General features: G+C 37.9%; 1 pseudogene; it reads right to left on the reverse strand.

Moving 5' to 3' along the window:
- Positions 1–3,925: 3,925 nt before the first annotated feature.
- LOC138988901 (cytochrome P450 1A1-like) lies at positions 3,926–21,660 on the reverse strand (annotated as a pseudogene).
- Between the last annotated feature and the right edge of the window lie 50,429 nt (positions 21,661–72,089).

Here is a 72,089-nt window from a genome sequence, read left to right on the forward strand (position 1 = left end):
TGCTTTTTATCCTTATCTGAAGTGGAAGTCAATGATGCCCTCACAGGGCTTTTATTTTTATAGCGTGTTAAGCTGTAAAGCAATACCCTTTAGCTATTTCTGATTTAAGGTGTACACTGTACCATGCATTTTTGCTTGTTTAGAGTATGAAGTTTGGAATTTATGGGGATGTCCTGTGTGAATCTGAAACATCAAATTGTGTATCCACATATATAGAGACCTGGAAGTATCTATAGATTTTAGAGTCTAATTAATAATTATTTAAATAGTAAATTCCTCAAAGACCCCTGCTGCCTCTCAAAATGGTTCTGATTTCTTACCCTGTCATGTAGGTTGATATCAAGGCAAATTGGAAGTGGTCAAACAGGAGCTGGCAAGAGTGAACATCAACATTCTAGGAATCAGTGAAATAAAATGGACTTGAACAGGTGAATTTAACTCAGATGACCATTATATCTACTACTGTGGGCAGGAATCCCTTAGAAGAAGGAGTAGCTATCATGGTCAACCAAAGAGTATGAAATGCAGTACTTGGATGCAATCTCAAAAACGGCAGAATGATTTATGTTTGTTTCCAAGGCAAACCATTCAATATCAAGGTGATCCAAGCCTATGCCCCAACCAGTAACGCTGAAGAAGCTGAAGTTGAACAGTTCTATGAAGACCTACAAGACCTTCTAGAACTAGCACCCAAAAAAGATGTCCTTTTCATTATAGGGGACTGGAATGCAAAAGTAGGAAGTCAAGACCTGGCTGCTGCTGCTGCTGCTGCTGCTGCTGCTGCTGCTAAGTCACTTCAGTCATGTCCGGCTCTGTGCAACCCCATAGACGGCAACCCACCAGGCTCCCCCGTCCCTGGGATTCTCCAGGCAAGAACACTGGAGTGGGTTGCCATTGCCTTCTCCAAGACACCTGGAGTAACAGGCAAATTTGGCCTTGGAGTATGGAATGAAGCAGGGCAAAGGCTAATAGAGTTTTGCCAAGAGAATGCACTGGTCATAGCAAACACCCTCTTCCAACAACACAAGAGAAGACTCTACACATGGACATCACCAGATGGTCAACACTGAAATCAGACTGAATATATTCTTTGCAGCCAAATATGGAGAAGGTCTATTCAGTCAGCAAAAACAAGAGTGGGAGCTGACTGTGGCTCAGATCATGAACTCCTTATTGTCAAATTTAGACTTAAACTGAAGAAAGTAGGGAAAACCACTAGACCATTCAGGTATGACCTAAATCAAATCGCTTATGATTATACAGTGGAAGTGAGAAATAGATTTAAGGGACTAGATCTGATAGACAGAGTGCCTGATGATCTATGGACAGAGGTTCGTGACATTGTATAGGAGACAGGGATCAAGATCATCCCCATGGAAAAGAAATGCAAAAAAGCAAAATGGCTGCCTGAAGAGGCCTTACAAATAGCTGTGAAAGGAAGAGAAGTGAAAAGCAAACAAGAAAAGGACAGATATAAACATCTGAATGCAGAGTTCCAAAGAATAGCAAGGAGAGATAAGAAAGCCTTGGAAAACTCAGCAGTGGCCACAGGACTGGAAAAGGTCAGTTTTCATTCCAATCCTAAAGAAAGGCAATGCCAAAGAATGCTCAAACTACCACACAGTTGCACTCATCTCACACACTAGTAAAGTAATGCTCAAAATTCTCCAAGCCAGGCTTCAGCAATATGTGAACGGTGAACTTCCAGATGTGCAAGCTGGTTTTAGAAAAGGCAGAGGAACCAGAGATCAAATTGCCAACATCCATTGGATTATAGAAAAAGCAAGAGAGTTCCAGAAAAACATCTACTTCTGCTTTATTGACTATGCCAAAGCCTTTGACTGTGTGGATCACAATAAACTGTGGAAAATTCTGAAAGGAGATGGGCATACCAGACCACCTGACCTGCCTCTTGAGAAACCTATATGCAGGTCAGGAAGCAACAGTTAGAACTGGACATGGAACAGACTGATTCCAAATAGGAAAAGGAGTATGTCAAAGCTGTATATTGTCACCCTGCTTATTTAACTTATATGCAGAGTACATCATGAGAAATGCTGGGCTGGAAGAAGCACAAGCTGGAATCAAGATTCCCGGGAGAAATATCAATAACCTCAGATATGCAGATGACACCACACTTATGGAAGAAAGTGAAGAGAAACTAAAGAGCCTCTTGATCAAAGTGAAAGAGGAGAGTGAAAAAGTTGGCCTAAAGGTCCACATTCAGAAAACGAAGGTAAGGGCATCTGGTCCCATCACTTCATGGGAAATAGATGAGGAACCAGTGGAAACAGTGTCAGACTTTATTTTTCTGGGCTCCAAAATCACTGTAGATGGTGATTGTAGCCATGAAATTAAAAGACGCTTACTCCTTAGAAGGAAAGTTATGACCAACCTAGACAGCATATTCAAAAGCAGAGGCATTACTTTGTCAGCAAAGGTCCATCTAGTCAAGGCTATGATTTTTCCAGGGGTCATGTATGGATGTGAGAGTTGGCCTGTGAAGAAAGCTGAGCACCAAAGACTTGATGCTTTTGAACTGTGGTGTTGGAGAAGACTCTTGAGAGTCCCTTGGACTGCAAGGAGATCCAACCAGTCCATTCTAAAGGAGATCAGTCCTGGGTGTTCATTGGAAGGACTGATGCTAAAGCTGAAACTCCAGTACTTTGGCTACCTCATGCGAAGAGTTGGCTCATTGGAAAAGACTCTGATGCTGGGAGGGATTGGGGGCAGGAGGAGAAGGGGACGACAGAGGATGAGATGGCTGGATGGCATCACCGACTCGATGGACATGAGTTTGTGTAAACTCTGGGAGTTGGTGATGGACAGGGAGGCCTGGCATGCTGCGATTCATGGGGTCACAAAGAGTTGGACACAACTGAGCGACTGAACTGAACTGAACTGGGGAGAAATTAGAGAATTTAAATGTAGGAATATATAAATGTTTTTATAAATTTTGGTGCAAGTTTTCTTTCTTGAAAAACACTTGGGACCATACACATTCTCTTTTACTCACATCATGCAGTGGATGGTTTCTAGTCTGACCTGATCATATTCATGGTGTTACCAAAAGCCCCAAGGGGCTGTAGCTATTAATACAAGAAAGGCACAGAGTTATAAGTATCCATATGTACTTGCGTGCAGTGGCAAAAAATTTGCCTGCCAATACAGGAGACACAGGTTCAATCCCCAGGTTGGGAAGGTCCCCAGGAGAAGGAGATGGCAACCCTCTCTGGTATTCTTGCCTGGGAAAATTCCATGGCCAGAGGAGCTTGGCAGGCTACAGTCCATGGGGTTGCAAAGAGTTGTGCACAAGTGAGTAACTGAGCATGCACATGCATGTAGCAGGATATCTAATTTCTTTACTCTTTTTTACTTCATATATAATGACTTTAAAGATCTTACTCATCTTGGATTGCCACTGATATCCATGTGTTATCAATTGCTGGCTCTCATAATGAATTCTGCATGTAGGTTTCCAGATGATTAAAGAGGTTTATGTTAATTTTGTTGCTGTTCAGTCGCTATGTCATTTCCAATACTTTACAATCCCATGGACTGAAGCATTCCAGGCTCCTCTGTCCTTCACTATCTCCCAGAATTTGCTCAAATTCATGTCCATTGAGTCAGTGATGCTATCTAACCATCTCATCCTCTGCCACCCGCTTCTCCTTTTGCCTTCAGATTTCCCAGCATCAGAATCTTTTTCAATGAGTCTGTTCTTTGCATCAAGTAGCCAAAGTATTGGAGCTTCAGCTTCAGTGTCAGTCCTTCCAATGAATATCAGGGTTGATTTTCTTTAGGATTTCTGGTTTGATCTCCTTGAAATCCAAGAGACTCTCAAGAGTCTTCTCCAGCACCAAAATTTGAAAGCATAAATTTAAGTTATTCAATTAATTTATTTCAATATAAGATTGTGGTACAGTGTTGCTTCTAATTATATTTTTATAAAATAAATGACTTTTCCCAGATAAACATATATAGTTAAAAATAGCTTATTGTTACATATTAAATGACAAAGAAAAGCTATTTCCATTTTGCTTTTAAACTTTCTTTCCCCCATTTTAGTCCTATCCATGTGTCTAAAATTGCATAAACTGCAAACACAAATTTTCCAAAAGTGCAATAGTACACTAATTATGCCTTAGGAGCAGACTCAAAGTGGAAATTAGCATTTTACAATACAATGTGTTAAAATAAATGAATCATTTGCTAACTGTTGAAAAAAACAACAAAACAAGAGGCTCAATAAACACAATTCCTTAAAGAAAATACCAGATAAACAGATAGCAAGATTCCTATTGTGTTCCTGTCATCCCCACTATCATTGCATACACAGAAGATTTGATAGTTTCTTACAGAAAAAAATGTAAGAATAGTTTCAATTTGACACACTGTCACGTGAATAATACAAACAATTTCAAAAGCTTTTACAAACAAGGACAGGCCATCCAATTTGTTTATTCGAAGAATAATGCTGAATTTATGTGTACTTGGAAAAGAAAGATGAAGTCCTAATTTTAATCCTCCAGGTCTGTGAGTTGTTTACTTTCTCTATTTCCATTGCGACATCCTGGTCAAGATGGCCATTATCTAGATGGCCTTAGGTTGTTATCCCTAAGTGCTCTCTGCATTTCAAGTAGACCCCGGATAATGCTCTCATTTCCTGCTTGTATTTCAAGCCCTTTATAATGCAATTCCCCTTAAACCTTCAGTCTAAAGTAGCTTTTCACTGTCTATTTTATGTCCCTTATATGCCTTAGCTCATTAACAAATTCAATTAAAGAAGCACACAGTGCTGGGTACTATACTGAAAAAGTTTTAGTTGCTGTCTTTTTTTCCTCCTAACATTGTATTAAGGTCTGAACTGTATCTCCTCCCTAAATTCTTATGTTGAAGTCTCAACCCCTAGTACCTCAGAATGTAACTGCATTTGGAGTTAAGATCTTTAAGGTTATAATTAAGCTAAAATGAGGCTATTAGGATGAGGCTTTAATCGAAGATAACTGTTGTCCTTAACAAGGAAAAGCAGAGACACAGGGATGTGTGGGCATAGACCGAAGCAACATGAGGACAGCCCATCTACAGACTCAAGAAACAGCCTTCAGGAGGAACCAATCCTGCCAGCGCCTTGTTCTTAGACCTCCAGCCTCCAGAACTGTGAGAAAACAAATGTCTGTTGTTAAAGCCATTCAGACTGTGGTATTAATATTTTATTTTGGCAGCAGCCCTTGCAAACTAATACACATGTATATTTAGTAGGTTATCAAAAGGAAGTGATAACATTGCAAAAATACCAATTTGCCCTGAAGTTAAATTCATAATCCAGAAAACATAGAGCCAATATAAAAATGGATTTTGAAGACATCCCCTCTTTACATGCTTTCCCCCGTCCCTCCAAATCTAGCACAGCTCATCTATTATCCAATGAAATGTTCTCCTCTGCTCTGGGCAACTTTAACTCCCTTCTCTGGACCTCTTGAGTACCTAGTTCCAAGTCCAGTGGAAAGAAATATATTCAACATCAGAACTTTGTTCTTATTCTGACCCCGATGTTGAAAACTAATATCAGTATATTTGTCTATTGAAGCTGGCACAGAGGGAAGGAAGACAGAAGCCCCTTGCCTGCTTGCTCCATCTACCAGTGCTCATTCATTCCCTTCTCCATTGCTCACAGTGACACTTGGGACACCAGCTCATGAGACATGGGTTTAAAACCCTTGCATCGCATTACACTTCATTATCTTAAAATATCCTCATAAGATAAGAGCTCTCATATGAGGAGGCAGGCTACACCATACACTTAAAAAACCACAACACTAGGATGACATACAACAAACTGAACTGAGCTTAGAGGGATGAATTTTATTAATAAACTGCTTGCTAAGTGAATTTGAAGCCCCACATTTTTCTAAATTAAACAACAAAACTTCCATCTGGTCTGAGAATCTAAGAACAGGAACTACCCATGGAACGAGGCTCTGCTCAAAGTTGGTATGGTTTTGGCTTCATGACTAATCCATACGTGGGTGTCAGGTCAAGCTTGACCACGGGGCATTTCTTCAGTGCGAGCTGCTGCAGAACTGTGGTGATGAAAACGAATACTTCATTTCGTGCAACCTTTTCTCTGAGACACTTCTGGATTCCCATTCCAAAAATGAAGATTTTCTCAATAAGATTTTTATTCAGTTCCCTGTTTTCATTCAGAAATCTCTCAGGTCTAAGTAAATTGGGATTATCCCAAATAGTTCTGTATAAAATAGACAAAAATAAAAATTTTTTAAGAATTTGTTTTATCACTTTTGCTTTTGTTGCCAACTTCTCCATAATAATTTTGCTTTGGATAAAGTCTTTCATACAAGTTCAGAACAACGTATATAAAGTTACATATGCATATCTGTGTGTGTGTGTGTGTGTGTGCACGCGTGGGTATGCTGCTTCCCAGCTGGTGCAGCAGTAAAGAATCTGCCGGCCAGTGCAGATGTGGATTCAACCCTTGGGTCAGGAAGATCCCCCTGGAAAAGAAAATGGCAGCCCACTCCAATATTCTTACCTGGAAAATTCCATGGACAGAGAACCTGGCAGGCTACAGTCCAGGGGTTGAAAAGAGTTAGACATGACTGAGTATGCAAATGTATATGTATATAGTTATGGAGGTATGTAATTAGATAATTATTGTGGATATATATGTCATTATTCCCTTTAATATGTTGACAGATTTAGTTATAAAACTTAGTACAATTATACCTGTTTTTCACAAAAATGGTTTCTGGTTCATTAAATAGTGAATAAAATACATGAAACGTATTTTAATTTTTTATTATTTTAAATGAATAATTCCACAAAAGTCTCAATAGAATATTACAAAATTGTGGTTAAGTAAAAGGTAATAAATATTTTAATCTCCTTGGCTTTAAGCAAGAGGGACAGGAAGGATTAGACTATTGAGGCCACACCCCTCACCCTGGTGTTCTTTCACTGTGTTTAGGAAATAACCTTCACACATCATCACAGAGAGGAGCCAGGTCTCCTGAAAGCAACTCTGATTGAGGGGGTTGCCCACATTTGGTTCTCTCTCCTCCTTCCACCTTTTGTTACAAGCACTGCATCAGGCTCATCCACAACTGAGAGTGTGTTACCTCCATCCTTAGCCATACATCAGAGACTCACCTGACTTCATGAAGAACTGGGTCTCTTTGTCTATAGATGTCACCCTCTTCCTAGGAGAAAAATTTGTTTTCTCTGCACCGGAGGTCATAGACCTGGAGGATTACAAATGATATTCAGTCCTCCAACAAACTTCGTTTTGCTCTCATAATATTTTAAAAGTAATTCATTGCTGCTAACATTTAAAAATCAGAAGATTCCACAAGAAAATCTCCATTTCCAAGTTTTTGTTTATAACTAAAAGAGCTGATAACACTGCGACAGTGTCCTGCTCACCAATAGTTTACTGGGTTGGATAGATACAACAGATGACCTCTCCCCACTGCTTCAACATACAATCACTTTTCATATTTTCCATTGTTCAGTGCGTGCTTGAACTTGTGACCTTTTGAATAATTTCCCCATAATATCAAGTCTTGAATTACATACTCATTTAACTTAAACAAGTGCCTTCTTACAAAGAGTATTTCTTTATTAGCACCTGTGTTAACTGAGCTTGTTTGCTCATTACCCAATAGTCAATATAATCACAAGTTCTTAGGATACTAGAACACTTGAGATACTTAGGGTTGTACTAACAGAAAATAAATACCATTCAGTTTACACTGACTGTATTTCTTTTTACAGTAGGTTTAAAAATGTTTAGGTTTATCCAGCGTAATCACTAGGTGGAGAAGAGATGTATCAATCTCTCTGACAATAAGCTTTCCAGTGGGACAGACTATACAGTGTATCCCACCATTTTGCTGGTTACAGAGATCGTGAAGGTGCTGTTAGGAGCACAGGATAATAATTTCCCTCCCTAAAAGCCTAGCATCTAAGCCATCAGTCAGATGAGGTCTTGGATAAAGAGGGAGAAGCTATACAGAGTACTGTACATATGGCTAGCTGAGTGTATAAGAATGCAGTCTTGGGAATTCCCTGTTGGTCCAATGGTTAGGACTAGGTGCTTTTGCTGCTGGGGCCCAGGTTGGACCCTCAGTAGGGGAACTAAGATCTGGCAAGCCATGTGGTATAGCCAAGGAAACCAAAAAAAGAGAAAAGAATGCAGTCTTTATCAGTTTGCTGGAAACATCAAGCCCTCGCTACATGGAGCATATAATTTCCATCAAACCAGATTTGCATATTAAATAGGATTAGCACTGGATGTGAATCCTGCTTCTGTTACCTGCTGAAAATGTGATCTTAAGTAATTTGCTCAATTGGGCTGAAAGTTTCTTCATCAGTAAAACTAGGATATGATAGCACCACTATGTAGGATTACTCTTGAGGTCAGAGTAGATATGTCTGAGCTTTTTGTACCCAGTACACAGTTGTTGTTTTAGCTGCTAAGTCATGTCTGATTCCCTGCAACCCCATGGACTGTAGCCTGTCAGGCTCCTCTGTCCATGAGGTTCTCAGGCAAGAATACTGGAGTGGAATGGCTGCCATTTCTTTCTCCAGGGGATCTTCCAGACCCAGGGATCAAACCCCTGTCTCCCAGGTTGGCAGGGGGATTCTTTACCACTGAGCCACTAGAGAAGCCCCCAGAACACAGCAGGGGTCTCTAAATATTAGTTGTACTCTTCCACCACGGCCATCACCACCCATCAGTCTCATTTTTCACTGCCTGAGGTACTTTCAGCTCAGCCTGCCCTTCTGTAATTGATACAGGCAAGCCTCTAGCTGCATTTTCTTCACAAATATTTAGAGTGCCTACTATGTGCCAGGCACTGACCTAGGTGCTTAGGTTGAGGAAAAAGCAAATAAACAAAGACAGAGACAGAGAGAGAGAAAAAACAAACCCCTGCTTAGTGGCTTATACTCCAATGGGGAATTTCAGGCTGCTTTTCAAATATGGGCTGTTCTTACCCATGTAGAGGGTGAGCCCATGAAGCCCTTGGCTCACATCTCTCCCTGTAAGCCCACTTTTGAAATTCAATTTACTCTGAATGAATTTGTATTAAGATTTCATCCTTCCCATTATCTGTGAGGAAAGAAAACTGAATTTCTTTTCAACTTCTTTCAAGGGAAACAGAGGGGATGAAGTTTGGTTAAGAAGAATGAAAACTTTTCCCAAATTAATAAAGAGCAAACAAAGAACTAAGCAAATTTTATCTCAAGAAATAAATGGTGACTTCAGTTCAATTCAGTTCAGTCGCTCAGTCATGTCCAACTCTTTGTGACGCCATGAACCACAGCACGCCAGGCATCCCTGTCCATCACCAACTCCCGGAGTCCACCCAAACCCATGTCCATTGAGTCAGTGATGCTATCCAACCATCTCATCCTCTGTCGTCCCCTTCTCCTCCTGTCCACAATCTTTCCCAGCATCAGGGTCTTTTCCAATGAGTCAGCTCTTCACATGAGATGGCCAAAGTAATGGAGTTTCAGCTTCAACATCAGTTCTTCCAATGAACAACCAGGACTGATCTCCTTTAGGATGGACTGGTTGGATCTCCTTTAGGATGGACTGGTTGTATCTCCTTGCAGTCCAAGGGACTCTCAAGAGTCTTCTCCAACACCACAGTTCAAAAGCAAATGGTGACTTACTCCTCATGATTTACTTGATACATATTAATAAAGGTGCATGTTTTCCTGGGAATGAAACAGCCATTCAGAGTAGTGTCTGCTGTAGTACTATAAGAAAGAGAAATACAGCATTATAACACATCCTGCAAACTCAAATAACCCATCACTAAGCTGCTTCCTGCACTGCATGGACTATTTTTATTAATGCTATTTTTTACTGTAATAATGATATGACATCTTTGTAAATCTCTATTCATTCATAAATTGATATATTTTTTCTGAGCTCCGTGCTTAGTCGCTCAATTGTGTCTGACTCTTTGTGACCCTTTGGACTGTAGCCCACCAGGCTCCTCTGTCCATGGTATTTCCCAGGCAGGATTACTGGAGTGGGTTGCCATTTCCTTCCCCAGGGGATCTTCCCAACCTAGGGACTGAACTTGTGTCTCCTGTGTCTCCAGCGTTGCAGGTGGATACTTTACCACTGAGCCATTAAAGTTATTTTTTACTGTAATAATGATATGACATCTCTATAAATCTCCATTCATTCCTTAATTGATGTATCTTCTACCTATTGTCAAATTACTAATTTATTCTTTATTTTGTATTTGTTAGACATATTGAGCATTTAATACACTGAGGGCATTGCTATGAGCTAAAATTTCCAGAAAATCATCACAGTATTTCTATGACAGAGTTGGTCATAAGTAGACATGCAATTACAACCAGAAACTTTTAAGGAAATTATAAAGAATTTTCTTTGTATACAGCATGTTTTTGTCTTTTACTAATAGATTAAAAAAAATACATCAGTTAGTACTTGATAGAAGTATCTAGGAACTGGAATGGAATTGGAACTAGGAATATCTGAATTCTAGATATTTTTCTAAGTGAGATGTTGGGCAAATCTCATATCTACTCTATGATTTCATTTCCTAGCTGTGAAATGATACTAGTTGTACCTGGAGGATCTAAGTTGCACCTGGAGGATCTAAGTTGCTTCTAGAACAAGTATTTTATTTTTCTAGTCCTATACTCAGACTTCTTTATGCATACTGTACACCTTTCCCCTTTATACTTCTGTGATTATGCATGGCTTAGATTGTCATGTTATGTTTCCATATGGTACTCCCTAACTTCCAAAATGGCCCTCACTCTCAGTGACATTTCAATGTGATAAGTTTGAGAACGGTCACTGGACACAATTGTCTTAGCCACATCTGGGTTCTCTCTTCTGATTACCCAACCTGTAGAGAAGGTATATCTCATCTATAGTTATTAATGGACTAAGCTGAGGAGCCAGTTTCATACTTCCCAGGAAGACTGCAGTCGTCCAACTTCACCAGAGTATGAGTGGAGAAGTATGTCTAATCCAGGTGAAAACTATGACTAAGCCTCCTTAGTTTAGATCTCAGCCAAACTGTGCAAACTAGTTCTGTTAATTTAGAAAGTTAATATTTGAAAGTCTCTTTGACCTTTCATCTTGTAGTTGGTATTGAACTTTGGCAAATAATATGGATATTACTCATTGGGTGTCCTCAAAACCCAACAAAGGATAAGACCAAAAAAAGGGATGGACCTATTTGTTGGAAGGATTACCTGTTCCTATGTAGCCACTTGCCTTTCTCAGTACATTCCTGTCACTCCCTCTGTGGATTCAGCTGCTCAAATTCTAATCCATATAAAAAAGCACATGTTCCTACTCTTTGGAAACCTAGCATGTAAAATTTGATTTCACTAACATGAAAATATGAATGATTATATATTCTAAAGGAGGACTTAATATATTAATGCATTCATTGTAGAGTTTCTCTTTCTGTATATATGTTTCCAAAATTTCCCATATAAAAGTGCCTTTCTATACAACTTTTAAAAGAGTGTATATCCAATAAATACTTATTAAGGTACTGTTTAACCTTCATGTGTGTGTACATATGGTACAAGTAATAGCAAAAATTTCATCCCCTTTACCTAACATTGTTTTGCTTCAATCTATTTCATTTTAACTTATTTTCTGCTTTTTGATCTCTGGTCCTTTTAGTTGGAAAATTGTAAATATCCAAGTATAGAATGGATTAGTCCCAAATGATATATATAAAATGCCTTTTATTAATATGTTTGTGCTAAAATTCTTGGGTCATATCACACTACTCTCATTGGCCAATGCATCTGATCTTTTTGGTTTATATATTACTTCATTTTTTCACTTTTAATAATATAATGAATACCTATTTTCTAAAATATGTTTCTCCTTATTAGTGAGGTCCTCAGATGTGTTTTCAGAATCCCAAAGTATATGATCACTTTCATTTCACCCCAAATGCCTCCGGTAAATTTGTTGTCTGTTCCTTATTCCTTAGTAAAGCTTGTAGATTGTATTCTTTTATGTAGTACCCAAAGTCACCCTACAGAAGCCTTTGAGACAGAAGAGCTGCATCTTTAAATGTAGGACCTTTTTGAGGGGCTTCCCTGATGGCTCAGATGGTAAAGAATATGCCTGTAATGCAGGAGACTTGGATTTGATCCCTTAGTCAGGAAGATCTCCTGGAGAAGGAAATGGCAACCCACACCCGTATTCTTGCCTGAAGAATTCCATGAACAGAGGAGCCTGGTGGGCTATAGTCCATAGGGTCGCAAAGAGTCAGACATGGCTCAGTAGCTAACACTTCACTTTTTTATTAAGTTAAAGATGAAATCTGCTTCAACCAGAAAGGGGATCTGAAGGAAAGAGATCACTGTGAATAGGTAGCATCACGTGAAATATGGAGAGCAAACTGGAGAGGCAAAATTCAGGGGACTGAGCGGCTAACTGTCTGGGTTTGACTGCTCAGCTAGTGGTCTTCCCCTTTGAGGTCCCTGGGCTGAGGCCACTGCATTCTGCTGTGCCAATTACCACACGCGGTGAGAGACATTCCCATACTTTCACTATTTAAAGATGGGAAGAGAAAAAACACTGAGAGTTTAATTTTTTTTATCTTAACTATATGGAATGGAAACAGTTTGAACTACTAGAACTTGAGTTGTTTACATACATATTTAATAAAGCCTATCTACTTAGCCTATACTGGCATGCCTTTGGGAGCTGGAGAGTCTGGCATAAAGTTTAGTAAATTTTCAAATACCTATAAATGTATACTCTGTTCAGTCTATTTGTGGCAACACTAGATTCCTCCATCTATTGTCTAGCAAAATTCTTAGCTATTGAAAATGAAGCCATATCACATTAACAGGTGGCTAAGGCTGCTCATGGGGGTAAGTTAAGTGAGCCTGTATAATACTTAATAGCCAAATATAAATTATGGTTAGATTATCCATTGCTCCAAATTTCAATATTCTTCCCTCCCCTTAATTAGTAAATATATGATGAAAGTTAATGGCATCATAATTTAGTTATGGGAAACATTCACATAATTTCCCTTGCTCTAGTTTAAATTTCATTAAAGAGTTTCAAAATAAAATAAAATATTAAAATAATATTAACATAATATAGATTTTGAAGAACTTCCTTCATTCATTCTAATGCTTTAGATTCCACACTCCTCCCACACCGCTTTGGGACCAGTTGTTGTCCCAAAGGAGAAGCATATCCTTACCAATGAGGAATAGTAAAAGGGAGAAAGGAGGTATGCCTGAATATTTCATTTATAAAAGCTTCTGTGTAGGGTAAAATTTTCCTGTCTTCAAACCTCGGTGATTTCATCCCAGTGTTTCCATCTGAGGAAAAAAAAAAAGATTTTTAAAATTTTAATTTAAAATGAAAATATACTCATAAAAATTATATTTTTCATCTGAAAGCATGTTACTAATTTCTTCTTGAATTTTGACTTGAATTTCCGGATAGTATATCAAATAAAGAAAGCTCCAATATATACATGTTGATATTATTTCAAACCCTGAAAATAAAGAGAAAGTGTATCTTAGAAAAGGTATTAGCAAAATCAGATCTTCAATTTACTTTGTATTTGAATACTAAGAATCCAAGGAAAATAATCTACATATGACTGCTCATTAACAATTATTAGTAGTTGCCAATTATTAATAATTGTTAATGAGCAGTCATATGTAGATTATTTTCCTTGGATTCTTAGTATTCAAATACAAAGTAAATTGAAGATCTGATTTTGCTATAATTATTATTTACAAATACAATTGTATTTGTAATTTGTATTTATAAATGTAATTATAAGTTGTATTTGCAAATACAATTATACATTAAGGTTTATTTCAAAATATAGGCTTAATATCTTGCCCATTAAAATAGCCACTATCAATAAAACAGAAAACAGCATATGTTGGTGAGAATATAGAAAAAATGGAACTCTAATGTATTGATGGTAGAAATGTAAAATGATGAAATCGCTATGGAAAACAATATGAAGAGCTCTCAAAATACTTAAAAAAGAATTACGATGTGACTGATCAACCTCACTTCTCAAAATACACTCAACACAGTTGAAAATATGGACTTAAAAAGATCTGTAAAACTATGTTCATGGTAGCATTATTCACAATAGTCAAGAGATGGAAACAATCCACACATCGATTGATAGACAAATGGATAAATAAAGTGTGGTATATACATGCAATAGAACATTTTGCAGCCTTAAAAAGAAGGAGATGGTGCCACTTGCTATGATACGGATGAACCTCAAGGACATTATGCTAAATGAAACAACTTAGTCACAAAAGGAAAATACTGTGTGATTCTTCATATGAGGTACTGTCATCAAAATCATAAAAACAGATTAGAAAAGTAGTTGCCTAGGGTTGGCAGGAGAGGGGAGGGTAAATTGGGGTTTAATGGGCATAGAATTTTAGTTTTAAAAGATGAAAAAGTTCTACAAATCTGTTGCACAACAATGTGAATGTACATGACGCTACTGAATTGTACACATAACAATATTTAGGATAGTAAATTTCATCTAAGGGGCTTGCAACCACAGTAAAAGATAAAATTAAAACTTTTAATGTACAGATATTACTATAAGGCCAATTAAAACATTGGAAATAGCTCACTACAAAATAAACCATTGTTATAATGGCTATGATCTAGATATACTAATAATGTCTTAAATCATAAATAGCTATTGAATGCTTATTCTGCTCTATGCTCATTTCACTGAGGACAGAACTGTGCCTCGAGGACCTTATGGACCTTGCTTAAGGTGACTCAGCTCAGAAGAGACAGGTGGGATGTAAACTAGGACTTACCTGGCTTCAAGGCCATAAGTTTGTATAAGTGCATAATGGAAGGTTGAGTACATTCAATTTTTTGAAATACTAACTTTTAGTGTAGTTATTTTATTTTAAAAATTCATTCTTTAAACACGGTGTCTTCACTTTTGATATCATCTATACATTGGTAAGATGCTTTTCATTTATTATGAAAATTAAAGCTAAAAGGTCTATATAAAACTTCATCTTTTCTCAAGGATGACTTCACATCAAAGAATGCGATCAGTTTTCTTGAAAACCTACAGTCAGAAATATCACATTAAACAGTTTTTCTAGACTGTTCTAATTGTAAATTCAATTCAGTGATGACCTAACGTTTCAGATTGCAAAGACTTAGCCTGCAGTGTACAAGACCAGGGTTCGATTCCTGGGTTGGGAAGATCCCCTGGAGAAAAGAAATGGCTATCTCCTCCAGTATTCTCGCCTGGAAAATTCCATGGACAGAGGGGCTTGGCAGGCTACAGTTCATGGGGTCGCAAAAAGTTGGACATGACTGAGTGACTAACACTATTGCCAACATTAAAAATGTTATTTGCATTTTCTACTAAATCTTACAAAATCTAGTAGCAAAAATGAATGGTTAAATTAATATAACATTTAAGGTTTTCATGATGATGATGACAACAATAACAGTGATAATTCCAAATAGTGATCACTTGATTGCCCTGTCATTGGAAATGGGGGCTGTAATTAGTCTCACTCTAGAGATGAGAAACATGCAGCACAGAGATGGTTAAATATTTTACCAGGACCACACAAGAGACAAAGTGAGTCTCTAATTCAAATTTGTGGTTTCACTGCACTGGGACTTCAGAATTTGTTTGTTCTCTAAACAACCTTGCATCACAACATGTGCAAGAAATATGCCCAAATTTAGCATCAGAGCAAAGAGAACTCCTTCCCAAACATCTTTTCTCAAGACCTGGTTTTACATCTTTTGAACAGGGCAATCTCTTGCAGTGAGCCAGTAGATTTCAACAGTTCTTATGCCATAAAATTTCTAACATGACTTCATAGTGCAAGGAATTATCCTGAAAATAAATTGCCCAAATGGATTTGCCAACAATGGTGTCTATAGTATCGTACAGCATGGTACGAGAACATGGAATTCTATTCAGAATATATTGTCTCTATTTGCTATTAAAAGAAAACAAAACAAGTCATGAATGCTGCATAAAAGACACTGATTTTGCACACTGTAGAGCCATGAACATTATATCCAAGACCTAGGACTATTTGGATAAATATCAGGATTCAGATTTTGATCATCATGAACTTTTTTTTTTGTATCAAGGCTTAAGCAACCTATTATTTATTTTGGCATGAGGAAAAATAATAGAAACAAACAAATGCCTCTGTTTGCAAAGGAAATTCAGGAACACAAATATGTAGATCCTAGGAAAAAAGTGAATTAAATTGCCAATAACTACAGCATAAAGAAGAAAGGAGAATACAAATCTGAAGAATATTCCACCTAAAATGAAACTGTTAAAACATCTTTAGAATTTTGCTGTTGTTGCTGGTATACTAAGGGAATTTGCTTTCTACAGTCTAGTATCTTACAAGAACTATAAGAAATTTGATAGTGTCAGCACAAATAATAAACAATCTATAATAGGGATAGAAGAGAGCTTTTTTAAAAAAAGATTTTTTGATGTGGACCATATTAAAGCCTTTACTGAATCTGTTACAATATTATATCACAAGGCATGTGGGATCTTAGTTCTTCAACCAGACAACCGGACTACCAGGGAAGTCCCTAGAACAGAGTTTCATTTGAGCTAAACTGAGGACTGTAGCCCAGGAGACAGATTCAAGAAGCACTTGAATTGTGTTTCCCCAGAATTAAAATGGGGAAAGTTTGTATAGGAAAAAACTGCAAAGTTACATAAGGTGTCTGTCAAGAATTATGGCTGGAGTTGGCAAGAAGTAAGTGTGGTTGTTAAGCAAGGATTGCCTAAGGTCCGAAATAGTTGCTTAGTTACAAGGAGAAACCTTCAAACCATAAGTTTGTAGCTGGCAGCTACTAGCAGATATTGTTTTGAAAATGGCTGGTGTTGTCCTTGAGTTTGATATATCACAGAAAATTCAAGTTCTCAGTGATGCAGAAAGGTGTCTGAAACTATGTCCACAATGACCGTCCAGCTCCATTACAGATTCCTGAACCACAGTTTTATATTTTGTCAGAACAAAGAACAAGCATCAAACATGAGAGGGGTACATCCTTCAAGGTTTCAGTGAGTCAGCATGACATGGTGTCTGAGAAGGAAATTTCATCTTCGAAGGAGTGCTAGAATTGGTATCATAGGAAGAGGATGATATATTATCCCTATCTTCAAAGTGAATAAGTCTTTTCAGTCATGTTTAAATCTTTGCAACTCTATGGACTGTATGTAGCCCACCAGGCTCCTTTGTCATGGGATTCCCCAGGCAAAAATACTTGAATGGGTCGCTATGCCTCCTCCCAAGGGATCTTCCCAACCCAGGGATGGAACCTGCGTCTCTTAGGTCTCCTGCATTCAAAGGTGGATTGTTTACTGTTGAGTCACCTGGGAAGCCCTGTCCAAATTTGAGCACAAAGCTGAAGCCAAATCATGTGCCCACCATGATAACTTCCCCAGACCTCAATACCTGAAAATTGCTTTCATCAATAGGTAAAAATGGTTTAAGAAGAAGAAGAAAAAAAAAAAACTGAAGTGTTAAGAATGATAGTGGTGTGATAGCGATATAAATTATCTTCCTGAAAAGGATATTGACAATCTGTATGAAAAACTCAAGAATCCTTTTATTATGTGACCCAGAAATTCTGTTCATAACATAAGAGTACTATGAAAAAGAAGACAAAATTGATACACAAAGATGGTCATCTTAGCATTGGCAAGATATTCAATATCTGCATTACTGAGACACTGACTTGTAAAATGTGGGGAGGGTACAGACCATGGCATACTATGCAGTTGTTAGAAGCAGCGAATTAGAAATACACCTAACAACCATGATTGGATCTTAAAAATATAGGGTTTCATGAAAAAGGTTAGAAAGGAGATGCAAATAACAATGTAATTTACATATATTAAAGTTCATGATAAATATAAGAAGATACACTAGTACATGAAAATATCAAGCCCATTTTATAAGAATACATAAGACAAAAAAACAGTACTTAAACAGATTAAGAATAAATGTCAATGGGTTGGGAAAGGGACTGGGAGTGGGATGTAGTTAATGTAAGAGTAGTAAATGGCCAATATCAAAAGAGGGAAATACTTTATAGCAGAAAACAGAAAATTGTGATTAACTGTCATTCACCTTAAATACTGATAAATAGTCATACATACCAGCTCCAACGAGGTCACTCACAGTGCTTATAATTTCATCATCATTTAAGATGGTTATTTTGGCGACAGCATATTTGTTGTGGCATGCACTAATCAGAGCATCAGTGATATCTTGGATATGGTCCTGAGGACACAAACCTTAACATGATTATTCATCGCTTCTTACATTTTACAGCACATACGACTCTCATGCAGGAAGAGCCATATTACCATGTAACTTGAAATGAACCCAATTAACTTAGGAATGTAAAGAATATAAGTAGATCATTTTAAATCTTGCAACTAACTTTGCTTGTCAGTGGTAATGATCAATCATAAAAGAGTGTAGTGAAGAAAACCAAGTTACCAAACTCAATTTTCTTCTTAAAAGTTTTTTTTTTCAATCAATAAAGAGTATGCCTATGTCTAGAAGCACACTTAGAAAAATTAGAGGTTAACTTATAGAGAAAATGCTAAGCAATAAATATAAAGGTTTTCAAACCTATTGTAAGAATTTTACTATAATCACCAGGCAGAAGGAGGTGGTATTGGGATAGGTTAGGGAGTAGGAAAAAAATTTTATGAATTTCACAAACTGTTTTATTTACAGTATCTGATCTAGAATTCCAGGCTGGTACCTTGATACAGATTGTTTTCTGCCCATTCCTTTTAATCAGATGGGACTTAAGTCCACACTCTCTTCATTTGTTCAATTATCTACTTTTTCATGTTTCCCCCCAATGCTTTATTCTCAGGAAATAGTTCCCTAACAACTAGGATTTTTTCTAGTGTTTACATAATTCGAGAGAGAAATTTTCTTTTTTGTGGACCATCAAATTGGGCCAAAACATTTCAATGGCCTCACAAAAAGGTTTGCTTCTGTCATCTGGAAAACGTTTCTACATGTGTTATGATCTCAAAGTTCATTTCTCCATCGGAAAGAAACTCAAGAAGAATATGAGACTAAACTGGAAGCTTCCTATAGGACATTCCTTATAATTATTCAAAGAACTTTCTGAAAAAGCTATGCTGATTCTTTTAAGACCTCATAGTTTCAGAGATAAAATTAGAGAAACAAAATTATTGGGTCATTTCTTCAGGAAACCCATTTACATGTTGATCATCATTCATCAGCCAAGGACAGATTCATATTTCAAGTATGAGCCTTATCTCCACAGTAAGGAAATTCTGAGATTTCAAAAAGTTCCAAGTTCTTTTTTGGGTCCCCACATGAGAACTAAGTAATACTGCCCTATAATCTCTCTGACTGGACTTCACATATATTAATGGTTTGGGTGAGGTTCATTATGGAAAAACTACATCACATCGAAAAAGCAAGAGAGTTTCAGAAAAACATCGATTTCTGCTTTATTGACTATGTCAAAACCTTTGACTGTGTGGATCACAATAAACTGTGGAAAATTCTGAAAGAGATGGGAATACCAAACCACCTGACCTGCCTCTTGAGAAACCTCTATGCAGGTCAGGAAGCAACAGTTAGAACTGGACATGGAACAACAGACTGGTTCCAAATAAGAAAAGGAGTACGTCAAGGCTGTATATTGTCACCCTGCTTATTTAACTTCTATGCAGAGTACATCATAAGAAACGCTGGGCTGGAAGAAGCACAAACTGGAATCAAGATTGCCGGGAGAAATATCAATAACCTCAGATATGCAGATGACACCACCCTTATGGCAGAAAGTGAAGACCTAAAAAGCCTCTTGATGAAAGTGAAAGTGGAGAGTGAAAAAGTTGGCTTAAAGCTCAACATTCAGAAAACGAAGATCATGGCATCCAGTCCCACCACTTCATGGGAATTAGATGGGGAAACAGTGGAAACAGTGTCAGACTTTTTTGGGGGGGCTCCAAAATCACTGCAGATGGTGACTGCAGTCATGAAATTAAAAGATGCTTACTCCTTGGAAGAAAAGTTATGACCAACCTAGATAGCATATTGAAGGGCAGAGACATTACTTTGCCAACAAAGGTCCGTCTAGTCAAGGCTATGGTTTTTCCAGTGGTCATGTATGGATGTGAGAGTTGGACTGTGAAGAAAGCTGAGCACCGAGGAATTGATGCTTTTAAACTGTGGTGTTGGAGAAGACTCTTGAGAGTCCCTTGGACTGCAAGGACATCCAACCAGTCCATTCTAAAGGAGATCAGTCCTGGGTGTTCCTTGGAAGGAATGATGCTAAAGCTGAAACTCCAGTATTTTGGCCACCTCATGCGAAGAGTTGGCTCATTGGAAAAGACTCTGATGCTGGGAGGGATTGGGGGTAGGAGGAGAAGGGGATGACAGAGGATGAGATGGCTGGATGGCATCACTGACTCGATAGACGAGAGTCTGAGTGAACTCCGGGAGTTGGTGATGGACAGGGAGGCCTGGCGTGCTGCGATTCACGGGGTCACAAAGGGTTGGACACGACTGAGTGACTGACCTGAACTGAACTGAACAGTAAAAGAACCAGGGTAGTACATACAACTGTCTGAGTTCTCAATGCATTCACCACTTATTTTTCTCCTCACCAAATCCCTTGTCCCGTCATGCATTTAAACCCTTACCTTATCATGTTGTAAGATGATCTCGTATATGTAGAGCAATAAACATGCCTGATAGAGAATAAATAGAGAGAATAGTAATAAATAGTAGAGAATAAATGCCTGATTCCGGGCATGATAAAACTCCTGGGGAGCATTTATAATTCGCAAAGGAAGGTATCGGAAATATGGTATGAAATCAGCAGGATTTGCAGCACTGGAGGCTTTGAGTAAGTCATGATCTGTTTTAACAATTCTAAGAAACTCCTCATCACTGTGGTCATACATCTTGCCAAAGCAAAGGGTATAGACAACATTGGCCATAGCACAGGTAATAGCACCTCTAGGTTCAAAGCTGCCACTCCTGGAAGTCAATTCTGTAAAACTTTTACCAGCTCAGAGACTTCCTCGATGACATGTTTCTCAAGTAAGCAAGACCAGGTGGAGGATTTTGTTTCTGCTTTAGGAAATGTTCGTAAAGCATTGGAAGCAATTTTCTTATGAAGTGTCCAATTCTCCCCATAATTGAAAACGTAAGACTCTTTCATTGTGCCAGGAAAGAAAATGTTAAACGTTAGGTCAGGCTGCAAAATGCTCTCCATTTCTGAGTAGCACTTCTTTCACCATTTCCATCCCATTCACCACGAGGACAGGCACCATGCCAAGTTTGATGAGAAAGACATCTCCATATTTCTTCCTCATTTCCATGAATGTAAGGTAAAGATGGTCTCCAAGCTGAAGAAGATTTTCCACGATGGGGAGGGACCATGGGCCAGGAGGAAACACCTCCTTCCTTCCTTTGTTTCCTAGTTCTCTTACAAAAACAAAAACCATCACCAAAATTATGAGAAGTGGTCACCTCTCCAGAAGTGACTGCCATGCCGAATATCATTTTCAGGTATAAAACACCTAAAATAGAAAAATTTAACCATCATTTTTGCTATTCTAAGCACAGACTAAGTAGTCTTTCTCCATGTAAACATTTAGGAGAAAAGTACAGACTCTTTATATTTAGATGAAAACTATTATTAAACAATGCACCAACAGGGTAAAATTAAATTCTTGTAAAATTCACTGTATGTCTATCTCAATTCTATTATTTGCGTGATCTAACCATCAGACTAAATCCTTTCATGTCAGTTGTTGACATCATAGACAGAAGAGGATAACTCACTGTAGGAAGCAGCCTGGTGGGTGGCAAATGGATTGAGGCTACAGAACCTGATTTCATACTCATTAGCTGGGGGAATCTTCATCCTGTCACTTAATCTAAGTGCATCCCAGTTGTCTCACCTGTGTTCTACTTAACAAAAATTAGTCATACATTTTCTCAACAAATATTTATTAAACACCCCAATGTCAGGCACTGAAAAATACAAAACAAAATTTCACAGATTAATGAGGAAACTAGAAGAACAAAAATGAGATTACAAAGTAATAAGTGCTATTAAAAAACTGTGTATAGTGTCATCTGTCATTGTGTGAGGATGAAATGCAATCATCATTAAAAAGTACTTGGTTAGGGCTTCCCAACTGGCTCAGGAGTAAGAGTCTATTGGCCAATGCAGGAGACATGGGTTTGATCTCTGATCTGGGAAGATCCCACGTGCAGCAAAGCAACTAAACACGAATGCTACAACTATTGAGCCTGGGCTCTAGAGGCTGGGAGCCACGCTCAGCCTACATGCCAAAACTCCTGAAGCCTGGGTGCCTAGAGTCCATGCTCCGCAACAAAAGAAGCTACCACAGTGAGCAGCCAGAGCACTGCAAGGAAGGGTAGCCCTCACTCCCTGCAGCTAGAGAAAAGCCCATGCAGCAACAAAGACCCAGCATGGCCAAAAATAAATAAACAAATAAAATTATTATTATTTTTAAAAGTACTTGGTGAATTACAAGCCATTTAGTAGAAATCTAATTGGCTGTCTGCCTAGTCTATTCTTAAACTTCTCAGCCTGCTTGTAAAAGTGACTTTCTGAAGCAATTCTGCTGGTTTGAAACCTGTCCGTACAGTCACAGATGGTTGATCCAAGGATAAGCCTTCAGTCCAAGATGAACCTTAGGAATATGGAACTGGGACTATGAAGGTTCATCTTCTCATTGGGCAGCTAGGTCTATAAGACATAAATCTGAAAGTAAAACCTGGGGACATTTTACCTGCCAGGAGGACCTAAGAAACCGTGAGAAAAATAAATGAAGTAAAAAGGAAAAGAAATAAAAGATAGAGAGTGGTCTCATGACTTTGTATTCACTGTTTTAGCATCTTCATGAGATTTTGTCCTCAGACTGAATTCTTTTCCGTTTAAACTAGCTAAAACTGGTTTCTGTTACCAAGAGGGTCATACCTCTCTCCCCTGCAAAATAAAGTTTAATAGACATGAAGAATATTTTTGTTAGTTATTGCATTTTTAAGATTTTATCTATTTATCTGCCTGCACTGGGCCCTCACTGCAGGACCCAGCTTTCTCTAGCTGCTGCGAATGGGGGCTACTCTTCCTTGCAGTGCTCAGGCTTCTCACTGTGGAGGCTTCTCTTGTTGCAGAGCACCGACTCCAGACACCTGGGCTTTGGTAGCTGCAGCACGCAGGCTCGCTGGTTGCAGTGGGTGGCTCTAGGCTGTGAGTGCTTCAGGACTTGTGGTCATGGGCTTTGTTCCTTCACGGCATACGCAATCTTCCCAGACAAGGGTTCAAATTGAACCCATGTCCTCTGCATTGGCAGGCAGAGTTCTATCCACTCTGCCACAAGGGAAGTCCAGCTATTGTGTTTTATAGTAACTACAGAGAGAATACAAAACTTTCTCTCCCTTGAAAGAATATAACTGAATTTCACACTTGGCAAATTAGTTCTTGAGACAAATAACATTGGTGGGCAGTATACTCATTGGCCAGTGTAAATATTCAGTTCTTTTTGGGTTTTTGAGTACACCAGCACTCGATTTCATGTATATATATATGTAATACATAGATACATATACACACTGAGAGGCATCCTTGCTAGCAGCAATGAATTTGTTTTCCAGTTCAGAAGAAAATGATAGCGTGGTAAAAAGCACTACACTTACATTCCACTTAAAAAAAAGGCACCAAGGACCAAAGAAATGTGTATCTTAACTCTCCCACGCTGAATATGCAAGAAAAACCTTGTTACCTATCTTATTTGATTGTTTCACCTTCCCAAGTTCACAGATAAAATGTGGCTGATTACACTCACTTGGTTGGCATTGTTTCCTAAGGAATAAACTTTGGGGTTGAAAGTTAAAGATCAACTTCTTTTCATGGGGAAAAAAAAATGTGCAGTTAAACTAACAAGAAAAACTTGAGTCCCTAATCAACGCAACAGCTGCAATTTGCAAACCTTTCTTTTTCTCTCAGTTCAGGAAGAAAACAGTGAGAATGTCACCATGCTGCGGCTTTGCAGCGTGCTGATTTTGTGAAAATTCTCCTGCTTCTGTGACCATTTATCCCCTTACTAGGTGCCAGATCCAGAACTAAGCACTAATCCACACTGTCTTTCAAAACTCATACCTCTGTGAGGTAACGTATCATCCTGTTACAGAAAGGCTTCACAAGATAAAAAAAATCATTTTCTTCATTTATTTCCCATTAAAAAATACATTTACTTATTTATTTGGCTGTGCCAGGTCTTAATTGTGATGGGAAACCTTTAACTGTGGCCTGGTGATCTTTTTTTCTATTATTGTTTTCAGTTGAAGAGTCCAAACTCTTAGCTGCGGCATATGGGATCTAGTTCCCCAACTGAGGACCTTGTAGAGTCTTAGCCACTGGACGACCAGCGAAGTCCCTATTTCCCATGTTTTTTAAGCTTAATATCAAATCACCAATTACTTGGAGCACTTGCTTTTTCACAAAAGTCAAAAAAGTCCATTTCTCTTAGGCATTCACCAATACTAATTTGTATATTGACAACAGTCCTTTTATCGGTGTTTTCAAAGCAGACTAAGTAGATGAGAATGGGTGTGGTTAGAATTAAGTGTGATTTGACTCCCACAGAGATGACTGGGTTGCCCTGCCTCCCTCGCTCGCTATTTAGCTGTGGGAACTCCGTTAAATTATAGTCTATTTTGGTCTCAGTTTTCTCATCTGTAAAATGGTCCCTTCAGACTAGAGGACCTTGAAGGCCAGCTGCAGCCTTCAGTAATCAAAGTTAGAAGGAAACGCTGGACAGAAGCCTGAGTGTGATGTCCAGGGTTAATTGCCAGAGTTCCCAGAGCAGTCAACGGTTCATCAACAAATGTCAGTAACTGTGTGACTGTCTTGGATTCTTTTTCAACTTGGGCCCTTCTAGTCTTTAAGAAATTCTCCTTGGCGGTTTACCAGACCCAGACACATTGCCAACTTTCCCAGCAACTTTCTTGGAAAGCTCTGAAGGCACATTCTGTTCCTGTTGTTTTGGGGTGAAGTGGGGCTGAGAACAGAGGGTGTTCATCTCACTAAGGGTGGGCTGCTGCATCGTCAAAAATTCAAGGTGAACTCTAACCCTTTTGCTTCCCATTTGCATGGAATTAAGGTGAACTCTAACCCTTTAAGAGAACTAGGTGAAAAGAGCACGAGGAAGTTGAAGGCTTTTGCACTGATTCTCAAAACTAAACACACACACACACATCAGGCCTCCTCCAGAAGCTGTGAAACCATTACAGGGTGTGATCCCAAACGGATTAATTAAATCCAAATCTCTAGGGGCGGAGGCATGTTAAAAAGTTCCTCAATATGACTAAGCGGCATTCCAAGTTGCTGTCCTTTCTGGGGAGAAAACAACTGGCTGTGAGATCAACAAATCCATTCAGTTAAGTTACAATGAAGCTTGGAAGGCCCACCTGTGTCCAGAAATCTTGCAGTCAAACATGAGGAATCTGGCGGAAGGATCGAACGACAGACAAGGTTTTGAAGAAAGCTGAGGTTATCCTAGGAAACAGGAACAGTGTGGTTACAGAAGCAGAAGGCCTGAGGAACGGCTGGGAGAGAACATTCTGGTTCTAGAAAGTGAGGGGTGGACCCTGGACCCGTGTAGGGAGGAGTCTGGAGCTGGATTAGGGCGTTTCAGAGTCAGACAGAAGACTGGGGAGGTCTCTGCAGCCAGAATTAGATCCTGAAAATTGGGAAATTCCAGCAGAGTGGAGGGAGAGGGACAACCTGGAGCAAGGCGTCTCAAAAAGGGTGTCGGATGGAAACTTATTTTGGAAAGGAGGATGGAAAAACTTAACTGTTTTTCAATTGCCACTGATAAGCAGAATTGCGGTGGAAAGGTATGTAGCAAGGAAGCAAAGAGCAGGAAGAAAAAAGACAATGGTGCAGAGGTACTGCTTTACCGTGAATTTCAGGAAACCTGGGGCATGCTCTCAGCGCTCTGCGCACCAAGCGCAGGAGCAAGAAGGTGGACAAGACGAAAAAGCTAGGAAACTCAGGTTCCCTTTTGCGGGCATGTTGGTAGCATCCCCGGAGTCTTCATCAAGTGGACAGATTCATTTTTCCACAACTAGAACAGTTAACTTCTGAGTATGACATTCATAGCTTTGATTTAAGAAAAAATTACCCTCATCAAGTTTTTGTTTGACCAGGATAAACATTAATTTTTCTACCTCTCAAGCATGTACAGTCTAGTTTTTCTATGTGTTATTAGGGAAATGGTGTGTGGCTCGTTGACATTTTCCTGCCAAGATGTCTATAAGTTATTACATAATAGACTTTTCTTTAAAGCTTTGGCATTTTTGGTCCCATAATTATTTACGATTTCAAGTCAGCTTTTAATGAGAGTGTCCAAGAAGGATCATTGATAGCAAGTACTTTCTCACATGATGAAGAAAGCAAGCCCACAGAGAGAGGGATAAACCTCAAAGAGTAACCTTCAGGCCCTGAGCTATGGTATCCTATTCACAAAACATCATGTATCTCTAAATATTGAAATTCTCAAAATAATACGATCAAAAAAAAAAAAAAATCTGACAAGGACTTACAAACCATAGGGACTTTCTGACACAGGGGCAGAACTTTTCCTAACCAGCATTTAGTCATGTCATACTTAGTTACCAAAAAAACCCACTTTTTTTTAGTACTAAAGTTTTTCTTTAAGTATTACCTTCTTAGTACAATTAACCCCACATTGGATTAATGTATAGACATTACATAGTTATATAAAATTCCTCCTTCCAGTACTCACGTTACAGACAATTGGTAATAATTGCTTGGCAATGTGTCATTTGAAAGCTTTGTTAGCGGACGATAGTGAGAATTGCCCTGCATTCCCATTGATTAAGAGGAAAATCCTTTCTGTAATAATAATTGTGGCAGCTAATGTTTATTGTGCGCTTACAAGGAATAAGCATTGAAAGTACTTTACATATTATATCAATTATTTCTTATACCCAACTTCTAAAAGAACTGCTATTTTTTTCTCTGTTTGGCAGATAAGTTTTGAGCCAAAGAGAAATTAGAAAATAGGCTAACAATGGACATGGATTTGAGCAAACTCCAGGAGATAGTGAAGGACAGGGAAGCCTGGTGTGCTGCTGTTCATGGGGTCACATTCAGACATGACTGAGTGACTAAACAACAACAGCTGTGCTCTTAGCCTCTGATGATACTGCCTTCTACTGGAGAATTCATGGGTTTAAACTTTGAAACTTCTGCTGCTTACAAGAGCAATCCTTACTGATGTGACTTCATAATACAGGAGGTGTATTAGGTTGTCAGGTGTGGCTTCTACCCATGGTCGGGGATGGAATACTAATTTCCAAGGAATGTTGTAACAAATCATCACAAACTTGGTGGCTTACAACAACAGAAGTATATTAACTTACAATCTGGAGGTCAGAAGTCTGAAATCAAGGTGTTATTAGGACCCTTCTCTTTCTTAAGGGCTATAGGGGTAATTTTGCTTTGTCTCTTTCAGGTTCTGGTGGCTTCAGGTGTTCCTGGGTTGTAGATGTGTCACTCCAATCTCTGTCTCAGTCTTCTCCCAGTCTCTCCTCTGTGTGACATTTATTAAGGCACTTGTTATTAAATTTAGGGCTCAATCAAGAACCCTCTTAGAAAGATGTGATTGGATATTAGTCATGCAGATGTCCTCTGTCTAAGTCTGGAATCAGGAACTCAGGAGTGAATGATTTCATTGGCCTGCTATCCTGTTGGTGAAATAGACCACACTTGGTCTATGGCATATTCTGCATTGTGCTAAAGCCTTATACAGTCTCAATTTTTATAAATCACAAGTATTTTCTTTCAAATACCATTTAATGTTTTTCATTCTGATAAGTTTCACACATGGAATCTCAACAGACTCTAAACACCAAAAACAATATTGAAAAATAAGAGCAAAGTTGAAGGTCTCATATTTTCTGATTTCAAAACTTACTATAAAGCAATAATAATCAAAAGAGTTTGGTACTGCCATAAACACAGACACATTGATAAATGGAATTGAGTAAAGAACCCAGAAATAAATCCTTACATATATGAAAATGAAATCTGTTAGTTGCTCAGTCGTGTCTGACTCATTGTGACCCCATGGACTGTAGCCCACCAGGCTCCTCTGTCCACAGAATTTTCTAGGCAAGAATACTGGAATGGGTTGCCATTCTCTTCTCCAGGGGATCTTCCCCACTCAGGAATTGAACCTGGGGCTCCTGCATTGCAGGCAGATTCTTTACCATCTGAGCCACTGGGGAAGCCCAGAAAAATATTTACATATATGGTCAAATATTTTTCTATGAGTCCCAAGATCATTAATGATGAAAGGACAGTCTTTTCAGCAAATGGTGTGAAAACTGGATTTCCAGATCCAAAAGAATGGAGTTGGACCCTTTCATTATGCCATATACAAAATTAACTCAAAATGATAAATATATCAGAGTAAAAATTAGTTTTATAATAAAACTATGAACGTATCAGAAGAAAACTTGAGGAAAACGTCCATGACATTGGATTTTGCAATAATTTTTTGGACACGATACTAAAACATTGTGGGGAAAACAACAACAAAATAGATCATTTGTACTCAATCAAAATTAAAACTTTTGTGCATTAAAGGGCACCATTAACATAGTGAAAAGGCAATATATAAAATGAGAGAAAATATTTGCAAATCATATATCTGAAAAAGGATTAACATCTAGACAATATAAAGAACTCTTAGAATTCAACAATGACAATCGAAGAGAAAAACATGGACAAAGGACTTGAATAGACATTTCTTAAAAAACGACCCAATCAAAAAATGGGCCAAAGAACTAAATAGACATTTCTCCAAAAACATACAGATGGCTAACAAACACATGAAAAGATGCTCAACATCACTCATTATCAGAGAAATGCAAATCAAAACCACAATGAGGTACCATTTCACACCAGTCAGAATGGCTGTGATCCAAAAGTCTACAAGCAATAAATGCTGGAGAGGGTGTGGAGAAAAGGGAATCTTCTTACACTGTTGGTGGGAATGCAAACTAGTACAGTCACTATGGAGAACAGTGTGGAGATTCCTTAAAAAAACTGGAAATAGAACTGCCTTATGATCCAGCAATCCCACTGCTGGGCATACACACTGAGGAAACCAGAATTGAAAGAGACACGTGTATCCCAATGTTCATCGCAGCACTGTTTATAATAGTTAGGACATGGAAGCAACCTAGATGTCCATCAGCAGACGAATGGATAAAAAAGCTGTGGTACTTATACACAATGGAGTACTACTCAGCCATTAAAAAGAATACATTTGAATCAGTTCTAATGAGGTGGATGAAACTGGAGCCTATTATACAGAGTGAAGTAAGCCAGAAAGAAAAACACCAATACAGTATACTAACGCATATATATGGAATTTAGAAAGATGGTAACAATAACCCTGTATGAGAGACAGCAAAAGAGACACAGATGTATAGAACAGTCTTTTGGACTCTGTGGGAAAGGGAGAGGGTGGGATGATTTGGGAGAAAGGCATTGAAACATGTATAATATCATATAAGAAACTAATTGCCAGTCCAGGTTCGATGCAGGATACAGGATGCTCAGGGCTGGTGCACTGGGATGACCCAGAGGGATGGTACGGGGAGGGAGGAGAGAGGGGGGTTCAGGATGGGGAACACGTGTACACCTGTGGCGGACTTATATTGACGTACAGCAAAACCAATACAATATTGTAAAGTAAAAAAAAAAAAAAAGAAGATATGCAATGGTCAAAAAAAAAAAAAAAAAAAACACACATGAAAATGCTCAACAACACTAATAATCAGGGAATTGAAAGTCAGATCACAATGAGATACTGCTTCCTACCCATTAGCATGGCTATTATAGAAACAAAATGAAGTGAAACAAAAAGCCTCAAGAAATAACAAGTGTGATCAAGGTTGTGGAAAACTGGAACCTTTATGCATTTCTGATGGGAACAAAATAGTGCTAGTGGAAAACAGTATGGTGCCCCTCTTCTAAAATTAACATTTAATTATCACATTATTGGAAAAGATTCTATCTTTGAACAAATTTAACTAGGCTTCTCTGAGTCCTCTTTTTGACTAGGCATTATCCTGGGGTCTGCAGTCCAATTGTAGCAAGAATCCTGCTAAGTCACTTTAGAGGAAATCTCTCACCCTTGTTCAAATTCCTCTTCTGCATCCACAATAGCTGATTCTTTGGTCAGCCAGCCTTAGCAAGAATACTATTAGGTCAGTTTAGCATGAATGCCCTGACTTGTGATGTTCTCTCATATTTATTTTCCAGCCACTGATCCCCTCAATCTGCTCATTGGTTACAAATCCCTAGCTTTCCTCACTGTATTCAGAGTTGAGCCCAATCTCTCTCCCTTGTGGTGATGGTCTTGACAACTATCACCATAGTTCTGAATAAAGTCTCCCTCACTGGCTTAATATGTATCAGAATAATTTTTCCTTTATCATGATCCAGAAATTCACATCTGGGTATATACTAAAAATAACCAAAACTGGGAATTCAAATAGATATCTGTACACTCATGTTTAATGCAGCATTATTCACTATTACTAAAATTTGGAAGTACTCAGTTGTCCACTGATGGAAAAATGAACAAACAAAGTATGGTATGTACATGCAATGAAACATTATTCAGCCTTAAACAGAAAAAAATTCTAACACATGTTACAATATGGATAAACCTTGAAGATATTATGCAAAGTGGGAAAAAAAAAAACAGCCACAAGAGGATAAGTATTGTGTGATTCCATTCATATGAGGCACTTAGAATAGTCAAATTCACAGAGTCTAAAAGTATGATTGGTGTTTGACAGGGGCTGGGGTAAGGAAGGAATGGAGGAGGCATTGCTTAGTGGGTACAGAGTTCCGGCTGCAGAAAATGAAAGAGTTCTGGACAAGACTGTGGTAACAATTGGATAACCATGTAAATGTACTTAATACCACTGAACTGTATGCTTATAAATGGATAAAGTTTTATTACATGTACATGGAAGAACTATACAAAGAAGATCTCATGAGCCAGATAACCACGATGGTTATAACCACTCACCTAGAGCCAGACATCCAGGAATGTGAAGTCAAGTGAGCCTTAGGAAGCATCACTGTGAACAAGGCTAGTGGAGATGATGGAATCCCAGTTGAACTATTTCAAATGCTAAAAGATGATGCTGAGAAAGTGCTGCACTCAATATGCCAGCAAATTTGGAAAACTCAGCAGTGGCCACAGGACTGGAAAAGGTCAGTTTTCATTCCAATCCCAAACAAAGGCAATGCCAAAGAATGTTCAAACTACTGCACAATTGCACTCATCTCACACGCTAGTAAAGTAATGCTCAAAATCCTCCAAGCCAGACTTCAACGGTATGTGAACCAGGAACTTCCAGATGTTCAAGCTGGATTTAGAAAAGACAGAGGAACCAGAGATCAAATTGCCTACATCATTGGATCATCAAAAAAAGCACAAGAGTTCCAGAAAAACATCTACTTCTGCTTTATTGACTACGCCAAAGCCTTTGACTGTGTGGATCACAATAAACTGTGGAAAATTCTTAAGAGATGGGAATACCAAACCACCTTACCTGCCTCCTCAGAAATCTGTATGCAGGTAAAGAAGGAACAGTTAGAACTGGACATGGAACAACAGACTGGTTCCAAATAGGAAAAGGAGTACATCAAGGCTGTATATTTTCACCCTGCTTATTTAACTTATATGCGGAGTACATCATGAGAAACGCTAGGCTGTATAAAGCACAAGCTGGAATCAAGATTGCTGGCAGAAATATCGATAACCTCAGATATGCAGATGACACCACCCTTATGGCAGAAAGTGAAGAAGAACTAAAGAGCCTCTTGATGAAAGTAAAAGAGGAGAGTGAAAAAGCTGGCTTAAAGCTCAACATTCAGAAAACTAAGATCATGGCATCTGGTCCCATCACTTCATGGGGAATAGATGGGGAAATACTGGAAACAGTGAGAGACTTTATTTTGACGGGGCTCCAAAATCACTGCAGACGGTGTCTGCAGCCATGAATTTAAAAGACACTTGCTCCTTGGAAGAAAAGCTATGACCAACGTAGACAGCATATTAAAAAGCAGAGACATTACTTTGCCAGCAAAGGTCCATCTAGTCAAAGCTATGGTTTTTCTAGTAGTCATTTATGGATGTGAGAGTTGGACTATAAAGAAAGCTGAGTGCTGAAGAATTGATGCTTTTGAACTGTGGTGATGGAAAAGGCTCTTGAGAGTCCCTTGGACTGCAAGGAGATCCAACCAGTCAATCCTAAAGGAAATCAGTCCTGAATATTCATTGGAAGGACTGATGTTGAAGCTGAAACTCCAATACTTGGCCACCTGATGCAAAGAACTGACTCTTTTGAAAAGACCCTGATACTGGGAAAGATTGAAGGTGGGAGGAGAAGGGGACAATAGATGTTGAGATGGTTGGATGGCATCACTGACTCGATAGACATGAATTTGAGCAAGCTCCTGGTGTTGGTGATTGACAGGGAAGCCTGGCATGCTGCAGTCCATGGGGTTGCAAAGAGTTGGACATGACTGAGCAACTGAACTGAACTGAACTGAACTGATAAATAAATAATATATATATATATATATATATATATATATATATATATATTGAGCTTCGCTGGTGGCTCAGTGGTAAAGAACCCGCCTGTCAATGCAGGAGATCTAAGAGATGTCAGTTCAATCACTAGGTGGATAAGATCCCCTGGAGGAGGGCATGGCAACCCACTCCAGTATTCTTGCCTGGAGATTTCCATAGACAGAGGAGACTAGTGGGCTACAGTCCATAGGGTCACAAAGAGACAGACATGACTGAAGTGACTTAGCATTATATAATATATTGTATTGTATAATACATTATATAATATATTATATTGTAAATATATATATATGTATATATATTTACCAGGGGCTTTCCAGGTGGTACAGTGGTAAAGAATCCACCTACCAATAAAGGAGACTCAAGAGGCACAGTTTCTGTCTCTGGCTTGTGAAGACCTTCTGGAGAATGAAATAGCAACTGGCTCCAGTATTCTTGCCTGGAAAATTCCATAACAGTGGAACCTGGTGGCCACAGTCCATGGGGTCACAAAGAGTTGGACATGACTGAGTGACTGAGCACACATACACACACACATATATACCATAATTCAAAAAAAATGAGAAATTCTCAAGTGAACAAACTACAATTCTCAACATAGTATTATAATACTGTTCCAACTTATTATGTGTTCCTCATTCAGCTAATGTCATGGTATAACTTTAAAAAAAAAGAACATGTGATCAAACTTTTTTCCCAAGCATTTCCTCCAAGCATTTTAAATTTTTAAAAAACTTTAATTAATTTTAATTAATCAATGTGATTAATGTTTAATCCTTTATTCATATATCACTACTAAAAATTTTTGAGCTGAATAAGCTGGGAGTTTTTTTTAGTTTTATTTTAAAATTGTACTGTTTGAATATTTGACATTTTCTTAAATGTAAAAGCCACTCCTTCTTGAAAAAAAATAATTCTAAAGACAGCTTGACCTCCAGGAATAATTATTATGATTGTATTAATAGGTTTGGATTTGGCTGGAAGTACATGCAAGAAGATAACCAGTTCATCAATTCTAAGGACTCAGCCACTCCAGGAAAATGGCCCTTTATTATTTTATTCACTTTTCTATAACTGTTATTAGAAAGAATCTGTTTCTTGGGGCTTCCCAGGTGGCTCAGTGGTAAAGAATCCACCTGTCAATGCAGGAGCTGCAAGAGACCCTGATTCAATCCCTGGGTCAAGAAGATATCGAGAAGGAAATGGCAAACTACTCCAATATTCTTGCCTAGAGAATCCCGTGGACAGAGAAGCCTGGAGGGCTACAGTCTATGGGGTTGCAAATGAGCTGGGCAAAACTTAGGGACTCAGCAACACATTCAATTTTTGAATAATACTATTTCTGAATCAAATAATACTTATGCTTTTTATAAAATTCATTCCCTCTTATTCTTTCTATTTAGGAAATAATAAGTCTATTCTTATAATGCAAGTTTCTAGTAAAGAAATGTGCTCATATCTGTTAGGAAAATAGTGTTATTTTAAAGAAGAAGAAAAAGTGAAAGTGTTAGTCGTTCAGTTGTGCCTGACGCTATGCAACGCTATGCAATCTGTCCATGGGATTCTCCAGGCAAGTATACTAAAGTGGGTAGTCATTTCCCTCTCCAGGGGATCTTCCTGACGCAAGGATTGAATCCAGGTCTCCCACATTGCTGGCAAATTCTTTACTGTCAGAGCCACCAGGGACTCAAAAAGGAAGTCTGGTTATTTAATTTGTGATTTCTCCCAGCATATTAATGTTTAAGCAGCAGTGAACTATCTCTCAGTTAAAGAGAATCATTATAAATATTTGAAGACTTAAGCAGAACTGGGGGACCTTAAATCCTGAAAGAGTCTTCTCAGTGGCTGGTTTTGTGGCTATGATTCCTACATATTTAGCTATTTGGTAAAACTAAGAGTGCAGATAAAGAATCTCCAAAAATATTTTCTTTGTGGTTTAAAAACCAAAAAGTGATTAAGAAATCTATATCTTAGACCATTAAAAAAAATTCTGATGAAACTGATTTCTTTAAAAAATCAAGACCCTCTTCAATCCACTTGCCTGGGGAGAAGTCCTCACCTGAGACTAAAGGTTGCAAAGGGTAGAACTGTCAATGGATATTCAACTGTTGAAATTTTATTAGGATTTTAATTATTTATGTTTGTGCTCTGGTTACAAATAGGAATAATTTTTGAGTTATCCACTCTAAACCCTGTTTTTCCAATAAGTCCTTTCGGGGTACGTTTTTGCAGAAATCAAGGTATTTCTGGAACAGATACATGGTGTTGTAGCAAAAACATCTAACTCCTATCATTTTTTGAGGATTATTTGGAGTTTTATACAAATTGTCTTATTTAATCCTTCAGATCAGATCAGATCAGTCACTCAGTCATGTCCGACTCTTTGCGACCCCATAAATTGCAGCACGCCAGGCCTCCCTGTCCATCACCAACTCCCGGAATTTACTCAAACTCATGTCCATCAAGTTGGTGATGCCATCCAGCCATCTCATCCTCTGTTGTCCCCTTCTCCTCCTGCCCCCAATCCCTCCCAACATCAGAGTCTTTTCCAATGAGTCAACTCTTCGCATGAGGTGGCCAAAATACTGGAGTTTCAGCTTTAGCATCATTCCTGCCAAAGAAATCCCAGGGCTGATCTCCTTCAGAATCGACTGGTTGGATCTCCTTGCAGTCCAAGGGACTCTCAAGAGCCTTCTCCAACACCACAGTTCAAAGGCATCAATTCTTCGGCACTCAGCCTTCTTCACAGTCCAACACTCACATCCACACATGACCACAGGAAAAACCATAGCCTTGACTAGACAAATCTTTGTTGGCAAAGTAATGTCTCTGCTTTTGAATATGCTATCTAGGTTGGTCATAACTTTCCTTCCGAGGAGTAAGTGTCTTTTAATTTCATGGCTGCAGTCACCATCTGCAGTGATTTTGGAGCCCAGAAAAATAAAGTCTGACACTGTTTCCACTGTTTCCCCATCTATTTCCCATGAAGTGATGGGACTGGATGCCATGATCTTTGTTTTCTGAATGTTGAGCTTTAAGCCAACTTTTTCACTCTCCACTTTCACTTTCATCAAGAGGCTTTTCAGTTCCTCTTCACTTTCTGCCATAAGGGTGGTGTCATCAGTATATCTGAGGTTATTGATATTTCTGCCAGCAATCTTGATTCCAGCTTGTGTTTCCTCCAGTCCAGCATTTCTCATGATGTACTCTGCATAGAAGTTAAATAAGCAGGGTGACAATATACAGCCTTGATGTACTCCTTTTCCTATTTGGAACCAGTCTGTTGTTCCATGTCCAGTTTTAACTGTTGCTTCCTGACCTGCATACAAATTTCTCAAGAGGCAGATCAGGTGGTCTGGTATTCCCATCTCTTTCAGAATTTTCCACAGTTGATTGTGATCCACACAGTCAAAGGCTTTGGCATAGTCAATAAAGCAGAAATAGATGTTTTTCTGCAACTCTCTTAATTTTTCGATGATCGCGCGGATGTTGGCAATTTGATCTCTGGTTCCTCTGCCTTTTCTAAAACCAGCTTGAACATCAGGAAGTTCACGGTTCACATATTGCTGAAGCCTGGCTTGGAGAATTTTGAGCATTACTTTACTAGCGTGTGAGATGAGTGCAATTGTGCAGTAGTTTGAGCATTCTTTGGCATTGCCTTTCTTAATAAGAGCTTTTTGAGTTTGATGTAATTGTGCGCATTTAACTGTGGTTCAATGGTATTTTTTTCAAGAATAGTTTAAAAAATTCCCATATCCTCTTCAAACAATCTCCCGAAACGATAACGTTTATCACATTACCTTTATCATTCTCTTTGTCTCTGCTTATAATAACTACAGTATGACTCAAACCAGGAAATTAGCATTGGTACACTAATAGTATAAAATTCAAATTGCCTGATAATGTTCTTTATAGCAGAAGAAAACATATTGCCTGTAGTTGCCATGTTGTTACAGGCTCCTTCAGTGTAGAATCACTCCACAGTTTTCCTTTGTCTTTCATGACTTTAACACTTTAAAAGAGTACAGCATAGGTCTTTGCTAGAATACTGTTAAATGTAAGTTTGTCTCATGTTTCTTTATGATTATGTTCAAATTATGCATTTTTGCCTGAAGGGTCCAATGGTCGTTGTAGCACAATTATAGTTACACAGCTAATTAAGTTTGAGGCCAGGATTTGAATCTGATTGAGAATCCAAAAACTACATTATCAACCTCCATTCATTACATCATGAATAATTACAGAATTTCTCATATAATCTCTCAAAAAAGGATAATGACTTCTGTGAATATCACAAAGATTTCCTTTTGCATCTGCCACATTATAAAATGTGAAGGCAGGAAAATCAAATGGTATCATGGAATTGATCTGATACAATTCCTGTATTAATACATGTTTATTATGTATTACTTGGGAAATGTAGTCCAAAATTTTGGATTAATGTAAAACTTTATTGTATTGGTGTGTCTTGGTTTATCACTTCTCTGTTTCCTTACTTTATTTACTTAGGGCTTCCCCAGTGACTCAGTGGTTAAGAATCTGCCTGCAATGCCGGAGTCTCAGAAGACTAGGGTTTGATCCTTGGATTGATAAGATCCCCTGGAAGAGGAAATGGCAGCACACTCCAGTATTCTTGCCCGGAAAAGCCCATGGACAGGGGAGCGTGGCGGGCTACAGTCCATATGGTTTCAAAGAGTTGGATACAATTGAAGCAACTTAGCACACACATGCATGTACTTTTCTTTCTTATTTGGCATCTGTCTTCTTTTCTTGCCCTAAAATGTGTTACCTGATAGAAAAGTTTCAGTGTAATTCTATAGCACTTCATTTTATACTAGTCATTTTCTGAAGAACATAACATAAGCATTATAATTAAACTACACCCCATCCAGAATTTCAACTTCTAGAAACTTTATACACATATAGTGATTTCTGTGTAATATTCTGCTCTTTTAATTTCAATATCCATCAAATTAGCAAAGTCAATGGACAAAATAGTAGCATGAGTCAATATTAATAAATAAACTTCCATATTTCTGAAACTTCAACATCTTGGGGTATTTTTTCTAATGTCATTACTATGTTGTACTTTTAAGCAATACTCAATTAATTCTCAATTATCAATAATGTTTTAATCATGAATATCTTTAAGAGCAAACTTAAGTTCTACAAATAAAAATTTCCTGGATAGCCTTTATTTTAAAATTTCAGTTTGTAGACTTTCAAAATCATGATTAACCAGATTTCCAGTTAAACTGAAAAGTCTCTTTAAATAAACATGGTGTATTTGGTTCTGGAAATAACAATAGAAAACATCTCAAGGTGTCATATAGTAAATATAAATATTAATATGTTAAACTTTTGTTTTAGTATGCATGCATGTGTGTGTCTTTTGTATAATGTGTGGAAAGGAGAAATAGTTTATTTACTGTGACACAATCAAAGAAGGCTTGAAAGTCACTGCTTTAATCAAATTCAAATCAAACTCATTCTTTTCCATTTTTGCCTATGGGTAACAAATGGGACATTTGTTTATTAATTTTCTTTTCTCCTGCCTACACTAGACATTTCTAGGGACCTTTCACAGCCACTCCTCACCCTCCCTCAAAAATTCACAGAGATAAACTTGTCATCTAGAAATAATTCCTTCTCTTCTACTCTAGCTTTCTTGTAAAATTAAAGCAGTTTCAGCCAGCACATCAGATAGATATTTATTGTAGCTGTAAGAGTTCTCGTCTTCCTGTTGGTAATAATCTTTAGTCTCTTCTTACCTGATGAAATTTACCTAAACAAAATGTCAGTTTGTCTAATTTGCTTACCCTTGTATTTTGAGTTCCTACCCCATTGTATGGACATGTTTATTAAATAAATAATTGAATGAGTACAAAGTTCAGTCGCTCAGTTGTGTCCGACTCCTTGCGACCCCATGAATCACAGCACACCAGGCCTCCCTGTCCAACACCAACTCCCGGAATTTACATGTCCATCGAGTTGGTGATGCCATCCAGCCATCTCATCCTCTGTTGTCCCCTCTCCTCCTGCCCCCAATCCCTCCCAGCATCAGAGTCTTTTCCAATGAGTCAACTCTTCGCATGAGGTGGCCAAAGTACTGGAGTTTCAGCTTTAGCATCCGTCCTTCCAATGAACACCCAGGACTGATCTCCTTTAGAATGGACTGGTTGGATCTCCTTGCAGTCCAAGGGACTCTCAAGAGTCTTCTCCAACACCACAGTTCAAAAGCATCAATTCTTCAGCGCTCAGCTTTCTTCACAGTCCAACACTCACATCCATACATGACCACAGGAAAAACCATAGCCTTGACTAGATAGACCTTTGCTGGCAAAGTAATGTCTCTGCTTTTGAATATGCTGTCTAGGTTGGTCATAACTTTCCTTCCAAGGAATAAGCGTCTTTTAATTTCATGGCTGCAATCACCATCTGCAGTGATTTTGGAGCCCCCCAAAATAGTCTGACACTGCTTCCACTGTTTCCCCATCTACTTCCCATGAAGTGATGGGACTAGATGCCATGATCTTCATTTTCTGAATGTTGAGCTTTAAGCCAAGCTTTTCACTCTCCTCTTTCACTTTCATCAAGGGGCTCTTTAATTCTTCACTTTCTGCCATAAGGGTGGTGTCATCTGCATATCTGAGGTTATTGATATTTCTCCCGGCAATCTTGATTCCAGCTTGTGCTTCTTCCAGCCCAGCGTTTCTCATGATGTACAACCTATGTACAAAGGAGATCCTGTCTACCAGTACACAATGACCTTTCTAAAACACTCCTCCATACCAAACTGTTTAATTTGATTCTTATGGGACTAAAGCATTTTTCCCTGAGATTGCACAATTTAAGGGGTAAGGGGGAAAGAGGACACTTCTTTATTGAGATTACAATAGGACTGGCTGCAAATTAAATCCAACCAGTTTGGGATTTTGGAATTAGCAGATGTAAATGCATATAGAATGGATAAACAACAAGGGAACTCTGCTTAATGTTATGTGACAACCTGGATGGGAGGGGAGTTTGGGGGAGAATGGATACATGTATACGTATGGCTGAGTTCCTTTGCTATCCACCTGAAACTATCACAGCATTGCTAATCCACTATACTTCCATACAGGGGCTTGCCTGGTGGTTCAGTGGTAAAGAATCTGCCTGTCAAAGCAGGAGACGTGGGTGCCGGGAGCAGGAGCTCCGCCGTGGCAAAGGTCATGAGGAAGGAGGCTCGGCATACGCAAAGGCGGGATCGAGCCTCAGGAGTCCCCCTGGAAATTCTCGAGCATCTACCCCAAAACCAGAGTCTGCCTACTCTCTGCTTTGTGCTCTCACCTACACCTCTGACTTTACAGGGGCTGTCCCCCACTACCTCTCTCTGAAAGAAGAGTTAACTTACAGCTCCAGTTAATAATTCCTGGGTGTGACAGTGTTTCAACCTACAAACTCCTTTGGAAGTCCTCTAGCCTGCCTGAATAGGTTTTTTCGGCCACATGTGATTGCTCAGAGCCTCCCAACTGTGAGAGGCATGAGATGTTCTAAACTGTCTAAATACAGATTCCTTTGAGCAGTTAAAAGATTGATTAGAAATTGTATTGGTGAAGGGTTTTTCACTTGTTGGGCCAATGTTTGCTGCTAAGTCTCCATATCCCTTACCTACTGTGTCCCTGGCAGTGTATTGATTGATATAATTGGTGTATAGAAATGTAAGTAGTAGCTTTAATGTTTGTAACCTTGGACCCTTGAGTTAATTCTTTTTCTTGTTATAGCCCACCACACCTTTGCCCTGTAGGAATGCACCTTTATCTAATGCTTTTGGAGGGTGGCGCCTGACTAATCACCTTTAGAGAAAAATAAATTTTCTGAAGAAAGGGTCTTAAAATGTTAACAGGCCTCCGGGCCAGAAGATGATGCAAATCACCTAAACTTTTGCATATGATAAGTTTGCAGAAAGAAAGCCTGGCTTACTGCATGACTCTACCCCTTCCCCCATTATCCTCTATGCATAACTTAAGGTATAAAAACTACTTTGGAAAATAAAGTTGGGGCCTTGTTCACCGAAGCTTGGTCTCCCCATGTCGTTCTTTCTTTCACCTTCTGGCTGAATTATTCAGCCTCTTTTCTCCACTAAATTTTCTCACTGAGCTATCCTTATTTAACCACTCTTTAAATCTTTAATTAACATTTAAATAAGCTGTTGTTTCCTGATCTCCGATGCCGTCTCCCCTTCGAATTCCCTGGATCCACCAGGGCTGGACCCCGGCCCATGGGTTTGGTCCCTGGGTTGGGAAGATCCCCTGGAGAAGGAAATGGCAACCTGCTCTAATATTCTTAACCTCGGAAGTCCCACAGACAGAGGAGCCTGGCAAGCTATAGTTCCTGGGGGTAGCAAGAGTCAGACACAACTCAGTGACCAACCACTAACAACAAATACTCCAATATGAAATTAAAAGTTTTGTTTTTTCTTTTAAAATTAAAAGTATATATATAGTATAGATTAACAAGCTCTTACTGTATAGCCCAGGGAACTAAATTCAGTTTGCTGTGATAAACTATAATGGAAAAGAATAATATATATATGTATAACTGAATCACTTTGTTCTACAGCAGAAATTAACACAACATTGTAAATCAAGTATACTTCAATAAAGTAATTTTTTTTAAATACAGCCAGCAAAAATGTTTTGTTTGGCCCACACATTTTAATTAATGTCCTATATTTAGGTATTAGAAATTCTCACATAAAAACTCATCTTGTCTTGAAAGATGGTAAGACTTGGCAACACCAGGTCTATGTTTGGCTGGACCTGGGGTAGCTAATTCATTTCAATGAGTCTTGAGTATAAATCTTTTCTTCTGGTTTGTCTCCCTTACTAGACTGTGAGTTCCCCCAGAATCCTCCTATCATGAGTTTTTTAGTTAAGCTCAACAGACATAGGGCTTCCCTGGTGTTTCAGTGGTAAAGAATCTGCCTGCAATGCAGGAGACATGGGTTCAGCGTTTAGGTTGGGAAGATCCCCTAGAGAAGGAAATGGTAACTGACTCTAGTATTCTTGCCTGGGAAATCCCATGGACAGAGGCGTCCATGGTGTCACAAAAGTCAGACACGACTTACCAACCAAACCATCACCACGACTACCAGACATATGTAGGGTGAAGGCACAAATTATGAATGGGTCACAGTGCTGAAGGTCAACTCTGAAGACAACTTATATAACTTTGAGTTCAGTTCTCTCTTCTCTTCCTCACTATCTCTAGTGTTCATCCCACAGAAATTTTATCTAAGCTCATGTTTCAGCTATCCTCTCTACCATAAGGCAAAATCTGTAAGCCTGCTTCCTGAGTTCTAATCAGAAATCACTAACTGCCCCTCAACAGTTTGGACTATGTCACGAGCTTATTCTGTTATCTAGCCAACACATACTTTCTAACCGATGACCCTAATTTTCTTTTACAGTTACCATTATCTTCCCATGCACATAACCTGGAAACCTCAGCAATTGTAGATTCCTCTTCTGCCCTCCCCAGCCTCATTCAGTGAGTTATCAAGTCTAGTTTATTCGTTCTTTACAATAGTGAATGTCTCTTTTCCTCTCTTTTCCTTCCTCTATTCAAGGTTGAGTTTTACTTTTTGATAAACACTTAATTGCTCTCCTTGTCTCAAACCTTTTGCCTTTCAATATAAATGTATCTATTTTGTTGTTGTTCAGTCACTCAGCCATGTCTGACTCTTTGCAACCCCATGGATTGCAGCACTCCAGGCTTCCCTGCCCATCACCATCTCCTGGAGCTTGGTTGGTGATGCCATCCAACCATCTTATCCTCTGTTGTCCCCTTCTCCCCCTGCCTTCAACCTTTCCCAGCATCAGGGTCTTTCCTAATGAGTCAGCTCTTTGCATCAGGGGCCAAAGTATTGGAGCTTCAGCCTCAGTCCTTCCAATAAATATTCAGGACTGATTTCCTTTAGGATTGACTGGTTTGAGATCCCTTGCAGTCCAAGGGACTTGCAAGAGTCTTCTCCAACACCACAGTGTTCAGCCTTCTTTATGGTCCAACTCTCACATCCATACATGACTACTGGAAAAACCATAGCTGTTACTATACAGATCTTTGTTGGCAAAGTAATTTCTCTACTTTTTAATATGCTGTCTAGGTTTGTTTATCTCTAATGCCAACAAATATTTAGCCAGTGTCCACTGCTGTTTTAGAAATTAGGGATACAGCAGTGAACAAAAGTGACACAGAGTCCTTGCTTTCATGGATTTGTAACCAGTGAGGGATACAGCAAACAAACACATGTATAATCATATAATGTCACATAGTAATAAATTATATGAAAAAATAAATTATATGGGGATAGGCAATAATGGATTGGGCTTCCCTGTTGGCTCAGTGGTAAAGAATCCACCTGTCAGTGCAAGAATTTCAAATTCGATCTCTGAGTTAGGAAAATTCCCTGGAGAAGGAAGTGGCAGCCCACTCCAGTATTCTTGCCTCAGAAATCCCATGGACAGAGGAGACTGGCGGGCTATAGTCTATGGGGTTGCGAAGAGTCAGACACGACTTAGCTACTAAACAACAACAACAATAATGGATTAGAGAGGTATGACTTTTGAAAAAATAATAGTAAGTCTTTCAACATTTAAATTCATATGCAATTCAAGGACACATTACATAGAGTTTCCCAGATTAACTTTCCTGAAACATGTCACATAATGTCTCTTCTCTATTGAAACACATTTAACAGATATTCATCCATAAAACAAGTGGAATAGAGTCCAAGTCTGGGCCCAGGTATTCTTTTTTGCCTTTAGTGTATAAACACAAAACTTGGTTAATTTCCTGGCCTTATAATTTGCTATTTAATTGGCGTATTACTATCTTAAGCCTTTCTGAAGCGCCCTTACTCTCTCCTTCCTTCTTCCTGCTCTAGGTCACCCAGTGTGACATAGAATCCACCACCTCGTAATCCACCACCTGTCTCTTTGTGGTTATTTTTTATATTCCCAGGTGGATGGCATATTTTTGAAAGATAATTGTCTCTATTACTTTATATTCTTCTTAGTACTTTATAAAGTGGTTGGCATACAAATCCATGTTTGTTAAGTGTTGACCAACCAGCTACATGAATTGACTACAGGCAGTCTCTTGGCTCCAAGTGGCACACTCTTGCATCATCTGCTCTTTTCTCTTGGTGACACTAAGCCTATATCTGAGACAGAATCATCACTTGAATTTTCCATTTGAATATGCCTTTTATTTTCCCCTTAAAAGCAGTATGTCACTGTAATCCATATAGAGCTTACATCATTTTGTTCTAGGGTGAAATGCTTTGCTTCATCAGGGTGTTAGCGTTCTACACTTGCCACAAGGGGGAGCAGCAGTTCTTTTTCAGGAACCAGAATGACTCCACACTTTTCATTCTTCTACAGTTTCCACCCCAACATTCTGCTCTTCCCCACACGTGGTCCCATAAATTTTTCTGTTTTTGCTTTTTCTCCTGCATGCATTTTCCACAGGTGAAAGGAAACTTCTTCACCTTAAAAAATTTAATTAAGATTCCATTTCTCTAGGCATTAATAGTTTAATTTCCATTCAGATTCTTAATTCCTTATTGTTATTGAACTCTTCAACACTTCTGGAAAATAATTATTGTTGGGAACAATTCAAGGGCAAATGAGAAATTATCTTTCAATTGCTATCCAATGTGGACAACAAGTAGCATATATTTTTGTCCCTCAGTTTACCTAAAGTAGGGAGTGTAAATAGGTACTTAGTACTTGCCAAATAGGAAAAGCTCTTAAAACATCTTAAAACTGGATATTTCAGCACTCTACATATATGCAGTTCTAGAGTTAGCAGGAATATTAGAAATAATCTGGACCCAAATCCCATTATAAATAAGGACTTTGAATCACAGGAAAATCAGATAATGAGCTGAACTAGTTCAAGGGCTCATTCAGGTCCAAGACTTTTCCCATGAAGCTCTATTGTCTCTCTTTTGTACCGGCTTGAGGCTCAGATTGACTGAAAGAAATATGATAAATAATAACAAAGAAATTATATCTATGATAATATTATATAGTATGATTTTACATTAAATCTGACCTATAGTTTAAACAGAGAAAAGAAATAGTTCTTTTACAAATCCAACAATATTATGCTAAGGATCATTATAAAAATGTTGCTTCTGGTTCTGAATACTACAAAATACCTTACATACATGCATAGTCCAAATGTTACCTTGCAGTTGTTAAAATTATTCAAGTAGATCTATTTGTACTGGCTTGAGGCTCTGATTGAGTGAAAGAAGCATGATAAATAATAACAACAGTAGAAATTATAGCAAAATAATATTATATAGTATGATTTCTATTTATATAGATAAAACTATGTATGTATCAGTATATGCATCAGTAAAGTTCTGTAAGTGTATACAGTCAAAATTGTTAACCTTGACACTTACTCTAGGGAGAAAGAGAGAAGAGAGCAGGTAAATGCCTTTCCGGGAGGCTTTCATTTTGCACTGCATTTATTTCCATAAAATTAGAGATTCTGCAACAAACATGCATAACTTCTGAGTTTATGAGCACTTAAAAGGCAAAAATTAAAAGTATAAAAAGAAACACCACATTATTATAAGAAGAAAATGTCACTTTTATGAAAGGCCATTGAATTTGATTTAAAAAAAAAACCAAAAAACAAAGACTTCCTTTATTTTCTCACTGGAAACATAGTCAGTGATTAGCCAGCGTAATAATAAGAGCTCAAAATTCAGTCTTAATGGCGACTCCATACTGAGTTACAACTAACAAAGAATGGACTTGTTTTGCAGGAGTGATTAAAAAATTCTTACGGGTTACTTCCTAGAACATCAGCTACATTAAGTCTACTATGCACCACAGTGAATATCTTGAAGCAGTGAAGACATCTAGGCTTTATTATTGCTCAAAGTTCAGAGTCAGATGTTTTTCACCCTCCGCTAATGCTTGGCCTTTGAGAATGGCCAAGCCCTGGAAAGTTACTTCCAGGTAGCCCTCCATAGACTTCTGGCTAGTGTCTCCTGAGGTTCACTAATCCTCTATCAGCTTTGCTTATTATGTTCATGAGTTTCTTTTATTTAAATTTAGCTCCATGGTTTCTCCTTCCCTAAAATTAGAACATAACATAAATTTTGAGTCTTTTATGTGTTTCTTGCCTTTATATGATTTTGGAATCTTTTACTAAAAGGAAACATGTAGCCATAGCCCTCCCCCCTCTTCAACATTGCATAAAGGAAATGGTACTCAGTCTCAACTCTCTGACTTAGAACTGCATGTTAGAACAAACACTCCTAGTTCTTCTCTCTACGTGGCCATTTCTCTTTTGGATGAAGTAGCAGCTTATTAGAGTGATGAGTTCACTGAGAATCTGAATTTTATCTGTGCCACATTTCCCTATTGGCTGCGGTAGTTGATATTTTGAGGCCTTGTCCATGAATGGCCCCATCTCTTCTCTATTGTTGTTTTCCTCTTGGAATGTTCTGTTCTCAAGTAACACAAACTTTCCTCCTCCACTTCTTTTGTATCCATTTAGTACCTTTCTATAGGGCAAGTCTGAACTCTCTAGATTTAGGAAATAGAATCCCAGGCAGAGGAAGTCCTACAATATATTCAATTCCACTATTTTCAGAATCTGCTCTGGACTTTGACCCCCACTTATCACCTTGGGTTAGTTCCAAATTGTTTATAAACCTTGAGGCAGATTTGTAGGCAATCTGTATTCTCTGAGCTCCAGAACTGTATATCCAAATGTATCTTCTCTTGGGCATCTCAAACTGACCTCAAAATTGACACAGCTAAACTGAGCTCATAATCTTCTTCTTTATGTAAAAATAAATTAACAAAATGCTGGTCTTTTTTTAAGCATCCTATAGCTCAGCAAATGCCATCTTCTCTCTAGTTGTACAAGCCAGAAGTCTTCCCTGGTTTCTCTTCTCCATTTCATATGTTTCACATATCCAATTCATCACATTTCTCTCCATCTCTACTTGGAGAAGGACATGGCAACCCACTCCAGTATTCTTGCCTGGAAAATTCCATGGACAGAGGAGCCTCGCAGGCTATGGTCCATGGGGTCTCAAAGAGTCAGACACGACTGAGCGCATACACACACTACCTCTTCTTCCTTGTTCTTAAACAACTTCGTCTCTAACTGAACACCTGAACTACTGCCATTGCCTTGTAACTGGTCTACCCACTTATCCCCTGGACTCTGTTCATGAGCTTACCAAGTTAGAGCCTGAGGCATTGTTTTCCATGCCGTTGATGGCATTCTATTTTGCTTTCAGTAAAGACAAAAGAACTCTCAGCATAACCTATAATGTGAAAGTTGCTCAGTCGTGTTCAACTCTTTGCAACCCCATGGACTATACAGTCCATGGAATTCTCCAGTCCAGAATACTGGAGTGGGTAGGCTTTCCCTTCTGCAGGGATAACCTATAATAGGGGTTAACAAATTTATTCCTCTAAGGGACTAGATAATAAATATTTTAGGTTTTCCAAGCCACACAGTCTCTGTTGCAACTTTCCAACACTGTTATTAAAATAAAAAAGCAGCCACAAACAATATGCAAAGAAACAGAACTCTGTGTTCCAGTAAGACTTCACATTATAAACAAACAACAGGGTTTGACTGACATGCTCTGCTTTGCAAATCCCTGTCCTAAAATATTCTGCGTATGGCACCCCTATTCATCTCTCTACTCTCTTGCAGAATATCCTCCTGCCATTGCTATTCCAGTACTTGCTTCATGCTTTTACACTTAGTCCACCACATGGCCCTCACAAATGTCCTTCTCTCTGCCTGGTTTGTTCTTCCATCTCTTCGCCTGGTTAGCTCTTACTTTTCTTCAGATTTTGACCCAAAGCCGTTTATGGCCTCCCCATCTTTTTACAGTCTCTCAGAGCCACCTAGATCCTTCCTCCAGAGACTTGTTATGGGCAATTCTTATCTCTGCAATTATCCAAGTAATGTCTGCTATCTAAACCTCAGATAACCTCTACTCTCTACCATCCAAGTGTGAGATCCAGAAAGATAAGGATAGTATCTTTCTCTCATTGCATCTCCTGGCCCTGGGGCTAAGCACATAGTTGGCACTCAGGAAATTCTTGTTGGCTGACCAAGTAAATGAAGACATGGATGAATTATTCCTACTCTCATCTTCATCCCACAGTGGGTCTCCTACATCCCACAGTGACCCATGTCTATTTTCTCAAGTTCTTTCTTCATAAATTGTGTCTAGCAATGTTCTTCTCTCTCTCTTTCCATATCAATTTCCCATTTTTCTTCGTGCTTAGAAGAATTTTTATTGCTGTTGTTTTCACCTTTCTGTCCTTTGCATAGATCTGTCTTCTTTGGTAAGTGTTCTTCTAGCTTTTCTTTGGCCCCCAAATGCTCATGCCACAGATTTGTCAAATCTCTGCAGCCAAAACTCTCCCTGAGCACATTTGTAGTATGACAAAGTTGCTTTTATTCACTTGCTATAATGAGAGAGAACATGCACGATGAGAATCCTTAGGGGCATCTCAGTGAAAGGGTGTGAGAAGGAACTTAGAAGATTTGGACACTATATTTGGTGATTTTAGGGAGAGTTCAAGGAAGCAGAGTTTTGCTCTGAAATAATTGCTGCTATCAGAAATTGAGGATAATTCCTTAAATTCTTTGGGCAACTTAATAATTATTTTCTAGGAGGTAAAGAGGAATGCATACAGCTAAGCCTGTAACTGATCAAAAGGCAGTAGTTACTCACATTAGCTAGATTAGGGTAACATCTGGTCTTTTCTACCATTTGGGTAATGTCCTTGTTTTTGTCTGACAACATATGACTACAGGAAGTTCTTATCTCTGTCTTGATCCAACAAAGTCAGTGTGGCCTTGCCTGGTTTGGGCATTCTCTGAAATTATTTCTGTTTAGTAGGAGAATGACATAGCCTAGCTATGAGTGTGGCAGGCCAGCTCCTAGCAGCACAAGGACTTTTAGAGTGCCAGGGAGCTCCCAGCTTTTGGAAACTGCTAATCTTTCTCTCAGAGTGAGTCCTCTGAGAGAGGAGTGAATATACACAAAGGGTGTCCACACACAGCAAGGATCTCTGTGCCCTGTTCTGTGCCTGGTAATCTGCCCAGAAGGCTGACCTTGGCTAGCATGGAGTAGAAGTTCAAGAGTAAATACTTTTGTTTATCACTTTTCACTGTGTTCTAGTTGAAGAGTCACATTAAGTTATGAAGTTAGATAAATAAAATTCCTCACTTAATGAAAAATGTGTGGAATCCTTTGGCCTGTGTTCACTATTATAATCACAGATAAGAATTTGAAAGCACAACAGTCCTCAGTAATCTCCCCCAATACATCATTTTTTAAAAATCTCTTGTGTAATTTTGCAAAGACTCTCCATATGATGTCAACTAAGAAGACAACTGAATTTTAGAAAACAACCAATTCACTAGCACTGATTATTGGCTGTAGCCACTGAATCTTGGTATGACATGTAAAAAGGATTTATGAAAAGAAGCCAAGTGTAAGGTGCAGCCAGGGGAATGTGATAAGGAACAGTCTGCATCTAGAATGTAGAGTTTGAGGTTTCATATTAAAATTAGTTTGTTCAGTGAAATAAGAGTTGCATAAGCTTGCATTGGCTGATCAGAGTAGAAAACACCTGATACACCCAAATCCTTTTGAGATCAGTGAGATACAAATTATGAAAGTTTCTGGAAGTCTCTGTTCAGTACTTATTTCTGGGAGAAGAGCTTTGATGATATCTGAGGCTATGTGAAAGCAGTTATCAAGGCTGAACAGAAGCAAAACACTAAGTCATTGGTTGGACATATAACTTCTTGGCTGGGGGAGGTGGTGTTGAATTTGAAATAAGTTTGAAAATTTTATGAACCACACATATATCATAAATTCATATTATCACATTATTTATCATTCAATAATCTACAGATGTATCACATTATTTATCATTCAATAATCTACAGATATATCACACTATTTATCATTTAATAATCTACAGATGTAGATATTGGCATATGTGTGATTACCTTGGAAATGTGGGTCCTGAGGGAAAACTAATCCATAAAGTCTGGAAAACTCAAAGGCTGGGGACTGGAATCATCTGAGATCTTGTTCATGCAGAGGTCAATGATGGCTGCAAACTGAGACTTAAGCCAAGGTTCTGGACTGGAGCACTTATGTATGGCCTCTCCATGTGGTCTGGGCTTCTTCACAATAGGGCTTCTGGGCTCTGAAGGCAAGCATCCTGAGAGAGAGCCAAGTGGAAACCTTTTGTGATCTAGCCTTAAATGTCACATAGCATCACTTCTGTTATATTCCATTGATTGGACAGTCACAGGTTCCCTCTTAGACTGACTTACATCAGCCTGCTTTTTGTCACAAAGAAAACTGGTGAGTCAAACTTTTGGGAAACCCAGTGTATTATTTTCACTGAAGTATTGAAAGAATCCTCTGAAAAAGTTAGAATTGAAACCTAACTTGATGTTATAAGGTGTCATGGGTACCATGAGAGGGAAATGCCATAAAAGCAGTCAGAGCAGGAGAAGGAGAACCCTGAATTCTATATATAAACGTTGCCCAAGTCTCTGGGTGATCCCTGGACTGTGCATGTATGCAGTGGACTGACAGGAGAAGTGAGACCTGAGCTGCTGCCCAGCACAAGTAGAGTTCTCAGTGTGAGTCTAATCAAGTTAATATCCTGATAGCCCATGAGACGCCTTGTTCCTCAGGGGGGTTAGGATAGAATAGAACAGAGTAAAATAGAATAGAATAAGACAGTATAACATAATACAATATAACACAGTATAATACAATACAAATCTGCAATGTTCTCTTTTTTTTCCTTTAAACTATTGAGCTCAAGATCTTCGTTTTTCAAGTCATATATATTTTCAAAATGGAAATCCAGTTTTAGGGTATCAGATTAATGTACAATTTACTATCCAAATTGCTTTGTTAAGAGATGTCTGAAGTTTAAGGAAATCTTTTTTCTAAGATTAAGCTTTTGTCAACACTCTTATCTTTGAGGTAGAAAGTTGTATTTTGCCAAGAAAAACCAGAACTCCAATGTTGGCTTTATTTACATGATCTATAAAGTTGCCATGCTGTGTTCTGCCTTTCGAGTTACACTTCTTTAAAGAAAATCTAAGTTAACAATTGTGTTGTGACATCCTTTACTGTCTAGTAAAATCTTAGTTAGCAAAGCAATTCTCTATAATTAAACAGTACAGTATATTTTATTCTCAAAGAACTGATAAACCTAAAAAACATGCTCTAATATTTTTTAACCACTTTTAATTTCAAGTAAGGTATTTCATTGGTTTGATAGATTCAAGTCATAATTTATCTTTAGTCCAAAACACGTATGTTTTGGTTTGTGTTTTTACTTTGGAAACCTTTACGCCGTTTAAGAAAACAAAGCATTATTGAGTTTAAAAATGTAATGACATTTACACTGAATATTTTGTGGCAGGCATGGCTGATAAACTAGGATTTCTGATTTCCAGCCATGGGCTAGTTCTATGCTTTTCTGGCATCTCCTCTCACTCACTGGCAACCCTGGTTGCTCTGGTTTCCCTACCCTTGTTAAAGGGAATTGGATAACATGACATACCAATTGTGAATTAAGAAGCATTAATATTTTTTAAAGCATGGTTGCGAAAATAAACTTCCCAAACCAGGAAGGACTACTTATCAAAAATTATGATGATTCCTCCTCAGACATGTTATTTTTTAAACCATATACTTTTGTTTTATTTTCTGGGCTTTCCTCATGGCTCAGCTGGTAAAGAATTCATAGGTTTTATTTCCTACAGGGTATTAATTTGATATTTCAGAAGAAAAGAAGGGATGATTAACTGCAAATTTCAAATGCAAAACTTGAAACTTTGCCTATATTCTTAACTACAACTGTATCATGAAACAAAAATAATATTTTCCAAAGAAAATTAAATGAGAGTTTAAAAGTAATAACTACAATGGCAACCTTTCATTGCATCACATAAGTACATGCCTCACTAAGAGCTATTTTAGATCCTTTTTTTCCATCCACGAGACAAAAATATTTAATAACTATGAGAATACGTACTTCATTGTTTAAGACTTACTGAATCATCACAAGCAGATGTATTAATAAGGCACTGGAATCACACAAGGACCTGAATCACTTTATCTTTAAATTTAAGAAAAGATTAGTTTCTTATCCAAAGAAATAAATATTTATAGTTTTTATATACAAGACATATTGTGTATATATATATATATATTTGAATTTCTGTATAGCATAGAAATATGCTATATATATATATATATATATATATATCCTGCATGGAAACATATAGTAATCATAGAGTATAAAATAGAATATAAAAACTGTTACCAGAAACAAAGAACATTTTATCATGGCAGAAAGAGCTAAAAACTGGAAGGAAATAAACTATTTACATTTTTGAATGCTAAAAATGCAGAAAGAATTTTTCCTCTTCTTAAGTGTTTCCCATGTTTCCATATTTTCTAGACTCAGCTGGGTATTACTTTTAAATCTTAAAAAATTCTGCCACAAAAAAAGGCAAGTAATTATTTGACAGGATTCACAGGTAAAAATAGGAAATGTAACTCCTGTATGATCTAAAAATCGTAACCTTTGTAATTTCAAGTTTAGTAATTAGTTTAGCATTAAAATGACTTTAGTCATTTTAGCATCTTAGTATCATAAATAATAAAGTTGCAGAGCCTTTAGTGAAATATTTCTATCAAATTCAAAAATGTATCAAATGATGTCTCAAATGACACACTAATGAATCACTGACGTATTGCACCATTTATATATTTGATGTAACAATAACAAGTAATAACATGTTAATAAAATTTACCTAATCTATGTAAACAATGCACAGACTTGTAATAACATTTAGACCAAATAACTTAACTTATTGACATAAACAATTACAGATATCTTTAGAAAAAAATTGCAGATATTTTAACAAGAATAATTAAAATTAGAGAAGCTAACTTCTGCAAGACTAAAACCCCAAAGTATTTTCCACTTTCACTAAAAATTTTGCTAGGTAACAGAACTTCACTTCTGGGTCAAAATCATATTGCAAATTTTCAGGCCAACAGATTCTGTCACCTTCACTCAAAAACAGCTAGAAAAGGTACGTGCATTCTGGAAAAAAAAGATTATAACTCGATATGTAGATGTGAATATCATTATATCATTACCCATGCATGCTAAGCTTCTCATTCTTGCCTGAGTCTTATGTCAGAGAAGAAAACTTTCTTCTGGGTCACTTACTTCCACCAATCTTCCTTCTTTACCCCATAGGAAATCAAGGCTTAAATTTCTTCAACTTTTAAGAAAATGTAGATCTTCAGAGATGGGGAAGACATCTAACAATTTTAAATCATTTTCTTAGAATTCCCAGAAGTTCCATGTGGCCAGACACATTAAAAAAAAAAAAAGTGACAAATACTCGTCTTCAACAAATTCCATTTCAAAAAAGGATTTTGGGAGAAACCAACAAACAAAAAACCACAGGTAGAATCAATGAGTGGGTTAAAAAAAAAAGAGCTATCTGAATTTAGATGGAACATTTCCAGGAATAATAACACAGGCATGCATTCTCATCCTCTTCTTGATCTTCATTCTGATGTGGAGATCTAGATGGAACTTCGACTTTCCAGTTCATCGACTCTAGCCATGGGCTTCTGCCCTCTGAGTAAGGGTATAGGCTCCTAGTGTCTGCATATTGAGGTGATCCTCTCACTTCACTGAGAGCAACTTCATGGGATGGAACAGGATACATTTGATCTCCTTGCCTGTATCTGATTTGGGAAACAGTGAGTTGAGGTACAAGGATTTGCATTGCAAAAGAAAGGCAAAATGGCTTGAAGACGATTTTACCCTCATTGGGGTCTTTTTCTGGGCTCCCTGCAAACTCCTCCTGAAATAGCTCATGCTGACTCACTGGCTTTGGGGACACACTTACTGTAGTCAACATTTTTTATGGCACTTGATTGTGAGATCTTAGATTTAGCCATGTTGCTTGGCAACACATGAACATTTTCACTTTGACTTACCTAAATTCAAATTTTAAACTTTCAGAAAGAGCGCAGATGGTTTTAAGATTTAGCATTTTATATTTATAAGGAAAAAATATACTCTCTTCTAATGTATTCGCCTACCAGAAGAAATTCTAAGTTTTGTGCTAAACAACTCCATTTATATCTATTTAAATGTCCCTGCCATTTCCTTCAATTTCCATCCCAGCTGTTCCCATCACTATCCACAGTCCCCAAAAAAGAAATCTATCCTTATACATTTTTAGTCATACTGTCTGCTCTAGAAAGGAATGTGCAGTAATTCAAATAATGCCTCAGTCTATCATCAAACATAATTGGCAAAAGAGAGCATGAAGAAGGTGAGGAAGAAACAAAGAGGGAGAAAGAAGTGGGAGGAGGACGAGCCAGGGATGGAGAGGAGAAGAAAAAAGAAAAAGAAAGAAAGAGGGATGGAGGGAGGAGGAAGGAAGGAAAAAGAAGGAATTTACATATGAACTGCCATTCAAGAAATTACCTTTCTGTATGTGACAAACTATTTTCAAAGGGACTTATATACACAGTAATTATCATTAAGATTCAAACAATGTAATAAGAACAGAATGGACATTTCTTCAAAATTTAGCATATCAACAAATGTTTGTAATGACTCTGAAACACAGATACTCATCACAGCATAATTTAATACAAATTATTTAACACATCCAAAAATGAGGGAATGATGATTTATGATATATTAGCATATCTATGCACTATGGACTTCCCTGGTGGCTCAGATGGTAAACGCCTCTGCCTACAATGTGGGAGACCGGATTCGATCCCTGGGTCGGGAAGATCCCCTGGAAAAGAGAATGGCAGCCCACTCCAGTACTCTTGCCTGGAAAATCCCATCGACGGAGGAGCCTGGTAGGCTATAGTCCATGGGCTCGCAAAGAGTCAGACACGACTGAACGACCTCACTTTCTGTCTATGGAGATATGCTAATACCCTATGTGGACAACAACATTGTGATTATGGGTTATTTAACAATAAGTAAAGATGCTAACAGTATATTAGATTATTAAGCATAAGAGTAGGTTTCAAAACTTTCATGCAGAATATGATTCTAGTTTCTGCAAAAATAAAATGTGTATGTGGACATAGAAAACAAACTTATGGTTACCAAAGGGGAAGGTGTGAGGGAGAGATAAATTATGAGTATGGAATCAACGGATATGTAAAATAGATTAACGACAAGGACTTATATATAATACAGGTAACTATGTTTAATATCTTGAGAAGAATCGAAAAAAATAATATATATGTATAAGCAAATAACTTTGCTGTACTCCCAATAACACAATATTGTAGATCAACTATACTTCATTAAAAATTGTGTGTGTTTGCTGCTGCTAAGTTGCTTCCATCGTGTCTGACTCTGTGCGACCCCATAGACGGCAGTCCACCAGGCTCCCCCGTCCCTGGGATTCTCCAGGTGAGAACACTGGAGTGGGTTGCGATTTCCCTCTCCAATGCATGAAAGTGAAAAGTGAAAGGGAAGTCGCTCAGTCGTGTCCGACTCTAGCGACCCCATGGACTGCAGCCTACCAGGCTCCTCCGTCCATGGGATTTTCCAGGCAAGAGTACTGGAGTGGGGTGCCATTGCCTTCTCTGTGTGTGTGTTTATGTGTGTGTAATAAGGGCAAAAGATATACCAATTTTTTAAATTGTAGGATTATAAGAGACATATTATTTTACCAAGTTTTACTCAATGAGTATGTACTGCTTTTATAATATGGAAAGTAAGCCAATTTAAGTTGCTTTTATACATGTTGTGCAGTAGACAAAATTAACGATCAGTTCTGTGCTGAGCTGAATATTAACATAATGTATATCATCTCCAAACCCATCCTTCTATGCTCCACTCTGTGATACCTAGGTTTCAACTTTGCAAATAATCTGCCTCCTTTCCAGCAAGTTTCCTGTTAGATTCTACCAATGGGGGCACTACAGAGACTATTTGCTCATTTATGTGGGTGTCATCCCAGCAGTGGCCTGTCACATCATGATTTGTTTCACTCGGAAGCTTATGTCAGCACTCCCAGAACAAGGCTCACTGCACCCCCTTGATTCAGTTCAGTTCAGTTCAGTTCAGACGCTCAGTCATGTCTGACTCTCTGCGACCCCATGAATCACAGCACACCAGGCCTCCCTGTCCATCACCAACTCCTGGAGTTCACTCAGACTCACATCCATCGAGTCAGTGATGCCATCCAGCCATCTCATCCTCTGTCTTCCCCTTTTCCTCCTGCCCCCAATCCCTCCCAGCATCAGGGGCTTTTCCAATGAGTCAACTCTTCGCATGAGGTGGCCAAAGTACTGGAGTTTCAGCTTTAACATCATTCCTTCCAAAGAAATCCCAGGGCTGATCTCCTTCAGAATGGACTGGTTGGATGTCCTTGGTAGTACTAGCATAAACCGGGCAGTGTCCTCTCCCAATTACTAACCCCCTAACTCAGTCACCCCTAAAACTAATCATGTGTGAGGGGAAGCAAAGCAAGAGAAGGCTCCCCTTCCACATATCAATGCTGAGCTCACACACTCGGCTGCATCCTGAGTGGGCAGTGTGTACCCCAATGGTGGGGCAGGTGGCAGAGGTACAGGGTGGCTGGCAGGCCGATCAGATTGGCAGGCAGTAAATCATCTTATTCAGCAATTCTCTTTAAAAACTGTTATGATACAGCAGACTTCAAGTCCAGGAGTAGAAATGTATAGTAACTGAGGACAAAGGTTGGGACCTCACCCATGGCCTGTTGGAACAGACCCTGTTTGAGCTCTGACTTGATTCTGTCACCTGAATCTAGGAGATTCACTTGATTTTGTCACCTGAATCTGCCAGCTGGGGAGTCACAGGCCAGGGCCAGGAGTTTCATAACTGAGTACACTGGCCTTTTGTGTTGGCCAGGCAAGATAAAAGATCATGATGTCCCAGAGGGAATCACTACTATCCCATGCAACAGAACTGAAATCAGGGAGCAATAAGAACATTCACATTCCTCTGGCTACAGTGACCCTGGACCATTCTGTTTGTTTTCATGAAGACCATACACAGTCTTGGAAGTTGCACAAGACCTGGCAGCCACTTTTAGACTTCTTAGGGCTCCTGGGACACTTACAGTGGTAATTAAAATGCTGTACAATTAGCGAAATCTTTATGCGTTGATTCTCAAATAAAAAAAGTATGCATGGGAATATGAACCAGCTAAAATAAGTGAATGCTATAGACTTATTATAAATTTGCTAGACTAATGTTTTTTATTCCTCTTACATTTTTATATGAGTGATTACAGATGATGAAAAGAATGCTGTGGACTAAGTAAAATTTCAGATCTTGTAAAGTAGTTGTTGTTTAGTAGCTCAGTCAGTCAGTTCAGGTCAGTCGCTCAGTCGTGTCCAACTCTTTGAGACTCCATGAATCGCAGCATGCCAGGCCTCCTTGTCCATCACCATCTCCTGGAGTTCACTCAAACTCACGTCCATTGAGTCGGTGATGCCATCCAGCCATCTCATCCTCTGTCGTCCCTTTTCCCTCCTGCCCCCAATCCCTTCCAGCATCAGAGTCTTTTCCAGTGAGTCAACTCTTCGCATGAGGTGGCCAAAGTACTGGAGTTTCAGCTTTAGCATCAGTCCTTCCAAAGAAATCCCAGGGCTGATCTCCTTCAGAATTGACTGGTTGGATCTCCTTGCAGTCCAAGGGACTCTCAACAGTCTTCCCCAACACCACAGTTCAAAAGCATCAATTCTTCAGCTTTCTTCACAGTTCAACTCTCGCATCCATACACGACCACAGGAAAAACCATAGCCTTGACTATACGGACTTTTGTTGGCAAAGTAATGTCTCTGCTTTTCAATATACTATCTAGGTTGGTCATAACTTTTCTTCCAAGGAGTAAGCATCTTTTAATTTCATGGCTTCAGTCACCATCTGCAGTGATTTTGGAGCCCCCAAAAATAAAGTCTGACACTGTTTCCACTGTTTCCCCATCTATTTCCCATGAAGTAGTTCAGTCATGTCCAATTCTGTGACCCCATGGGTTGCAGCACACCAGGCTTCCCTGTCCTTTACTATCTCCTGGAATTTGCTCAAACTCATGTCCATTGAATCTATGATACTATCCAACCATTTCATATACTGTCACCCCCTTCTCTTCCTGCCTTCAATCTTTCCCAGCATTAGGGTCTTTTCCAATGGATCAGCTCTTCGCATCTGGTGGCCAAAGTACTGGAGCTTCCACTTCAGCACCAAGTCCTTCCAATGAATAGTCAGGGTTGATTTCCTTTAGGATTGACTGATTTGTTCTTTAGGATTGACTGTAAAGGAGGGGGAAGGGAAAACAAAGGAGAAATAAAATTTTGCACTGATGAACTATGAAATTTACCTGCGTAATGTGGGAAGGTTTTTAAGAGTTTAGAAATAAATTAAGAATGAGCTATGACCAAGAAAAAAGATATAGAGAGAAAAAAGAAGAGTAATAGAAATGATTAATTTTAAAAAAAGCAAAAGAAGTTTCTGCAGCAAGTCCAGTGGTCCTGCCTGGCCACTTGCAGCCTCACAGTGGCATATTCTAAGATCCTAAGCATTGCGGTAAACAAGGCTGCTGCAGGGAGCCTCTGGAAAACCCCAAGAGGAGGACCACAGTGCAGACCTGTAGGATATGGGAGCAAATGGATGCTCTCTTCGATACATTTTTTTCTTCTTTTGAGAAACAGTTCCTGGAGTGCTTTTGATCCTTAAGAGACTGAACTCCTGACCATGGGACTGTTGACTGAGGAAAAAAAAAAAACAAAAAGCACAACCTTAAAACTGAGAGTTAAGCTTTATTTGGCAGACAAACTCAGGACTTCATCCCAGGATGCAGCCTCTCAGATTGCTCTGAAGAGATAGAGGGAGAGCCAGGATATACAGGAGTTTTTGCAACAAAGACCAGGTAGTCAGAACTTCCAAAGACTACCTGTAATTAATCAGAAAAGTAGACATAGCAAGTTAATGAATTTGGTGCTTTTCTATGTATGGGAAGGTGCAAAAGTCTGGGTTCATTGAAATCATTCCCTTGATGTGAACTTCAGCTATCTGAGGGCAGCATCCTGTGCTTTTCAGTCCTGAGAGTCCTTAAAGTGGCGTCCTTAGGGTGCACCATTGAGGTTGGCTGTAGCAGCTGATGGCTTGATGGCTGCAATGATCTTTGTTCACTGATATGGCAGGCAACATTTTTTCACTCACAAGACATGAAAATGACCATCCAACCTGTAGTACCCATCATGAATGGGGTATTACATGGTCCACCAAACCAAGAGTTTGGGCAAGTAATTAATCATCAAGTGGATATGTTTTTAGGAGCTCAGGGTAGCTGCAGCCTTCCCTTGTATTTCAGTGTCCCTCTTTGAAACCCATCCTACTTTGGTGTCTATTCTTCTCTGATCCAAGGAATTTTCTTATGACAGAGGAAAACAGCTTGAGCTGTTTACACATGGATAGATCCTAAGGCAGGTGGCTCTCACACAATTTAGACTTCAATGCACACCAAAAGTTTCAATAAACTGGAAATTAAAACTATTTTCCTGGTCACTTCAGGCTCCTAATGGGATTGAACTAACACTCAAAAAAAGGAGGTGGCTGCACAGGCTGGGGAAGTTAGTGTCGGTTCTCAAAGAAGACTTGAGTTGCTTCTAAACAGGCATGAGGATGGAGAGCACACTGACTGGATCCTCTGAGCACCTATTAATACTTTCACATCCAATAATAAAAGTTAATAGAAAACTATGGAAACCATAAAAAGGCAGGTTATTGAGGATTCAGATCCTTCAGAAACAGAAATTGAGATGAGTCCCCTAGCAAAGAAACATAGTTAGCTGAGTTTTAATGGAACACACAAAAAAGAAAGCTACAAATATTGACCATCTAATGATTAGTTTTATAAATAAGGACTATAGAAAGTAGACATGCTTTCTTCCTTGCTTATTATATGTATTTAATTTGTATTATTGTGTATTCATTCATTTTTATCTTTTCACCTTTTCTTATTATTTTACTTAAAATTTATTGGGTGGTAGATCTATTGCAATTTAGAGTACAAATGAGTCTCCAGGTGAGACTGTAACAGAATTTTAGAAGGTAGTAACATCACCCAGCAATGGATACCGACTCCAGAAATGATTACTGCTGTTAGGACTTTGTGTCTCCCTTTTCTCAGAAAGAGAGGAGAGCAAAGGATGGTCTTTCTAGGCAAAAGAACAGTGTTTGATTTTTGGCAGTTGAAAAATGAATAGACATATGGGTATAATGCAGAGTAGTCCAGGAGTAAATTATGCCAGTCCATTAAGCTATTTCCTTTCACCTCCAGACTTCACTCTGTACTCAGAGCTGAAACTGCAATCAGCATTTCCCCTTGACTTCATTGTGTCTTTCTAGATGAGCAGTAGGAAGCACTAGAGGGAGAAGGGCAGGCATAATGGAGGAAAGACAAGCTCATGCTATGTCCTTACTCTTCCTTCATCATTTCCCTACCAATAGTCTTTTTCCCAGGGTAGTAGCAGGAACAGCCCCTTAAGAGCACACGACAAGCTGAATTCTTCCCCCAGCAGGCTGGGTCTCAGCTCTGCAGATCCTGCTCCCAGTGTTTGGATAACTTACGCTAACACCTTCCCGTTTTCTCCCGCCCTATGGTTATCTGAGGAGACTTTACAAATAGCAGAAGAATGAAGAGAAATGAAAAGCAAGGGAGAGAGGGAAAAGTACATCCAATTAAACACAGAGTTCCAAAAAATAGCTAGAAGAGACAAGAAGGACTTCATCAATGAACAGTGCTTAATAATATAAGAAAACAGCAAAGGGGGAAAGACTAAAGATCTCTTCAGGAAAATTGGAAACATCAAGGGAGCATTCCACCCAAAGATGGGCACAATAAAGGATAAAAATGTTAGAGACCTAGCAGATGCTGAAGAGATCAAGAAGAGATGGAAAGAATGCATGAAAGAATTGTATAAAAAAGATCTTAATGAACCAGACTACTATGATGGTGTGATTAGTCACCCAGAACTAGACATTCTAGAGTGCAAAGTCAAGTGGGCCTTAAGAAGCACTGCTGTTAATAAAGCTAGTGAATGCAATGAAATTCCCGAAGAATTATTCAAATCCCTAAAGGATAATGCAATCAATGTTTTGCACTCATTATGTCAGCAAATCTAGAAGACACAGCAGTGGCCCCAGGACTGGAAAAAGGTCAATTCTCATCCCAATCCCCAAGAAGAGTAGTACCAAAGAATGTGCTAATCATCGGACAATTGCATTCATCTCCCATGCTAGTAAGGTCATGCTTAAAATCTTGCATGCTAGGCTTCAGCATTATGGGAACCAAGAAATTTCAGATGTTCAAGCTGGGTTTAGAAAAGGAAGAGGAACTAGAGATCAAATTGCCAACATTCACTGGATTATAGAGAAAGCAAGGGAATTTCAGAAAAACATCTGTCTCTATTGCATCAACTATGGTAAAGCCTTTGACGATGTGGATCATGACAAACTGTGGAAAGCTCTTAGAGAGACGAGAATACCAGACCATTGTACCCGTCTCCTGAGAAACCTGTATGTGGATCAAGAAGTAACAGTTAGAACCCTGTATGGAACAACTGATTGGTTCAAGGGTGAGAAAGGAGTATGACATGGCTGTCTGCTGTCACCCTGTTTGTTTAACCTGTATACCGAGCACATCATGAGAAATGCCGGCTGGATGAGTTACAAGCTGGAATCAAGATAGATGTGAGAAACATCAACAATCTCAGATACGCTAATGCAGGTAGTCACCACGTATTGTACAGGGAAACCTGAAGTGCTACAGTCCATGGGGTAACAAAGAGTTGGACACAACTTAGCTACTGAACAACAATGAACAACTGTCCAGAATATACTAGAATTCAGTGTACTGGGGCTAAGGAAAACTAAAAGCTTAATTTAAGCTTTGTTTCTCTTTCCATAGTCCCAAAGGAAATGACTGTCAAAACTTGGATATGAACCCAGATGAGACTAACCCAAATATAGGCCAACTGTTGAACAAATAAAATTTGACCATACAATGGAATATTACTTAGCAATAAAAAAGAATGAAGTATTTATACACAGTACCAACATGAATGAACATTCAAATCATTATGTGAAAAAAGTCAAGCAAAAAGGACAACATATTTTATGAATCTATTTATACAAAATGTCCCCAATAGACAAATCTGTAGAGACAGAAAATGGACTAGTGCTTGCCAGGGGCTGTGGAGAGATGGAATTAGAAATGGCTGCTAATGAGTATGGGATTTCTTTTTGGAATGATGAAAATTCTCCAATATTAGATCGTGATGATGAATGTATCCCAAAGCGCTGAATCATACACTTGAAAAGTATGCATAGATTTTATGGCATGTAATTTTCATCTCAAGAAAACTGTTCCAAAAATTGTAATTAAAACCAAATAATAAAACATGGGGATGAATAGCTTCATTAGTATTTACTCCAGGAAAGTAATTACTTTATTTTTGTTAATCAGCCTAAAATGTTTTCAAAGAATGGCATTTTGTGTGTAAACAGCTGTTTTGCATGTGTGTGTATGCAGAGGTGGTGGGAACTGTTGGTGCATTTTCCATGAAAGGCTCTCACAAAGAGAGGTCTTAATTGTTCATGGTGTTGCCATGTTGATTTCTGAGACTCTGCAAAGTATTTGTAATCCTGGACTAAAAAAAGAAAACAGGACACCTGAAATGATCACATCATTGTTAACCAGCTATATCCATATAAAATAAAAAGTTAAACATAGATAAGGACACCATTTCACAGAAAAGGAAGTATGATGGCTAATACTATAAAAAGAGATGCTCAACTTCACCTAGAGAATGCAAATGAATTTAACAGGAAGCTATCACCTCACACCATCAGACTGGCAACACTGGAGTGGTAACAAGTGAGGAAGCGAACTCTCCTACATTACTGGTGGAAATATAAACAGTGATGGCCATTAAGGAAAGCATTCTAGCATTCACATATTAAAATGAATAATCCATATATCCTTTTATTCAGCATTCCTTGTATTCTAATCTATAGAAATGAAAGTACTAGTACATAAGGAATAGTAACAAAGATGTATGTTACAACTTCAGAAACAATTGGGTACCAATTTAATATGCTGCAATAGTTTCATATGATATTAGCCTCAAAAAATGAATTATATATATATATATGTCCCTGGTCTATATATATTTCCCTGGAAATATGTTCTTTATGTTCTTGATATACAGATAAACAAAAACAAAATTCAGAGAAATTTATCACCATTCTATTTACGTAAAGCAATGTTGCAAAATGTGTTATATATGTGCCCTGTGTTTCAGTATGTATGTGTGTATGGTTCCATATATGTGGGAAAGGTATAGAAAGGTGTAGAAATTACCTACACCAGATAAGTAATTTTTAACTATATGGATATGGGATAAGATGGAGAGGGGAATGTGGAATAGAGGGAGAGGAGATGTCAGTTCATAAAAACAACTGAGCCAGCATGTATTATATTGCCCCATTTATGTCATTTTATATACAGTATAAATATATGTGGGTGCATGAAGCTGCATAAATGAATTTAACCAACGTGCTACAAATGGATATGTGAAAGTAGCAAGATTTCATAGGATATTTTCATTCTTCTCTATAAATTTATGGTACACTTTAAAGTTTTACAAAGGTTATGAGCCATTTACATAATCAGAAAATTTTATAGGACTGTTTTTGATGGGGAAAATAGATAACATAAGCAATATTTTGTTATTGTTATTTTTAAAGTCATTGAACTTGTAATATCTTTGTTAATTTGTAGGTTCAGAAATTAAAATACTTTGGAGAAAAGGTGAAATTGAAGATTACCTTTGCTAGACTGGAAATAAAATATCCAGCTAATCAATATCATAAATCTTACATGAGGAAGAGGTATGTGTAATTAATAGACAGTGGTTTTCAAAATCCCTAACCCTAGTTCCCCTACCCAAGTTGAGGGTGAGGCATTATGAAAATGGGACCACTGAAATCCACTGTGTTCCTTGCTCTAACATTCATGTCTTATGTGGTCTCAGTGCCTTCTCATTTCTGGGCCCAGAGTTTCTGATCTGTTAAGTGGCCCAGACTAGATTAAATGTTATCCAACCTGATGATCAACAGACTCCCCTACCATGAGGCCAGTACCAAGCATAATGAATCTGAATCTCTGATGCTGGAGGTTAGAAGTTTAGAAAGCGCTAGTGGTAAAGAATCTGCCTGCCAATGCAGGAAACACAAGAGACATGGATTCGATCCCTGGGTCGGGAAGATCCCCTGGAACAGGAAATGGCAACCTGTTCCAATATTCTTGCCTGGAAAATTCCATGGATAGAGGAGCCTGGTGGGCTACAGCCCATGAGGCTGCAGGGTCAGACACAACTGAGAGACTGAACACACACACACATACACATATATATATTTTTAATTCACACACTAAAACACCATCCTTTACCAGGAAGATTGTGTGCATAAAGAAAGAGCATGGTAGATGTCTGTATTTTTAAAAGTCCCTCAAATCTGGAAGAATTAAAATCACATTCAAAACCATGTCATATTCAGCCATGATTGTCTTAAATCTCTGCTGCATTTCTTTGCTGCCACACCCTCAAACTGTGGAAAACAACTTATCTCCAATGATCTATTGCTGCTTTGGTGACCGATGCCCATGACTGATTTGCTGCTCCTGATATGCACTGGTTGCAGTGGTTTCACAAGGTCTGGGAAAGGGAGGACAATTAGCTTTTCTTCCTATATTATCTGCAGGTGAGGCTGTTGAGGCTGAGCAGGTACCACCTGGAAATAAGTGAATCCTTTACTTGCCATTATTTCTTTATCTTTGTGGTGAAAACTATGTCTTTCCTTCCAAAGTGATGAACTGGATTTTCTGGATATGCGTAGTATTAGTCGATCTAACTATTATTGAGATTTTTCAATGTACAAATAAAAAGAAAATGGAGTGAAAAATTTTGTTACATAAATTACATTCTGGAACATTTTGTCAAACTAAACCACTTGTGTTAAGAACCTAAAGGATCTAGAAAACTGTGTGTTTCAAAAAGGAAAAATGTGTTTTCTTCTTATTGCTCCATGTATTCTAAATTCCAAATAAGGCATAAGTTCATTATGTATTTCAAATTGGGTGCTTTCTGCTCTTCAATTAGTGGAGAATGCTCTCATAATAAATATCTTCTTTGGTTACTTTCTAATTTTCATAGAGTTTAAAATATAATGTAATCAGTTAAATATTCATTACCAGTGATGAACTCATTAGAAAATTTATCTTTTCGTATATTTTACACTTCTATGACATGTTTCAGTGTGTGAAAATGAGGAGTATGTTGTGTGTTAAAAAATTAATTGCTATTATTTCAAAATTACTTTGTTAAAACAAGTGTGATATATGTGAGGTCTTAGTTCTTTCATTTTTTACTTATTAAATATCTTTAATTAAGAGCCTATTATGTCCCAAGCATTTTGCTAGGTGCTGAAAATTCAATGATGAACAAAATATAGTTACCATTTCCCTGTTTCCTAGATGTGGTTGGTACACTGTCATATAAAACAAATAACTGTGATAAAATGTAATGAAATGGCCACAATAAAGGCATAAAACTTTCACTTTATTTATAACTTCTAATTTTCCCCATTTCCCCTTAATACAATAAAGTATAATGATATATTTAAATGCCCTGATATGTTTATATGCCTTTAGCCATCAAATGATGGCTAAAGATATTTTAATATCTCTATTGATCTTGCTTCCCATTTAAAGGAAAGGTAGCTTATAAAAATGGCATGAGTTGAATGAACTGCCTGTTAATTTTGAAATATTAGTGTTTTTAAATGAAGAATAGCATCTATAGGATCATATGTATATATTATATTTAATAATATGATCAAGGAATCATATTTAATAATATATTATACTTAATAATATAATTATAAATGTCAAATTCCATTGTTTTCTATTGAAAAGACTTTTTAAAAAATGCTGTCTGTGGAATTTTCTCCTTTTTCCTCACTCCTTTCTTTCTCTCCTCAGTGTCAAGAGTCATAGTGTTAAAGCAAGTGAGGTGTTAAATTTAAAAAAATAGATATAATAACAACAATAACAAAAACGGAAAGAAAAGAAAGTCAGAAACACAACATTTAGAAAATGCATATTTAACCAAATCTGGGAGATCAAGCCAGACAGCACTTGGTAAATACTCTTTGAAGACAGTAATGCTCAAAGGTTGTGTTTGCTGTTGTGCTTGAAGTTTGCTTTATGTGGGATCAAAGACACCAGATGACCAGTAATCTCACTTGCCCTTTCTTTTTCTACTCTCTGTGGGCTCCGTACATACCTCCTTTCCCCCGCAACCTTGCCTGCCCCTGGCCATCTCCCAGCTCACTTGTTCTTCTAAAGATGTCTGGGATGGTTAGGATTCAGCAGGTCACACCTTAGCCTGTCAGGACCTGGCGCCTTCTATGCCCAGCATTAGTTCATCGCTTCATTTACCTTCCAAAGGGCCCACTGACAAGTCTGCCTTGTTAGACATAAATCTCAGTGAGCCCAAGGCAGCCAGCAGTCTCCCGTTTGGTTACCTGTCATATCGCCTTATGTTTTGGCAATCTGAGACACCCGTAGTTCTCAAACTCGGCCGGGGCCATGCCAGGGAGGGTGAATGTAGGATAAATGACTCCACTCAAGGGCTTTTAGATTTAATCTGCACAAAGTCACGATTTACAACTGCATAGGGTTAGACACGAATTCATGGTGAATTTTCTAAAGTTTTAGTTTAGTTTAATTCAACTCCTCAATTATTTATTAAAATTATGTAAGCTGAGGGAAACTATACATGGTACTTAAGGTTTAAAAAATTAACTTATCACTCAATACCAGTTTAGATCTTTACAGCAACCTTGCAAGATAGGTAGCTAACTATTTCTTCCATTGCACTGAATTCCATTCATTAATTCATCAATTCATTCACTTAACAATTTTTTTTTAAGAATCTACTCTATCTGGTAGTGCTCTAAAAAGACTTGATGAAATATTGTCCTTACTCTATAAAGACTACCTGTCTTTCAGGAGAGACACAGAATTAGGCACACACTACATAGAGTAAATGCAGTGACAGAGGTAAGCAAAGGACAGTATATCCAATGACATGAGGTAAGAGGTTATACACAAGGAGAGTATATCCAATGAGGTGATGTAAGAGGGTATATACAAGGAGAGTATATCCAATGAGGTGATGTAAGGAGGGTATATACAAGGAGAGTATATCCAATGAGGTGATGTAAGATGTTATATACAAGGAGAGTATATCCAATGAGGTGATGTAAGAGGGTATATACAAGGAGAGTATATCCAATGAGGTGATGTAAGGAGGGTATATACAAGGAGAGTATATCCAATGAGGTGATGTAAGAGGTTATATACAAGGAGAGTATATCCAATGAGGTGATGTAAGAGGGTATATACAAGGAGAGTATATCCAATGAGGTGATGTAAGAGGGTATATACAAGGAGAGTATATCCAATGAGGTGAGGTAAGAGGCTATATACAAGGGCTGGATGCACCAAGGAGGTGGTGCCTGAGGTGAAGCATGAAGAGAAGTACGAGTTTTCCAGGAAAAGAAAAAATGCTGACATGTTTTGCCCCTATTTTGTAATTTCATGAACTCCTCTGAGGTTCATATTCGTATTATTTGCCTCTCTTCAGATGTTTTAATTCAGACTTAATGTAGTTATGGGAACTAGGCAAAGTCACTTAGCAAATAATTGGCAGAAATGGGACAAAACAAACTCGTTCTGTCTGATTCACATTTAGTGCTCTTTTCATGAAGCAATGTTATTTCCTTGGAGGAGCTAATTCTATTTTGAAGAAACTATTGATAGTGGATAAGAAGTGAATTATGAGATCACTTTAATCTAATTATAAGCCAGAGAGCCAAAATAAGTTAAAGAATTTTGCCTGAAATACTCCAGTTTTCTAACTCCTCTGTACAAAATAAGTGGACAAAAATTTCCATTTATATTTTAAATTAGGCTTATTATGTGGTATTTTGTATTTTTTGTGAAGCACAGATTACCATTTAAACTTTGCTAAATAAGAACAGAGTTTGAGTTACAGTTTAATTCCACATTGAAGAAGCTTTTTTTTTTTAAGAATCATCAGAGAACTCAAAAGCATGCTCTTACTCAGTCAAAGAGAATGTTTAAAATCACTTTCCTGAATAATTAGAGGAAGTGAGTTCAGGTAAAAGAATATAAGTGCATTCCTCTTATAGACTTTTCTGGCAAAACAGCAGGAGGAACTTTACAAAAGGTCACTAAGAATACACAATGGAAAACCACTAGACAAGAAATGCCAGCTCTGCCAAGGTTTGCTGTGTGGCTCTGAGTACATCACTTTACCAAGGTTAGCCCTTTAGCTTTCTTTTGTGTAATGGAGACAATGCTCCTATTTTATTCCAATTTATAAGGTTCCAGTGCATAAATTAACTGATAAACATATATATGTATGCATATATCATTATATATGTACATATATGATTTATATGATACATTATAAATGATACATATATCATTCGTATATATGCATATGTATTATATATATTATATGTCATATGTATCATTATAAATGATACATATATCATTTAATAATTTGAAACATAAAACACTATACTTAAAGGACTGAAAAGAAGAATGATTGTATTTGTTATTATAAATTAAATATTTTGTGTGTATTAAGAAGAAGGTTTGAATTAATATGTCTTCAAGGGAAAAAAGTTAAATAGACATCTTAGGAAAATCATAAGTCCACTCATGAGTAGATTGTAACAACTCTCATGTTGTTGCTTACAGCTTATTTTAAATCTCAGCATAGATAGGATGATAAACAGGGTATAACTTAACTATAATCTACACAATTAGAATGGATTATTAACATTTAAAGTTTTCTAATCAGGATAATTAGGTAGCTTTTGAAAGATCCTAATCAGTGTTGTATGTCTTTCTGTATCAGTGACTTCTAATGATGACATCCCCAGCTGCAATAGAAAAGAAGAGATATTTACAATACTTTCCCCCATTGGAAAGGTGATTTGAGAACTTGGTGAGCCAGGCCCTGCTATCTATCCTTCAAAGCAGCGCCTTAGTCCTAGGACTCCTATTCTTTCCCAGAGCCCAACAGCAAAATCAAAAGTCTCAGTTTCAACCAGATAATTAACTGATCCGCAAAACTACTGTCACACTGCCTCCAAAGAACTTTTCATGCAAAGTCAGTGACTGAAGGTGCTCTGTCACTCAGCGACTCTGAGACCCCATGGACTGTAGCCCTCCAGGCTCCTCTGTCCATGGCATTTTCCAGCAAGAATAGTAGAATGGGTTGCCATTTCCTCCTCCAGGGGATCTTTCTGACCCAGGGATCAAACTCTAGTCTCCTGCAGCTCCTGCAGTGCAGGCGGATTCTTTACCACTGAGCCACCTGGGAAGTCAATGACTGGAGAAGAGAGAGCTAAAATTTCACCTAAAGAAAATGTTGCTAGAATGCCTTTGTACCTTTTTGGTAATACATTCGTTTATGCTGCTTTGTGTCTGTGACTTGATTTTGTTGTAATGTACCACTGGGCAGATTGCAAACTTGTTGAGGAGATTACTTGAAGAACTATAATATGAGTTCTTATTCGAAAGATTCAAAAGAGCTTATTTTTTGAGAACGTTGCTTCCTCTGAAGAATTAATGTGATTCCATCTATTTTAATAAGAGAATCATGCAGCCTACTTTATCTCTTTGTTTCCTTTGGTTTGAAGAAAACTCTAAGTTAGGTTGATATTTGATTGTGTGTCCTCTGGGCTGATCCAAACAGCCTTTATTTTTGTTTTGTTCCTTTATGTAGTTTTGATTTTTTTGAATTTTGGTCAAATTGCTCTATATTTTATTATTCTAATGGATTTTTATTTTATGTTTTGTTATCTGAAGTCCTATATGTATAAAGGATTAAAATTATGGACATACTTACAAATAAATGCATCATATAATATGGATTTATGATATTATAAATCCATAATTTATCATGCAATTATGGACTACTGTAGGAAAATCTTGCAACAGTAAAAAGACTATTTGTTCTCTACAAGCTTATTTTCATAGTAAATAATTGAGAATAGAGAAATTAGTGAACATTGGAAGCAACAGTATAAAAATCAAATTCTTAATGAGCTGTAAATTACGGGAAAATAGAATGCTGTGCACATTTTCAATAAGGAATTTTATTAAGTGCATCTATAATAATGCACTTATTTGAAATGGCTTTTTCAAACAGTAGAATTAGAATAAAAGTTCTCATTATACATCTTTTAAAATGTCTTTAATAGTATGTTGTAATACTCAGTCTTTATAAATTTTCTAAACTGAGAAAAGTTGCTAAGCAAGTTTTTAAATCAATAAATTATTTTGAAATTGATAAAATACTTTCCTATTGCCATCCTTCTCAGCCCCAAGCTAATGACAAATGCAGAATCAAGTGGAGGAAGTGCAAGAAAAGGCTTAATATCACTTTGAAACAGCTGTTCTTTAGGTGTTAAAATTTTTTTTGTAGGAAGTCAGGAACTTGCATTCAAACGGGCTAAAGCGACTGACTGATTAGCACTAACTTCCAGTATCCGTGAAGAAGTTAGTGCCCAGTTTTTCCCTTGAACATTTACTTCCTTTGTACCCAACATCTTTGAGGTTTAAAATTAGGATTAATTTCTTAACTTTCATGTTGTGGTCCTTATCATCTCTCTCATTAGTCTAATCTGAGTTAATTAGAATCTGTAGTTACTTCTCAATCTGTGTTATACTAGAACAATTGAAAAGAGAGGCACAGACACAATTATGTTGTTTTATTGTCTAGAGGAGACAGAAAGCCAGTGGGGCTTCTCTTATTAGGTTAATATCTACCTGACTTCAAAATGTTCCAATGATACAAATAGCAATGGGAGCCATTGCACTTCCAAATTCCATCCCTTTTCCCCTCGCCCTACCCTTTGCAATCCAATTAATTCAAAGGTGATGGAAGAAGAGAAATGTTCTACATGTCAAAATGACAATGCCCATTACATGATTTGCAGAATGAGTAGTATGTGTGATAGTCTGGGGTGAATTCATGTTTTGGCTTTTAAAATAAATTCCCATTTTTGTCATGTTTTGTTAAATCCATTCCTTTCAAATCAATATGGATGAAGTATGTGTCTAAATAATCTCTTTTGATGACCACAATGGTTTGATAAATAAGAGATTGAAATAAATATGAAACTTTGTGAATCCATTACCTCCAATTCCTAGATAACCTTACAGTTGTGGTGTGGCTTGATACTCCAAAATAAAACTTCGCTTTTGAGTATAGCTTATGAGGCCAACTTTTATTCTAAAGGTTAGATACCCAGTTCTTCAAAATCTATGTGGCTTAAATCTAATCTGAATGTCAATGAACAAACATGTTATTTTCAAAAACATCAAAAGAAAGGCATACTATTTGATATAATTAAATATACATGCCAGTTACTGTAATCAAGTAACCTATAAGCCTCCAATCCAATGACTGAAAATTAGTATGAAGAATATAATCAATATGAATGATTCATTAATGTTTAACAAATAAAGGTTTTATTTTTAAAATACATAGGTACAAACAATATTCATTGTAAATGTAGAAAGATCTTAAATTTCACTCCTTAAGAAAATTCTAGTTGAAAATCACCAGGAGCCATTAGAACATGAATAAATGCAAAACAAATGAAAAACAGATTTTAAGGTACCAAGATCAGGTGGTAGGAAACAAAATAAATGTCAGCTACTTAAGAAATCTACATTGAATAAGAAACTACTAATACTCTTCCAAAAGGGATATTAAGGAATTATCTTAAAGATATTCTCCTCAGAGCCCTCTAGATTCATAAAAGCACTAGCTAAGTTGTTTTTTCCTTATGTTTAAACAACATATATAGAGTGAAAACAGTGTTTATTATTAACTAAAAATAGATTTTAATTGATTAT

This window comes from Bos mutus, chromosome 8 (genome assembly GCF_027580195.1).
Source record: "Bos mutus isolate GX-2022 chromosome 8, NWIPB_WYAK_1.1, whole genome shotgun sequence".
NCBI lineage: Eukaryota > Metazoa > Chordata > Mammalia > Artiodactyla > Bovidae > Bos > Bos mutus.